Source organism: Coloeus monedula, assembly GCF_965178545.1.
Source record: "Coloeus monedula genome assembly, chromosome: 1".
Classification (NCBI taxonomy): domain Eukaryota; kingdom Metazoa; phylum Chordata; class Aves; order Passeriformes; family Corvidae; genus Coloeus; species Coloeus monedula.
Window position 1 is genome coordinate 138,976,048 of NC_138781.1, and position 61,480 is coordinate 139,037,527.

The 61,480-nt window shown below is 45.9% G+C and overlaps 2 protein-coding genes across 3 annotated transcripts in view; both read right to left on the reverse strand.

Annotated features, from left to right (window-relative positions):
• KLF10 (KLF transcription factor 10) overlaps positions 1 to 4,817 on the reverse strand; it is a 5,546-nt gene extending 729 nt beyond the window's left edge. Inside the window, exons 1-4 of one of the 2 annotated variants that reach the window (XM_082277579.1) lie at positions 4,574 to 4,817; positions 2,736 to 2,975; positions 1,757 to 2,588; positions 1 to 850 (exon numbers count right to left, since the gene is read on the reverse strand). The exon at positions 1 to 850 is cut by the window's left edge and continues 729 nt beyond it. In XM_082277579.1, the coding sequence (XP_082133705.1) occupies positions 591 to 850; positions 1,757 to 2,588; positions 2,736 to 2,966 (1,323 nt within the window). In that variant the 5' untranslated portion in view covers positions 2,967 to 2,975; positions 4,574 to 4,817 and the 3' untranslated portion in view covers positions 1 to 590. Of the gene's footprint in view, positions 851 to 1,756; positions 2,634 to 2,735; positions 2,976 to 4,573 lie in introns of both variants that reach the window. The other variant, XM_082277578.1, reaches the window with a different exon arrangement.
• A 27,766-nt stretch (positions 4,818 to 32,583) lies between these two features.
• On the reverse strand, positions 32,584 to 60,590 carry AZIN1 (antizyme inhibitor 1). Its single transcript, XM_082279938.1, has 12 exons — positions 60,334 to 60,590; positions 54,462 to 54,599; positions 46,746 to 46,943; positions 44,541 to 44,714; positions 44,107 to 44,279; positions 40,456 to 40,590; positions 38,859 to 38,940; positions 37,969 to 38,043; positions 36,745 to 36,910; positions 36,101 to 36,219; positions 35,710 to 35,924; positions 32,584 to 35,088 (listed from the first exon to the last, which is right to left on the reverse strand). The coding sequence occupies exons 3-12, from the start codon at positions 46,845 to 46,847 to the stop codon at positions 34,977 to 34,979; spliced, it is 1,353 nt and encodes a 450-aa protein (XP_082136064.1). The 5' UTR covers positions 46,848 to 46,943; positions 54,462 to 54,599; positions 60,334 to 60,590; the 3' UTR covers positions 32,584 to 34,976.
• Between the last annotated feature and the right edge of the window lie 890 nt (positions 60,591 to 61,480).

The following is a 61,480-nucleotide window of genomic DNA, read 5'->3' on the forward strand; positions in this document are numbered from 1 at the left end:
TAATCGCCCCATGCAGGAGGAGACAGCTAAAATCTCCAGGAGTCTGGCACCAAATCATTGATTATGATGGGGCTGGAGAACAGTTAGGAGGAAAAGATTCCACCAAGAAAAGGTGGCAGAAGTAGGAAAATCAATTTAGATTATCTTACGCAGGTGGGTTCTGGGCTTTCAAGACTGTGCCTGTACATTGCCACCGTCCTTGTCTGCGGCTACTGAAGACTGACAACTGACAGATAAAATTAGAGTTGGTCTCAGGCACGAACAGCAAACCCTCAGGAACACTTGCATGGGACTGGATCTAGAGCATACCCAAGTGATTTGCAAAATTCAAAACTGGCACAATGCAGCTGCTCAGCTCCAGAGCCTTCCCTTTCTTTCTCTCCTTACCAGTGCAAAAGACACCCGCTATTCCAGTCAGCCACTGGCTCTCCCAGCAACATCTTTTGTGACCGAGTGCAGGCTGCCTTTGCCTCTCTGCACTGCTGTCAGCAGCCGGTGCGTGAGAACCGCAGACCGGGAGAAAAAGCCTTTTTTCAGCCAGCCTACTGCAGCAACAACAGTTAATTCCACCATCGGCAGAGCGAGTCCTTTCACTGGGCGGTCGCAGATGTTGGCGGTGCAGCAACATCACTGAGCTTGCTCACCTCCATTTGCCAGCTGGGTAACTTCTTCGCCGACAAGTGGCGACGCGCGTGCTTCGTGAGGTGGTCGCTCCGCATGAACCGCCGCTCGCACATCGGACAGGCAAACTTCTTCTCCCCGGTGTGCGTTCTGCGGTGGCGAGACAGTTCATCAGACCGTGCAAACCTCCTCTCACAGCCTTTCCAACTGCAACTAAACGGCTTTTCTCCTAAAAGGGAAGAAATTAACAAAGGGAAAAACCCAGTGAGTACTAACTGAGCAATAAACACCGCTGCCTTAACTGGGAGGAAAGTTTCTATTATGGCAGCTGAGCCAAAAATCTATGTAACCATTATAGACATAAAATGTGGAAAACTGTTTGTGTACTAATATTTAAACATGCAGACTCACTATCCCTAAGGCTGAGTAGTATGGGTAAGGGTTACAGGGTTAAAAAGGGTTAAAATGGTTAGTTAAAAATTCTCTGCAACCAATTGTTTGAAATGCTCTTCACATCTCAAGACAGCTGATTTTAACTCTCAGCTCCATGTAAACTGCGGATAATGATGACTCAGCATGCCCAAAACTCCCCTCGAAGCGCAGCCTGCAATGATGTTTTATGTAACGGAGCTCTAGTAATGCATTGTGAGCCTGTGTGAAAATACATGGGACTCTTTCTGCTGCTGCAGTTAAGGCCTGAGGCCAGAGAAGTTACTCTAGAATAACCAAGGTAGGAATTGTTTGGAGTGGATTCTCACATTCTCTCGTAAAAGAATCTCTGAGTTTTACCCACTTCAGACAAAGGCATTCCTGAGGAGAAGCCAATAAGGCATCTTTAACTCTGGAAAGCATGCTCCACGTTGGGCAAGGCCTTGCTTCCACAGATGCATTACTGAACACCTTCTGACATTAAGCGAATCCAGCACAAACAAACTGCTGAGTCAACTTCCCCTCGGGTAGACTTCCCGTTAGAGATTAGGCAGCATTAGAATGCATGCTGGCAAAAAAATGTATTTCATTGCTAGCCCACAATTTGTTCCACGAACAGATCCAGTAATCACTATAACTGTAACAAGCTGTATATATAACCACAATTTTCTACAATAATTTTTAACATGCAGCAGCAGTGACCAACCTGTGTGTGTTCTGACGTGGGCCTTCAAATGTGAGCTCTTGAAGTACGTTTTCCCACATCCTGGGTAGCCGCAAATGTGACTTCTTATTCTTGAAGAATCAGCCTGAGGAGTGGTTTTTGCTGCAGAAGGTACAAAGCCAGGAGCGGGGGCAATGGGAGAGAGTCTCGTGCCATTTGGACTAACAATGGGAGCCTTTGTGCCCTGCACAACTGGCTGGGGCACAACAAACATGACAGCACCTTTGGGAACCTGGGTGCCCATGAAGACCATGGGCTGACAGAGAGCTGGCTGCTGGCTTGGCACAGTGTTGGGCACCACAGCCGTCACAACATTGTTGTTTGCAGGCAGCGGGACCATCTGGCAAATCACTGGCACAGGGGGGGCTCCGCTGCCTTGGGCAGGGGAGAGCGGTGCTGCCGCTGCTGGCTGCTGTGCTGGCTCAGGGACAGACTCCTCCCCGCTCACCGAGGGCTCTGTCAAGGGCACGGGCCCAACAGCTGGTTCTGCAGTTCTTCCTTCTGCCACCGACAGTTCGCTGGTCTCAGCGCTGGCTCCACTCGGTGCCACGGCAGAGCACGTGGAGCGCTCTGCTTTGGTGTTCTGTTTCCTGTTTGTTTCCCTTGAGGCACTGTCCTGGTATTTGAGCACACTGGCTGTTCTCACCGGGCAGGTTTTGTGATCACAGAGCTGGGCATCGGCCGTGTGGCGGATAACACTCGTCACCCGAGCTTTCAGAGGCCTGGCTGCTGGAGATCTCTCTGCCTCTCTCCGAGGTGCAGACAGAGGAGGCTTGGCAGCCTCGGACAGCCCCTTGCCGAGCGGATGGATCACCTGCGACATCTCGAAGTCAGAAGGGCTGTAGGGGGGTGTCAGGCACTGTGCAGGGGAGAGAGACGCAGTAAGGGGGGGATGGTAATAGCACATCACCACACTAAATGATAAAAACAAGCACACACACATGCAAATTGGAAAACTTACGAATGCTGGTATCGCATTAAAGTCCGCTGCTCCAGGAAGTAAAGCCTCGTCACTTTCTTCTGACATGTCAGATGCAGGAGTTATAGGTCTCATTTCTGCATGTTTCTTGTAGTCTGATTTCCAGTTGCAACTCATAGAAATAAGGGCTTCTACAGCCTCATAATCGCTTTTTTCAGGTGTATTGTTCCAGCAATACCTTGTATCTCTCTGTTTTTCAGTCATCATCTCCATTTCTTACTCCTGTTTTGGTTAGAGAAAAAAAGGAAGCTTTAAACCTGATGCTAAGTTTGAGTATTTTGCAGTTGATTGTAAGAAAGCATTGCTAAAAACAAACAGGGCACCTGTGCAAGATAAATACACTTGGTATACCTATATTTTCCTGCCTTTGTTCTTATTTATGTAATATTTTTATGAAGTTGTTAGTGAGGAAATCTGGCCATCAGATGAAAACTATATACTTTCTTGAGACAAAAGAACAGTTCTGGATCTTAAGTATGTTAAAGTTATTCCACATTGCAAGACCTGTGTCTGAGAGCTTAAGAAAAATTTTCACGCCCCCCAAAAAAAGTAAATCAAAACTTCCTCCACCATCCCACTCTCCTTCTGTTTTTGCTTTGGACACACACAGCCCTCAGCATTGTGCTTATTTTGGCACATGAGAAAGGACCGCACTGGGACTGATTCACATTTTCTTCGAAAGGCATTAACAACAAAAAACGTTCTAGAAAATAGCCAAAGGGTCTCTCTCACATACACATGCATGTACGGGAAATCACCTGCTTGGAGAACTGCGATATACATACATACATATATATATATATATATATATATATATACACATATATACATACACGCACAGGTACCCTCCCATTCCTCTCTCCGTGGGTTCCCTCCCGGCCCTCACGCGGGGCTGTGGGCGGGGCTCAGGGCGGGCCCCGCCCCCGACTGTTGGGCGCGCGCCACCCTCACCTCAGCGCACCCCGCCGGCCGCCTCCGCGCGCGCCGCCCCCGCCCTCCCCTATTGGTTCCCCCGAAGCCGCGCCGGGCGCCCATTGGCCCGCACCGAGCAGGGCGCGGCCCGGGGCGGGGCACCTGAACAAAGCGTGATCGGGCGCCGCCGCGCGCCGACCTTTCCCCCAGTTCCCCGCGCGGCGCCCCCGCCCCGGCGCGCGGCGGCGGCCGGCTGTGAGGGCGGGGGGGGGGAAGGAGCCCGGGCGGGAGGAGCCGTCACAGCGGGCGGGGGCCGGGCTGGGGTCAGCGCCGCCACACCCGGCGCCTCCCGCCGCGGGGGAAGGGAAAGGAAGCGGAGCGGGGTCCCCGCGGGGAGCGGGCACGGCGGCGGCGGCCGGCTTTTCCCGGAGCGCCGCTCCGCTTCCCTGCCGCCGCGCCGCCCGCCCATCCCGCGTGGTGCCGGGATCCCCCCGGCTTTCTCCTCCTTCCTCGCCGCCGCCACCTGGTATATGCAGCCGCCGAGCCCGGCGCCCACACCCGAGCGGGCACGCAGGCACAAGAGGCTGCACGGCGCCGGACCGGAGCTGCCAACAGGTTCCCGGCGGCTCCTCTCCCTCCTTCCCTCCCTCCCGCGGCTTTTCTCGCCGGCTTGCCCCACGGAGGGCTCTCCACACGGGCGGCTCTCCTACAGCCCACCCCAGCAGCTCCAGTCTCCCGCCGCGATTCAGCCCCTCCAGCCGCCGGCGCCCCAGCCCGATCTCCCGCCCGCGGTCCCTCCTATGCTGGGTCGCCCCCGCACGTGCCCCGGGGATCCCCCTGCCGCACCATCGCCGGGGACTCCCTCCATCCCAGCCGCCCCGACCCCCCGGGATGCCCGGGTCGCTCACCGGAGGAGCCGAAGCCGCCCTGAGGTGCCGCCGCCGCTCTCCCGGTTTTCCTCTTTTTGTTCGCCGCTCCCCACTCGGGCGGCGGCGCCCCCGGGCCCGCGTGCGGGGGGGTGGGCGGGGCCCCCGGCCGCCCGCCGGCCAATCGCCGGCAAAGGTGTGTGGGGCGGCGGCCAATGAGCGCCGGGCGCCCGCGCGTGATCGGCGGCCGCGCGGCGGCGTGGCCGGAGTGTCAGCGCGGCGTGTCCCCGCCGGCGGCTGAGTCAGGGCTGCCGCCCCCGCCCCCCCCCCGTCCCTGCCCTTCCCTTCCCTCCCCGGCATCCGTGTGGGAGCGGCGGGGGCGGCCCGGCGCTTCCTCTCGCATGAGGTCACACGGCGGCGGGGGAGGGAGCAGCCTCCCCGGCGCGGCCCCCGCTCCGCGCTGGGCTGAGGTGAAGCGGGGCCGCGGGCGGGGGAGAGGCGGAGAGCGGCGCGGTCGTTCCGACCTCCTCGGACCTTTCTGGCCCATCCCCGTGGTTTGGCGCGCCCGGGGACCCGCTGCTGTGTCCTGGCAGCACCCTCGGGGTGGGGAAAGTCGCTGCCACGCGTCGGGACCACCCCGGTCTTCATCGGCGCTGCCGGCGCTGTCCGTGTCAGCCCGTGGCACTGTTGTTGGCGGGAGATCCGAGGAAGACCCCAGGCAGATCGGCCCCGCGGGGCTCGGCCGTCCCTGCCCGCGGTTCCCTCGCCCGCTCCCCGGCTGCTGCCGCCTGGCCGGCTCGGGAACAGCTGCGGCTTAGCTGGGTCACTGCTAATCGCGTTACCCCGCAGGCTGCGGCGCGCCACAAGGGCGAGAGCCGTGTGCTCCGTTCTGCTCGATGCAATGGTTAAGGCGGGTTCTTTTTCCCGTCAGAAAGTTGTAATGAAAGCAGAAAGAGCGGCTCTGTGTGTCAGGACCTGAGAAGCCGGATCCAGGCCAGGCTGCAGCTGTGACTGGTGCTGGGCTCTAGAAATGCTATTGATGCTTCGTTGTAGTTCTGTTTCTTTCCTCCTGCTTATTCAGCCTCACTTAAGAGAGCTCCTTCTCCTCCGAAGCAGTTCAGTGACGTTTGGTCAGAGCATTTTCCCCCTTTTTTTTTTTTTTAGCACCTTCTTTGCCTCAGTCTTCAACAGTAAGACCAGTTATCCTCAGGACAACGGCCCTTCTAAGCTGGTAGACAGGGATGGGGAGCAGAATGGACCCCCTGTAAGACAGGAGGAAGCAGTTAGTGACCTGCTGTGCTACTTAGATACAAGTCTATGGGACTGGGTTGGACTCATCCTAGGGTGATGAGGGAGCTGGTGGAAGAGCTCACTAAGCCCCTCTTCATCGTTTATCATCAGTTCTGGCTAACCAAGGAGGTCGCAGATGACTGGAAGCTGGCCAGTGTGACACCCATCCACAGGAAGGGCCAGAAGGCGGATCCAGAGAACTAGAAGCCTGTCAGCCTCACCTCGGTGCCCAGCAAGGTTATGGAGCAAATCATCTTAAGTGCAATCACATGATACATACAAGACAACCAAGGGATCAGTCCCAGCCAGCATGGCTTAGGAAAGCCAGGTCCTGCCTGACCAACCTGATCTCATTTTATGACCAGGTAATCTGCCTAGCAGATGTGGATGTAGTCTACCTGGACTTCAGTAAAGCTTTTGACTGTCTACCACAGCATGCTCCTGAAAAAGCTGGCAGCCCATGGGTTGGAGAGGCAAACACTTCACTGCATTGAGAACTGGCTGGATGGCCCAGCCCAGAGAGTGGTGGTGAATGGTGCTACCTCCAGTTGGCGTCCAGTCACCAGTGGTGTCTCCCAGGGATCAGTGTTGGGCCCCATCCTGTTTAATATCTTTATTGATGATCTAGATGAGGGGATCCAGTAAGTTTGTGGACAGCACCAAGTTAGGTACGAGTGTTGGTCTGCTGTGGGATAGGAAGTCTCTGCAGAGGGATCTGGACAAGCTGAATCAATGGCCCTAAAGCCAGAATAAGGAAAAGTACTAGGTCCTATACTTTGTCCAAAATAAGCCCATGCAGCACTACTCGCTGTGGATAGTGTCTGGAAAGCTGCCCAGAAGAAAAGAACCTGGGGGTGCTGGTCAACAACAACTGAACGTCAGCCAGTGTGTGCCCAGGTGGCCAAGAAGGCCGATGACATCCTGGCCTGTGTCAGCAATAGTGTGGCTAGCAGGACCAGAACAGTGACCCTCCCCATGTACTCAGCACTGGTGAGGCCACACCTCAAGTGCCGTGTTCAGTTCAAGGCCCCTCAGTTCAGGAAGGACATTGAGGTGCTGGAGCGTGTCCAGAGAAGGACAACTGAGCTGATGTAGGGTCTGGAGTACCAGCTGAGGGTTGTTTAGCCTGCAGAAAAGGAGGCTCAGGGGTGACATTATTGCTCTTTGTAACGACCTGACAAGAGTTGTAGCCGGGTGGGGGTTGAGCTCTTTTCCCAGGCAACAAGCAACAGGTTGAGAAGACAGTCAAGTTGCCTCAGGGGCAGTTTAGGTTGGACATTAGAAGGAATTTCTTCACAGAAAGGGTGATAAGCACTAAAATGGGCTGCCCAGGGGAGGTGGTGCTGTCATCATCCTTGGGGATGTTTAAGGAAAGACTGGATGTGGCACTTAGTGCCATGGTCTAGTTGGCATGGTGGTGTTCAGTCAGAGGTCTCAGATGCCTTTCCAACCTAATTGTTCTGTGATTCTGTCATTCTTCCTGTCCTTCCCCTTTTCAATGGTGTCATGGCCCTATTCTTTCATTCTGCTTAATTCTTCCCCATGCCAGCCAATTCCAATTGGCAGAAGGGGTCTGGCAGGAGGTGATATGTTCCTCTAACTCGCCTGAAAGCAAGGAAGTGAGCAGTTTCTTCAGCCTGAAGATAGAATAAGGATATAAATATTGCAAAACATGATCATAGGTGTGTGTAATTTAAAGTAATACTTAATAAATTCAAAGACATGTATTGACAAAAGAGTGGTAATTTTATTCCCAGGAAGACACTTTAAAAAAAATTGCTTTAATTCCAGTATTTCAATTGATACTTGTACAGATGGAATCTCTGTTACTTGGCGTCACAGTGGTACCCCAGACACATCTGATGGGATGTGCTCTCCTACTATACCCCCATGCACCAGGCTGCCAGTGGTGGGATCCCTTTCTCCTTGCTCCTACACCTGCCACAATTGTCACCTCTAGGAAAACATGCCACTTGGCAGAGGGAAATCTGCATCTCACATCTTCTGTTTCTGTTACGCAGCCTGGGTATCTGCCTGACTTTCTGACAGATTTTGTAAGATCCCTCCAGTGCCTGCAGGGAAATAGATTGGCTTGACTGCCTTATCTAGAGGGAATTCCCAAAAGAGAATTCACTTCAGGATGATCCAAACTCCTTTCACTACTAGTAGCAAACTGTTGTTTACAAATTACTCCATTGGATCCCACGTGTCTGGGTGTCTTATCAGGAGAAAGTGTGTTTACTGTGTGTTTTGCACTGAAATCAATGGGGAAAAAATGTTGATAAAAGGGTTGCTTGGCTCCCAGAACATGCTGTCCTTTGCCAAAAGGCGCTACTGTCACACAAGGCACAGCTGGGGAAAGAACTCCTGGCTCACAAGTGCATCTGTCTGCATCTGGCCCGGCTGAAATAAAGGTTATGGAACAAATACTCAATAGGTCTTGGTGAAATTCTGTGTTTTCTGTTTATGGCAAGTTCTGTCATGGTTTCTGTGATTGTAACTGGTTTTATTTAAAACATTCTGAAATCTCATTTGAAGCATATTATTGCCACTAAAACTAAATCTGTATGTTATTGTATTGGGTTGACCCTGAGTTGATGGACAGTCTTTAAGACCAATTACGCTTCTCACAATTTACATATTTAAACTGCACAGAAAGGCGGGACTTCCCCCTTTTGGTCGGAGCTCGCCTGCTGGGAGGTGGGGGCAGCTCGGAGCCTCCTGGCCCCGCCGGGCCGGGGCCACTGCCCCTTTCCCCCTTTCCCCACGCTGTGGCACGGACCCTGGGTGGCTGGGGGGGACTGCCTCAGAGCCACAGGCAGCTAAAACCAGCCATGGACTGCTCACAGCTAAACCCATCCAGCACGGCTTCTGGGGACCGGCGGGTCCCTCTCCTCTCCATGCGGAGCCGGCGGAGTCAACGAGAGCCAGCAGATCCTCCTGTCTGCAGCCAGCACACTTCGTGCTGAACTGAAGAAGACACCACGCAGCCAGCAGCACAGAGGGAGCGAGGCTTTCCCCACCGTAAAGGCTGAACAAGAACACTCTTCAGCATGGCGGTGTCAGAGTCAGAGAGAAAGAGAAGTGAGTCACGTGGGACGGAGCTGGAAATGGCGATGGGAGAAAAGAGGGCGGTGCCGCGATTCTGGCGGGCAGCTTAAAAGAAACCTTCTTGCATGCCGTGGTAAGAAATTGTAATACCACAAACTGTTTGTCTCTTTAATCCATTTGAAGAACATGGGGGGATGGAGTATCTTCGTGTGCCTGTGAAGATTGTGAAGAATGCCGATGCCAGGCTATATAGGAGTAAGAGGCTGCTAGAGACTTGTGGCGAAGAAGAGCCTTTGTGTGCAGGCCAAAAGAACTTATCCTTAAAAAGATGAATAACCCCATGTGATGGCCCATGTTTTGCAGTGTGAAGGAACTGTGAGATTTTTCATGGGAGAGATGTTCTACACACAGCAGATTGTTTGTTTCCGGGCGGATCTGCTGTTAGTGGCAGTTTGGGAACCACGTGCAACTGAAGGAAAAACCCTTTTTTCCCTTAAGCATAAGAGAGAGACTTTTCAAGAACTGGAACGCTGACTAACATCCCATGTTCTGTTATCCCTTGTGTGAGCTAGGTAAAAGGAGAGAAGTGCTGGGGGGGGGGGATTTGCTTTAATTTTGTTTTGTTATTGTCTCTTTACTTTTAATTCTATTAGTAATAAAACTCTTTCATTGTACTGCAACTGTTTAAGGTTTGTGCCTGCTTTGCTTTTCTCCTAATTCTTATCTCACAGAAGGAAAATAAGTAAGTAATGAATATTTTGAACCAAAACCACTATATTTAATTGGTGTTTCTGCCCGGTTTCGAACTCAACCCGCTACAGTTATAAATGAAGTCTGTAATTGGTGCTGTTATGTATAAAAATGAACTGTAATAAAACTATACAGAGCTAGAGTTTCAAACCTCCTCACCAGCCTGGCTGAGAGGAAAATTTAAAACACTAGAGCAGTTGAAAAGGAAGTTCTTTCAGCACAGATGTAATCAATAGGTGAGGATTCCACCCTAGGTGGGGTTGGATCTTATCACTGGGACATTAACACTATGATGACTTGAACACTGTCTTCTGATATCTACATCTCAGCTGATAAGGAATTGGACATAACTGTTCCAGGAAACAGAGATGGCCCATTCATCATCCAAGATGGGCAATTCATCAGACCCAGGAAATGCTTTGTGCAGTCCAACTTCGGGACAAGAAAACATCATGAATGTGCTAAATTGCGAGAAGAACAGAATTAATTCGACTCTGCCCAAGAACTGTATAAGAAGGAACCAGCCGAAGCAGCATTTGTGAACTTGGGAGGTCTGATGGGATAGAGGTCAGATCTGTGCGTGTTCACCCAGCTCCGACCCCGGGCTCGGCGCTGCTTTTCTCGATCGTGGCTTTCTGTGTGACCGATCTTTCAGTCACGGAATAAAATCTATTTCTTTATTAAATTTAATTTGGCTGAATTTCTTTACCTCATGTAAAAGTTGCACCAGCCTACATGATAAATTCACTCACAAAGCTAATTGTTTCTCCTGAACATTCAGCAGAAAATTGTCACTTTTTTCACCCTCACTTGTATGTAATGCATATATACAAATATTTACTGATACAGTAAGAACTTTAGTGTTAAAAATCTGGTTTCCAACATGAACAGAAGATCTGTAACATGGACTACTGTCACCATTTTTAGTTTGTTTGCTATGGCAACATGTTGAAGGTGTGTGCCGGACTGTTTGAGGAAGTTAAGGTGATTATGCAGTAATTTTCTAGAAGTAAAGTGCTCTCTGGATGGATGTAGTGGTTTTGGTTCAAAATATTTATTACTTACTTATTTTCCTTCTGTGAGATAAGAATTAGGAGAAAAGCAAAGCAGGCACAAACCTTAAACAGTTGCAGTACAATGAAAGAGTTTTATTACTAATAGAATTAAAAGTAAAGAGACAATAACAAAACAAAATTAAAGCAAATCCCCCCCCCCCAGCACTTCTCTCCTTTTACCTAGCTCACACAAGGGATAACAGAACATGGGATGTTAGTCAGTGTTCCAGTTCTTGAAAAGTCTCTCTCTTATGCTTAAGGGAAAAAAGGGTTTTTCCTTCAGTTGCACGTGGTTCCCAAACTGCCACCAACAGCAGATCCGCCCGGAAACAAACAATCTGCTGTGTGTAGAACATCTCTCCCATGAAAAATCTCACAGTTCCTTCACACTGCAAAACATGGGCCATCACATGGGGTTATTCATCTTTTTAAGGATAAGTTCTTTTGGCCTGCACACAAAGGCTTTTCTTCGCCACAAGTCTCTAACAGCCTCTTACTACTTCTATATAGCCTGGCATAAGCATTCTTCACAATCTTCACAGGCACACGAAGATACTCCATCCCCCCATGTTCTTCAAATGGATTAAAGAGACAAACAGTTTGTGGTATTACAGTTTCTTACCACGGCATGCAAGAAGGTTTCTTTTAAGCTGCGCGCCAGAATCGTGGCACCGCCCTCTTTTCTCCCATCGCCATTTCCAGCTCCGTCCCACGGGACTCACTTCTCTTTCTCTCTGACTCTGAAGCCGCCATGCTGAAGGGTGTCCTTGTTCAGCCTTTACGGTGGGGAAAGCCTCGCTCCCTTTGTGCTGCTGGCTGCGTGGTGTCTTCTTCAGTTCAGCACGAAGTGTGCTGGCTGCAGACAGGAGGCTCTGCCGGCTCCCGCTGACTCCGCCGGCTCCGCATGGAGAAGAGAGGGACCCGCCGGTCCCCAGAAGCCGTGCTGGATGGGTTTAGCTGTGAGCAGTCCATGGCTGGTTTTAGCTGCCTGTGGCTCTGAGGCAGTCCCCCCCAGCCACCCAGGGTCCGTGCTGCAGCGTTGGGAAAGGGGGAAAGGGGCAGTGGCCCCGGCCCGGCGGGGCCGGGAGGCTCCGAGCTGCTCCCACCTCCCAGCAAGCGAGCTCCGACCAAAAGGGGAAGTCTCGCCTTTCTGTGCAGTTTAAATATGTAAATTGTGAGAAGCGTAATTGGTCTTAAAGACTGTCCATCAACTCAGGGTCAACCCAATACAATGGAATACTATTGTTTTCATATAAAATGGAAAGGTGAAATTAGCATGGCAATGTTTAAGCTTGGTCATGTGCCTTTTAGACTTGTCATAAGGGTGACTTGAGTTTTGGCCATATCTGTCTCAGTTTATGTGATGTGAAGTAGGTTGTGATCCAACACTGACAGGTAGTTCTCAACTCTGCTATGGTGTAACTATGAGAAAATAACAAAGGGCTGACATGCAATGCCTGCTTATGCTTCAGGTGGCCTGTTCTGTTTTGTTCTTTTCCCACTCTTACTTCTTTCTCTCCTGTCCTTGCTTTACCTCCTTGCCCATCCTCCTCTTGGTTTCCCAGTCAGCCATCTCAGCTCTTTGTTGCTGTGGGCACTGCAGGATCACTCTTTCTGCTCCTGGCACGCCTTCCAGCAGCGACTTTCCACGGGTCCTCACGGCTCGCCTGTCCCAGCTGCCAATCTCATGTGCCCCTGGCACACACAGTGCTTCTAATTCCTCTTAATGCACCTTCCTTCCTATCATGTCCATACTGCCTTTGCTCCGTGAAAGTCTCTCCCTGTGGCCATTCCCAGTAACCTGCACTTGCTGTAGCCTGCTCTGCACCACTTATGGCCATTCAGATCCTGCTGCCTCCTCCACCATTTCTGGATCCTCCTTAATGTATTCCTCCTCCACTGACACCTCCAGCCAGTGATGTTCCCAGCCCTGCCTCCCCAACTGCCCTCTTCCTCTGCTTCTTTAAACCAGCTTGTTACAACTTTGATTTCCAGAGCAACCCTCTGCAGCCACACCTCTCTTCAGTCCGCTTGTCCGGTTACTCAGGAAGCCTCCTGCTCATTCTCCCTGTGTGAGAGTCTCCTCTCACCCCTGGGTTTTGTTCCCACCGTGTCAATGCTTGTCTGCTGCTGCCACCATCCTGGTGCAAGGCCCTGCAGGTTTTGTATTGTGTGCTGACCAGCTGCAGTCAAAATACACAGAAACACTGGGGCTGGACTGGTCAGTCAAAAACCTGTTACACTTCTCCTCCTTTAGGCCAGATCTTCAGATGTGTTCTGGGTTTGGCAGGGAGTATGGGCTTTGTCAGAGACTGCCTGGTGGTGTGGGGGATTGGGATGCAGATGGGATGAAGGACTTCATGAGAGGGTGTAGATGGGCTTTGCTGTGCCTGTCCTCCACAAACAGGCTTGACTGTCATCTCAGTGGCATGTCCTGTAGCTGCATTTGTAGCAGCTGGCCTTGGCTCAGGAAAGAGCAGTCCTCGGAAGTGAGATGTATCTGTTCCTTGACTCCCACAGTCCACAGGAGCTTTGTGTCCCCTCAGAGACCTCCGGTCCCTTCTGAGTGCACAGCCAGGAGCCCTGCATGTATGTTCATCTGCTGTACCTTCTCTCCTCTTCTCCCCCTGCCCTGTGCTCTGCCTTTGAATTGCGAGGCAGAACTGTCAAAACCACCTCTCCCAAAAATAATCTCTTGCTTCAGAGGCTGGAAAATGTGACAGCTCATTTTCATATGCAGAGCGATGCAGTGGGTGTCTGAAAGCAGCTGAGGCTGAGGGGGTGGCCAGGGAAAGGCAGCTCTGAAATGGCAGCTGGGGAACATGAGAGGAAGGACGGAAGGAAGGGAGCAAATGAAGAATGGGGAGGGGGCGGAAGGAGGGCCGGAGGCAGCAGACAGCGAGTCCAGGGGATAAGAGGGTTGTATGGTGTGGGGCTGTTCTCTTTTCCCTGTCCTACTACTGCTCCCATTCAGTTACTGAATTAGAAAAGTATCTCTGCTGCTACTGACAGCAATTGCCGAGCTTTATATATCAGATAACTGGGGAGAGGGAGCATACAGTCACCAACAAGGCAGTTTGTTGCTTTTTTTGTCTCCTTTTCCCTTCTTCTTCATACCCCATTTTCCTCACATATCCTAACCTTAAGAAAAATATGCTTCATCCTGGTTCTGCAATTGCTTATTGAAGTACCAAGCGAAAAACAGAACTTACTTGTCACTAAGATTTCAGGTTTTGGGTTTTACTTTGCTTTACCAGTCTGATTGCCAGATGGAGCAAATCCCGTTTGCCTGGCAGTGCCATGTTCCTCCCCAGCCCTCTATGATACTCACCCCGGTTTCTGTGTACGTGCATTTTACAGAGTATTGCTCATGGCCCTTTGTCTCTGGAGCATTTGTGGCTGTGCCTGAGTCATTGCAGTTTCAGTCCTGCTGTGCATGCTCAGTGGAAGGCTTCAGAGACTGTTGGCAGTGTTGATGTTTGCACTGCTGCCATGGGAGACAGCCTCATGGGGTCAGGGGAAACCTCAAACATCCCTAGTGAAGCCAAAGGGCAGGTGAGAGAAACTTCTTTTTGGCAAGTGAGCTGTTTCCAGTGAAAATGACCTTCTCTGGCAGCACTGGAAGCAGCTGAAGGATCACTGTCAATTCACAAGTAGTTTCCATTTAATTTCCCAGAGAAGCTGGGGATGTGGTTTTATGCCACCCAGGAGGAAATGGGCGTTTCTTTGGGAAGATGTTTAGGATTTTGACTGTTAAGCACTAGTTGGTTATTTATGTATGTCTATTACACTATATCTTAAGTTTAAATTTCAAAAAAAAACCCACTTGTCCTTCCTGCAGGTCATAGAATGGCTTGAGTTGAAAGGGACCTTTAAAATCATCTGGTTCTAACTTCCCTGCCATGGGCAGGGACACCTTTCACTAGACCAGGTTGCTCAAAGCCCCATCTAACCTGGCTGTGAACATTTCCAGGGACAGAGCACCTTATTTTTCTGATTGAAAAGCTAAATTGTCATGGGATTGGGACAATAAATTAGGGAAGAGAATTGAGAACACAGCTGGTAATTTACTGGCCAGCTTTGTAACTGGTCTAGGGGCTGAGGCTAAGTCAGGTGAAACTTCAGTCTCCTGAATTTTACCCCACTCTTAAGAAACACAGCTCTGTTACCATGGCTTATCTTGGCTTTGGCATGCAGAACTGAGAAGGTGTTTTAAGGTGTTCCTTTATCCTAAACTCTTTGATTTCTACCTACTAATAAGTGAGAGACATTTTCCACTTCTCAGGACATCAAGGGGTATTTTTTACTTCTGATGAGTACATGTTTCACATGTGGGATAGATGGCTATTTTATTCAGCGCAGAAATGGTAAGTAAATGACCACTTCAATACATACTAAAAATTTTGAGAGGTTTTTTGTTGGTTTAACACAGCCTGGGTTTTGGTGTGGGTGGGAAAAAGCTGCTCGGAACTTCTATGTCCGGCACAGAGCCAATCGCTGAAGGCTCTGACGATGGGCAGGTTACTAGCCCACTTAGACAAGTTGGTAATGCCTCTGTAATGACATATTTAAGAAAGGAAAAATGGGGGGAAATTATCTTTCTTCTCCCAAGAGGTGGTGAGGCAACTGCTGGGACCCATCCCAGCAGGGGCCACCAGTGGCCACGTAGCTGGGGCCTTCCCAAGGCCAGGATCATGTGGCTGGAACCCTCCTGAGGCTGGAGCCACCCATGCAGTGCTGGCAGGGACCACGTGGCCAGCAATTCTCTGATGCAGAGCCCATACGAGATCAACCTCTCAACTGCAACATACAGACACCAACTTTCTTCCAAGTCAGAGAAAAAGGCAAAGTGAGGATATGTGAGGAGAACCAACATGGTGACCCCGAGGTCAGTGAAAAAAAGGAGAGGGAGGAGGTGCTCCAAGCATCAGAGCTGAGATTCACCTACAAGCCCTGGTGAGGACTACAATACAATGAACTGTTTCCCTGTAATTCATGAGGTGCATGGGGGCTGCAGAGATCCACGCGCAGCCCGTGAAGAAGAGCACTCACGCTGGAGCGTGTGGATGCTGCAAAGCTGTAATCTAGTGAGGAACTCGAATAGAGAGCGATGACCCTTGCTTTTAGAGATAGAGGAAGAGAGCCTTCGCTTTCAAGCTAGAACAGCTCATCCTTAAAAGACTAAACCCCATGAACTAAAATGACCCACGCTTGGCAGTTGTGGGAAGACTGCTTGGCCTGTGGGAGGGACTCACACTGCAGCAGGTTGGGGCGGGACTGCTGCTTGTGGAAGTTAAAACCACGCCAGAAACGTTCACAGAGAACTATCTCCCGTGGGAAGGATCCCACGGCACAGCAGAAGAAACTCTTTTCCTTAAGCATACTGAAGAAAGATTTTTAAGAAGTGAAATACTGACCAAAACCCCATGTTTTGTTTCCTTGCGTGGTCAGTAGAAAGAGGGAGGGACTGGGAAAGAAAGGTGTTCTGAAGATTTGCTTTGGTTCTCATTACCCTTTTTACTTTTAATTATGTTAATAATGAATCTTCTTTATACTGTTTAAGTTTTGAACCTTAAAGTTGTTTTAAGTTTTGCCTTAAAGTGTTTTTTTTTCAATAATCCTTAGCTCATGAAAATGAAGTTTTCAATTCCCCCTCCTCTGCTCAGCTATAGCAGAGGAAAATAAGTAGATGGTCTTTTCATGGGTGCCTGACACTTACCCAGCATCAAACCACGACAGGTTTTATATTCAACTCTTTCAGTGCAGGATTAGTTGTATGCCAGCTGGAACTTTCCTTGGGTCCTGTGGCTGCATTTCTTTTGAGGACACTATACAGGATGGTTGGTACCAGCTACAGCCCTGCTTCCCATGTGTCTTTTTGGGAAGGTCAACCAAAACAGGTGTCTGGTCAGCTCAAACCAGCCAATATTCACAGCATGTCTTGGCCCAAGAAATCCTGGGAATCCAGTGGCAATCAGGAATTAATACTGGAATGATTCCTCAGTGCTCCCTATTTCACTTCCCATGGTGTGACCATGTGTTTATTTTTGTTTAGTATCTTGTGTGGTCTTTCTTCACTTGTGCAATGCTGGTGGGTTTGTTGATACCTCCAGTAAAGCACAACATTGCTGTGTCTCCTGGAGTTTGTCATTTCACAACAACATGGATACCTTGGGAGAGCTGTGGAAGAGTGTGGCAAAGTGACATTGCTTTTTTTGCAGACAGAGCTTGGAATATATCAGAAAACAAAACAGAGAATGTTTTCTGCTTGAGAGAATAACATACAGATCTATGCATTCCTCTAGTTGTAAGGTATATTTAATATATTTAGCATTTTCTCAGTGTTGCGATTGATTTAACTATTCAGTATAAAACTTAACTGATCAATTTGAATTTCTTCTATCAAAATCAGATACTTAGAAGCTGAACTGTCAGCCAATAAAATGAGAAGCAAACAGCCTCTAAGCATTGTAGAATGAGCTTGTGTAGCTAACAAAGCCACCTGTTCCTGCTATGATCAAATAAATATTTTTCCCAATGGAAGTGTTAGAAACACATTTGTGTCCTTTTCCTGCCAAAACAGAATTTGCTTGTTACACTGTGACCTAAAGGCTGCTGCATTTTAAAAATTCCTCCGATGGGCTAAATCCTGGAGGTATGAAGGAGATGATGTGTCGGTGTTATGGCACATAGCAATATAATATAAAAGCTTTGCCTTTCCTCCTAACACAGGTAACAGCATTTGCATACTATAGGACACTATAGGTATTGTCCTGGTTTTGGCTGGTACAGTTAATTTTCTTCCCAGTAGCTGGTACAGTGCTGTGTTATGGATTCAGTATAACATTGGTAACATGCTGATGTTTTAGTTGTTGCTACGTAGTGCTTCCCCTAAGTCAAGGACTTTCCAGTTTCCCATGCTCTGTCAGTGAGGAGCTGCACAGAAGCCTGGAGGGAGCACAGCCAGAACAACTGACCCAAACTGCCCACAGGGATAGTCCATACCACAGAATGTCATGCTCAGGTCCCCACATAGTGTGGGACCTGAGCATGACATATGGAATAAGGGGTGGAGAAGATGCTGGCATTGGCTGGAATGAAGTTAATTTTACTCGTAGTAGCAGGTTTGGATCTATGTTTGGGATTTGTCCTGAAAACAGTGTTGATAACAGAGGAATGTTTTCATTATCACTGAGCATCACTAATACAGAGTCAAAGCCTTTTCTGCTTCTCACCACATTGCACCAGTGAGGAGCCTGGAGGAACACTAGGAGCTGGGATAGCTGACCCCATGGCACCACACTCAGCATATAAACCTGGGGGAAGAAGAAGGAAGGGGAGGATGTTTGGAGTGATGGCATTTGTCTTCTCAAGTCACCATTACATGCTTTCCTGAGGATAGCTGAACACCTGGCTGTTCATGGGGAGGGGTGGATGAATTCCAAATTCCTTGGTTTGCTTTGCTTGTGTTCCTATCAGACTTCTTTATCTCAGTCTCTGAGTTTTCTCACTTTTCTGATTCTCTTCCCATCCTATGGCAGCTGGTGTGGGGTCAGTATCTCTGACCGGGGAAGCTGTGACTGGTCTGGAGAGATGGTCCCGAGAGAGATCGTCTTCCCGGGGCCCGGTGTCTTCCCTCAGCTGCTGGCTGGAGGGCCCGTGCAGAGGCTGTCAGCTCTTTAGTGATTGTCAGCTCGTGATTTCAGCTCAGCTCTGCAGGGCAACCTCCAGGCCGGACCAGGGAGAGAGAGACGAGAGGCTCGTGTGTAGCTGTTCCACACGAGGCAGCTTTATTAGTCAGGCGAAGAGGGGCCAGGGACGAGCATCTCTCTGCCCTCGCAGGGACAGGGGGCTGGCTTTATAGGGATACAGGGGGTGGGTGTCAGAGGGTAAAGGCCAATGGGCTGCAAAGGATCTGCATAGGGTCTCCCAGAGGATTCGGGGTTTGTCTTCTCCCTGTAACTGCAAAGTAGCTGCCTTTCCAGGGCAGTTCTGCTGGGAGGTTAAGCACTCTCCTTATCTCAGCAGATGTCCCTCCAGGGGGCTGCTGGGCATACCCTACACCATCCCACTGCCAGGAAACAAGCAAGTGGCTGTGTGATGCTTAGTTGCTAGCAGGGTTTAAGCCATGACATGTATTTTGATAGAAGTCATGGGATCCCAGGTTCTTCTTTCCTTTAAATCTACCTTTAATTATTTTTGAACTATTGGCTAGTTTCATCCCCATATGACAAATGAGACAGAGATGTTAATAGCTCCTGCAGTGTTAATTTATTAATGTTAATACCTGAACCCACTGCATACCTCTTAGTTTATATTCAAGCAAACAAACAATCTCTAGATAGGAAAATTCAAGTGAAAAAGGGCAGGTAGCATGTCCTACATATGCTACAGACTGAACTGCATCCAGTTTGGCTCCCTGCAGCTGATACACTCCTTCTGTATGTGTCAGCAGGCCTTGAGCTCTCCCATGTCCTGCTGCTCTCTTGCCAAATTTCTGGCTCACATACCACACCCTTGGCAGCATGGTAGAAAACACAGACAAGCTGTTAAGTCACCCACTTGCTATTAGTAATTGATTTCCTTATTTTTCTTAAGATTTCACAGGAACTAAGGGCAAAGGGCACACTTGTGAGACCTGTGGGGATTAAAGCTTTGCATTTTATTTAAAGAGACATCATAAGAGACAGAGCTTTGCCGCTTACATAGTCTCTTAGCAGCAACATAAGGATTAAGCAATTCTACTTTAAATCTTTAAAACAAGAGCCTTTCTGAAAGCCAGCTTTGGTGTTCCTCAATGCAACTATCTCCACTGTGAGCTCAGACTGGCATATGGGGCTGCAAGAAGATAGATCTCTCTTATTCCCCAAATGCCCAATGTGCAGGGATGGTGTTGGCTTTGTCAGAGACCACAGGGAGGGAACCCTTGTCAGTGGGGCTGCCCTCATGACCAGAAAAACTTGCCCAAAGATTTTCATCAGTCTTTGCAGATCCCAGGTGTAGCTGGAGATTGTGCAGGTTATGCAATGTGCCCCACATACCAAACCCCTGCATGGCAGCAGGCTGCCAGCATCCAGCTGCTCCCTGAATTCTCCTCTGTGTGTCTCACTTTGCTCTTGCAGCTTAATTTTTGGGACACGCACTTCATTCCTGCAGCTCTCCACGGGTCATACGCACTTTGGTCTTAAAGCTCAGTGTTGGAGAGTTGTCTCTGACCCACAGCTCATCCTTGATCCCACAGACATTCACTCTGTGGGAGCAATGGTATCCTGGTTTTGGCTGGTATAGAGTTAATTTTCTTCCCAGAAGCTGGTACAGTCCTGTGTTTTCGATTTAAGAGAAGAATAATGTTGATAACACACTGATGTTTTAGTTGTTGCTTGTAGGGCTTACCAAAAATCAAGGGGTTTTCAGCTTTCTATGCTCTGCCAGTGAGGAGCTGCACAAGAAGCAGTAGGGAACACAGCCAGGACAGCTGACCCGAACTGGCCAAAGGGATATTCCATGCCGTAGAACATTATGTTCAATACATAAACTGTGGGGAATTGTCTGGAAGCTGCCAGGAGCTGCCTGGGGATGGGATGGGCATTGGACAGGGGTGGTGAGCAGTTGCACTGTGCATCACTTGTCTTTCCTGGGTTTATTTATAGCTCTTTTTTCCCCTCCCTTTTAATTATATTCATATATATTGCGCTTTATTATTGTTATTATCTTTTACTTTATTTTAATTATTAAACCATTGTTATCTCAACTAATGGGTTTTACCTTTTTTTCCAACTCTCCTCCTCATCCCAGTGGGTGGGGGGAGCAGTGAGCAAACAGCTACATGGTCTTTAGTTGCCAGCTGAGGTTAAACCACATCACACAGTCAGAAGAGGAGGGACAGCGTGGGCCTTGTTTGAGGTGACATGCAAAGTGGCATCCTGACCTAATGGAAGCTTCTCTAGAAGAGGGCACTGTCTTGTCTATAGTAGATAGGATACATTTTTCCAATTGGATCTGTGGTGCAGACTGAGCCCATGCAGCTCGTTATGGTACCCACGACTCTGCAGGGCCTGTGAGTGATGTGCTGGCATTAAAAGGCTGGCAGGCAGCCTTCTAAAGACCTCCTCAATCTGAGCCTGCCTGTGACTGCTGCTGCCCTAGTCCAAAGTCTCCTCTCCACGAGGGGAAGAAGGGATGGTGGATGAGGTCAGTGTCTGGAAGGGTGTAAATGGGTAAGCATATGTCTGTTGTGATCAGCCATGGAAGGCTGTTGAGCACAGAGAGTAGGAAGAGAGTAGGCACATGGGAAGCCAAGGAGGCCTGGGGAGGTGGGCCCTGCGCTGACATGCTCCCCTTCATCTTTTCTGTAGGTGCAAATCTATCGTGGTATCCCACAGTGGTAGGGAGGACAAGAAAAGATCCAGCAGGCAGGAATTGTGCAGCAAGATTGATTTGTTTAATCATTTTACAACTCTTTTATAGACTTTTTTCTTCATAGTCTAATTGGTCAAAGGATCAGCCACCCCTTGGGGTGATTGGCTAAAATCCTGAAACATCCATTGTCAAAATATTTTTCTACTGTACCATAAACAAAGGTTTGCAAGGTCGCAGGTGTTCATGGTTTATAGAACTCTACTAATATCTTCCATGAGAGAGAAAATATCTCACGGGACTGGAAAGAAGCAAGAAAAATTCTTGCTAGCTGCATATTGTATCCACACAAATCATCTACTCCAAAGGATCCTTGTTGTGAGCAGCAGGGAACTGAGCCAGTTTGCCCTGTTTGACCCTGGGCCCAAGGTTGTTCTTGGGTCTCAACAGCAAAGTGTATATCAATGTACCCAGAGTCAATACGGGTGGAGTTCATCTAAGATTAGGTGCTTATAACACAAACATCTGGTTTTATAGCTCTTTTTATAGTCAGTAAAGGTTCAAGCATGTTATATTTTTCACCGATGTGGAATGAATTGCATTCTGAGCTCTGTTTACTCCATCTCCCTGACAATAATGGAAGCCTGGGCAGCAGCCACAGTGGGTGACTCTACAAAGCAGGTGGGGTGGGGTGGATCCCACCCCCAGTGCCCACAAGGCCAACAAGAACCATCAGCTGGGCAGAGCAGAGTCTCGTGGAGGGACAGTGGGAGCGGGTTCAGGCTGTTTGCTGGCTGTTGGCATGCAGGTGTTCACATGCATGTCTGCAACTCAAACATAGCACACACTACCGTTTGCTGCCAAAAGGCCTGGGGAAAAACTGAGGGGAGAAAGGAGACACTGTGACGGGGACTCAAATTTAGGGAAGGGGAAAAGACTGGGGGTCTTGCAAGGGCACAGAGGAAGTGGAGAAGAAGGTACTGTGTAGCTATTGAGATGGGGCACAGAGAGGACAGTTGCAGACCCTGTAGTGAACTAGGTTCTCACAGAGCAGCTGCCTCAGGGAACAGCTTGGTTACCTTTATCCTGCACCAGAAGCCTCCATTTTCCCCCATTCCCCCTGGACATGGTGCACAGCATGGCAGCTGACTGTCACTGTCTCTTGGAGGTTTTCTCTGCTGAGGGGCAGTGGGTCTGTTCCTCCAGGTTTTTCAGGAACATGCTTGCCCATTATGAATCTCTTCTTTGGCCCCTGGGTCTGTCTCTTTGGGTGAAGCTGAAAGACTGATGTCAAAGGCTTTGTGATCCCTTTGGTTTTCAGTTTAGTTTTCACAAGTATATCTTGTATTGAAAAGTAATTTTAAAAGTCAGGAGAGAGCCTGTGTGTAAGTAGCTCCATTCTCCCAGGAGAGAATTGACATTCATTTCTCACTACTTCCAGAAATGTTTGGTATTCTGAAATGTTGGTTTTTTCTTTCAACATTTTTCTAGTATCTTCCTGTTTCTTAAGGTGGGTTTTGCTGGTAGGCTCTTTTTCTACACAAAGAGGATTGGCTGAAAATGGACTGATGTGTTCATTTCCATCATGAGCTTTCAGGGAGCTTTCTCACAGGTGCTGTTGAAAAGTTACTGGTTTGCAGTAGTGGAAGGACAAAATGATTCTTGCAAAATACTGGTTCATCTCCCTTTGTTTAGGGACTGAAAATGCAGATATCGGGCAGAAATAAAGAGGCTGTGATTCTGCAGCTGTCAATGCCAGTGCACTGAACTGTTTAGAGCAAGGACTAAAAGGGAATGGGAAAGAGATGTCTCCCAGAAGAAAGCTTGCATCTAATTGTTAGTTTCAAGAAGCTAAGAAGATGCTTTGGTTAGTTTAAAGATGCCTTAGTTAGTTTTGAGAAGCTTTCAAGATGGTTTATTTGATGGCACCAGATGTAAAAAAACCACTGATGTTGAAATGTCTGTGTGTGTACATGTGTTTGTTTTGCAGCTAGAACAGTTTTAACTATCAGAAAATTGTTACATCCCGCTCTGCACAGTCAGGATCATGCACTTACCAGGAAGTGTCTTCAGAGCCCTCCCAGAAAAGGGCATTTCCAGCATCAATGTGGGTGTGCGTGGAAGAGAAAGTAGCAAGTGAGGGTCAGGGGGTTCTTGTGCTTGCAAAAGGTTTTCTCAGATAAAGTAGGTCACATTCTCCACACTTTTATTCTGCTTTGTGTTCAGCCTTCAACTGCACAAACCTGGATGCACCAGTGGTGAATGCCACTCTCAAGGCCCTGCTCACAATCAGTGAGCACTGGCTGGGACCCGTGCTGGAACATGACTACAGGAAAAAGGAGGAGGGTGGAAGCCCTTTGGCTTCCTTTGTCCTCAGGAAGCTTTGATGTTAACCTCAAATCCAGGTCAGTCTCATGAGACAATGAACGATCTAAGCTGTAATTTCTCTGGAACATGTAACATCCATAACAATTCTCCAGAAAGCTTTGCCTGCTGCTTGGGCTTCAAGTTCCCAAGACTTCCCGCTCCTGGTGAAGTCCTGGGAACTCCTAAAGATGGTGTGACACCTGTTCTCCTCCACCCCAGTGTTTTGTGTCCTGTGTGAGCTGCATTGTCACATATTGTCAGCCTGTCACAGTTTGGGTCTGTTTCCTTAGGTTCAGTGAATTAAAGGCTCAGATTTCATCTGAGAGCAACTGGAGGAGCTGCTGTCATAGAGAAATCAGTGCTGTACCATCCTGGTCAGCACACCTGTGGAAGGCAAAGCTGAGACACTAAAGTACATGTATGTGAAATAAAACCATGTCTGGAAAGCATTTCCTAAATTAAAGAACCACAGCATATCAACCCATGCTGAAGGAAGATTTGTGGATCCGAGTTAGGATGACACAGACGATACAGCAAAGACATCAGATTTTAGGAGCAGACCTTCAGTGGCCCTGCATGCACAGACCCCTCTCCTCTCTTTGGGATGACTGTTATTAGCACGGTGTCTGACCAGCCCAAATTCAAGTGCTGTGTGGGTCTGTTTGGTTACTGGAGAGCTACTTGGCAACTCTGGGTGAATGCCCTTAAATAATCCTGCTGGCACTGGGTGTTGGAGAGGCTTTAGAAACTTTTGGGTCAAATTTACTCTTGTTAAATAAACAATGAATATTGATTAGATCATATGACAACCAACAGAGCACTCTTTCAAATACTGCTACTCACCAGAGTTCCTTTTTATGTATTTATATACACAGAATCCCTGAAATGGTTGCTTTGGTGAAAGACATGCTAGGTCTTTTACTCTTGCAACTCTATATACTTTTATATCCATGGACCTGTGCACACAGATAGGAGGATTTTCAAGGCTGCTTAAAGGATTTGGATGCTCACTTTGTTTGTTTTAGTTGGAGACTTGAATCCCTTAGGCAGATTTGAAAATCTTAGCCATAATTCTTTGCTTATCTTAGTACATTGGGGTAAGACCTTCTCCATGTTAAAATAATTTCTAAGTGCTCTTTTCTTGCTGCCATAAAATAAAAAATATGTTTAAGCAGAATTTTAAGAAGCATTTGTTTTTCTAGACATATTAGTTTAGTTTATTCATTTGCTGTTTTGTTTCCTGAGGAAGCTCTTAAATCACAGTCTGTTTATATTTTGTACTGAGTAGAGTAGCAAAGGGTTTGTCTGGACTAAGCCTACACATCTATAAAGGCCTTTTATTATCATTATTTGTACAGCTTAAATGTCCTGGAAAGGTTTTCTCATTTTCAGTCTCTCAGCAGCACAGTTACATATCTGGCCTCAGATGTATGTCAGGAGAACACCATATGGCCCTGCCAAGTGCAACACCCGCGCACGCAGGTGCTGGTTTGCAGCGGTGGGAAAAGAGCGAGGAGTGCAATCTGTAAACAGAGCGGAGTAGGTGAAAGGCTGCGGCTGCTCTGCTTACGTGCGTGCCGAGCGGGAAGCTCTCGTGTTGCACCGGCAGCTCTGTCCGGGCAGGAAGAGGAAAGCACAGCCTGTCTCGGTTTGCTTCCCGAGGTGGCTTGTTGCGCCGCTCTCCATGTCTGGCAAGGTGCTGCTGGCAGCCCGGAGGAGCCACAGGCGCAGGGTGTTCCATCCATCCATCCATCCATCCATCCATCCATCCATCCATCCATCCATCCCAGTGCCCTCCCAGCTGCTCTGCTGCAAGTAAACCCCCAGCCCACCCTCGGGGGAGGCCAGAGCGAGCAGTGGAAGTGGCTGTGCGCAGTGGACACCAGGTTCCTTGCACTGCTAGCGGGGCTACCCAGCACGGTTCCAGGCTGCACAGGGTGAGTGTTGCCTTTCTGAGCTGCCTGGATGATGGGAATGAGCTGATGCACTGCGGAGTGCCAGAGCAAGCAATAGACCCAGACATGACCTGGATCTCGTTGCCAGTCTTTTGGGTGGCATTCTGTTGGGTTTAACTCTCGTTTAGGGCAACATTTTCCTGTTTTGCTCCCACCGAGGAGAGGATTTCCTTGGGAGTAACAGGCTGAAATAAACAGAACTTGGGAATTTGCTTATTCTTAGAGTGAGCAAGGGACTGGTTGTGCTTTAGGCACACACAAAAGAAGATGCAACTCAATAGTTTTAGACCAATTTTTAAACATTACTTTGCCTTAACCTGTACATGTTGAAATGCTACTGAACTCAGATTTTGTTTTGCTTGCAAATGCGGGAAATGGTGCAGGTGTTTTGTTAAAGAAAATACTCACTTGTCCCCAGCAGTTTATCGAAGGTGCTTCCCCCCCATTTCCTCTCCAGCTCCAAGAACAAGAGCTGACAGGTAAGACTCCGAGCCCTGGAAGGACGGCATGCCCTGCAGCTGTCCCTGCGACCGAAAGAGCTGAGAACTCACAAGGAGCACCAGCACCTTCTCCTGCACTCCTTTTTGTTTTAATTGTAGCCTGGCCTGTCGCCCTGGTGACACTCAGGAGGTGACCCTGTGGCTGTCCTCGATGTCTGTGGTCCCTGCCATGAGTGTCATCCCCTCTGCAGGGCTTGCTCTGCCAGGCTGCGGATGTGCCCCCTTTGCACACTTGCAGACACACTCTGGTTTGACCCTGGTTGAACAGGAGTGGCCACAGGCTGGAGGCATCGGCGCCTTCCCCAGGCCCTGCTTCCTCTGTGCCTCCAGCAAGAGCAGCCCCATGTTCTGCCAGGGGCATGAGGAGTGTCCATCAGCTCTTTCTTCTCTGCTCTGGGTGGGAGAAGTCTCTGCTGTGGGCACCTACAGCACATGCAGGGAGTGACAGCTCGTGGCTGCATCTATCATCCTTTGGTTACTCATCTATAACTCGTGCCAGCTCCGGAGAGGCCTGAGCGATGTTGAGGAACAGTGAGTGCCGGTAGCTGGGTGTGCAAGCTGCACATCATGCCTTTGGCAGGGATAAGTTGCTTGCAGGCAACGAGCCATGAATGGACACCGACCCTCTGCCTGCACAGGGACCTAGCCGGGGGGTGGACGGTCACCTGGAGACTGCACAGGGCCTGATGAACAGCAAGACCTGAGACCAAATACCATCATTGGACCAAGAGATGGGTGCAAGGCATGTGAAGAGCAGGTGCATAGACTGAGAGGGTATAGAAGCTCAGGGATCTCTTTGTTGGGGGTTCCTCCCCAGAGGCACCCGCTCAAGCTCTTGTTGCTGTACCACAACTAAAATACTTGAAGGAACCAGATTTTTGAGATCCTGCTATGGGAAAGCCAGGGTCAGGATGGTGACTGTGTGAGTGGCGTGTGTATGGAGTCAAGTGGGGCACCTGTCAGCTCACTGGAGCTGCCCACTGTGAAGGGGTTTTGGTCCCAGCAGTTAACATTTGGGGTGATGTGAGTGAGACTCCCAGAGTGGCTCCCAAATGGACAGGGAAGTTTCCTTAACAATGAGACAGGCATACTACCATGTCACTCTCCTCCTTTGCTGTTTTTCCATGGGCACAGGACAGCCTGTGAACCATGGCAAAAGGACCTCTTGGAAATCTGTTGTGAAATCCCATAATCACTGATTTTAAAACATCCAGCAGAAGCTACAGTCATTTAATAGGCTGTCTCTGCTCATCTGGTCCTGCTATTTGTAGACAGCACAGACACTCTGTGTGAATTATGGACTAGATACCAAGCCAAACAATGAGCTCTCATCTGGAGCATTACAGTTCTGCTTCTTGCTTTTATCAGTTTGTACAACTGGGCAAGGGAGCCTAGTGCAGAAACTGATTTTCTTTGAAAAAAACCTAGCAATCTACTTAATGCTGAAACAATGCCTTCTGACTTGCTGTCAGGGCCTTCAGCTGGTTTGAGTGTAGCTTATTCCAGACAATGATGCTTTATGTGCCATGGTGCATGTCCTCAGCTTCACCTTTCCATTGTGCACCTTATCTGAAACCCTGCTCCTGGGACTTGCAATGATTCATTTGGAATTAAAAATGAAACAGATCACCTTAGATTTCATTTTTGCATGAAGCTGAGAACTGTACTGGGTAAAGAAACAACTTTTGGTTTGTTGCATATCATGGGGCCATGCTGCAGAAGTGTCCCAAAGCCCAGCATGGTGTGTGTGTAGAGCATGCACAGTCTGTAAATAGAAGCTTGCAAGACAACATGTTTTAAGGTGAAATTGCTGCAGGATGAGACAAACCCCAGAAGCTTGAAGGGACAAGGTCAGTCTGAGTTTGGGGGATTGTTAGTAGTCACTGGAAAGGCAAAAGAAGGTCACAGATAGAAAGAAAATGTGATCATATGGAAACAGGCAGGTGAAGTGAGCCTAGCTGCATCCTCTCCAAGCCCAGAGCAGCATGTTGGGCAGACAGGCTCAGTCCATGGCACAGGGAGCCTGCACCAGTTCCTGGGAAACCCAGTGCTGCTGGGGGGCAGGGTGCTGTAATGAACTGCAGAGGGCTGTGGTGTGACAGGGTGTGACAGTGGCACCATATCCCCTCTCTCCTCTCCCTGCTAGCCATGTCACATCCAGAGCGGCCTCCTGCCCTGTCCTGGCAGGTACACAGCTCTGGCTGGTGGGTGTGCAGGATGCCAGTGCCTGGGCAGCCAGGCACACTGCTTGGCTGCAGCTGCAGTGCCGGCCCTGGCATGGCATGCAGGCTGTCTGCATTCCTGCACTGGGAGCTTGCGGCCACCATCTCATCCCGCGTGCTTTAGTCCTGCATGGGTGCATGGCAGGGCACTTGGCACGTGAGACAGGGTGCTCTCCTCTAAAACTTCTCTAATTCCAGTGTCCCCCAGGGTTTTGCACGGGGGCAGGACTCATCCTGCTCAAGCTGCATCCAACATAACCAGTCTGCTGGTTTAATAGGGTTGATGTCAAAGAAACTCCCTGCTCTGAGCTGGAGGGGTTACCCCATAGCTGCCAGTGTCTGCTTGGGCCAGGAGCAGCTTTGTGTGCTGCGCAGAGCTGGTGCCTGGAGCCGCAGCCCTACATGCCTGCAGCCAGAGTGGCACCAGAAGGTTGTCCAGAGCACCAAGGTCTGGAGCAAGATCTACGTGTGAGCCGTGGGCTGCAAGACCCCTGTGGGCTTTATGTGCCTGCCATTTCATTGTCAGGCTGGGGGTGACTCATCCTGCCTTGCCAGCTTTGAGGTTTGAGATGGCTGAACCCCACAGAAATGCCCAAGCAGGTGGCATCCTCAAAGGCCTTAGGCTCCAGGGACAGCAGCTGCATCCCAGCCATGCAGGCAGAGCAGCAGTGGCCCATGGAGTGGGTGGGTGCATGCCCTGAGTGCAGTGGGGTTGGGCTGTGGGCTGCCTGTTGCCGCTGGAAAGGAGCTCCAGCCCTTCAGCAGCACCAGCTATGGGAGAGCCCCTGCTCCAGGGAGATTGCAAAATGGATTTGGCAGAAGCAGAGACACAGCATGCTAAATGTGCTAAGCTAAACCAGCTTTGCTTTGAGGATTGGTTGGTTTTTTTTCACAAGCCACCAAACAAACACTACTTTTGGGCCTGAGCAGAAGCTGGGAATCCCTCTTCTGTTTCTGCCTTTCCCCCACCTGGGGCAGCCCAGCCATTCTCCCTTGTCCAGCCCCTTGCAGGATCCCACATGGCCCCCACAGCCGCTGGAGCAGCACCGCAGAAAAATGAATTGTGGTTCCATGGAACTCGGCTCGATGGTCCCAAGGGATGAAGGGTTGGGACTGCCAGGGGAGCAGCAGCTGAGCCAGTGGCCCCAGCCTGGCACTCTGGAGCCTGAGTGGCTCTCCCTGTGAGGCTTCCCATGCAGTACAGACTTCCTAAAGCCATCTGGAAGACGTTTTAAAAGCAAACATTGCAAAGCATTGCCTGGCCTTCCTCTAGCTAGCAGGGGGGGAAAAAAAGAATACCCGAAAGCTATTCTGGTCTCGCATGCGTCTCAAGTGGAAAATTTCAGCTGAACTGATTTTGGCTGGCGGGGTTATGGGAGGTGAGGCCCAGCTGCCGCTGGCTCTGCAGCACGGACGGACGGACGGACGGCTCCCCGTGCCTGCCACGCGGGCAGGGCTGGGTCTGGCAGCGGCTCCGCTGGGGAGAAAGGAAACCTGAGCCCAGGGGAGCGCAGGGTTTGGGATGCAGCTTCAAGCGGCGTGGCCGCTGCCGCCGCTGTTGCACCTCCCTGCCAGGGAAGGACCCGTCCCCCACTCCCCAGGGACTGAGGGCTGCCTTTCCACCTTGTCCGCGTCTGCCGGCCGCAGTCACTCCTCTCGGTGCAGCCCGTGGAGGGGGTGTAGCGGCACGGACGCTGGGTGCGGTGGTGGCGGGGCCAATCCCTGTCCTGCAGGAATAAAATGGGGCATGTCACCAGCCCTGCTGACGGCACAGGCCTTGAGCCTGGCCTCGAAACCGAGCCAGGGGAGCTCGCCTCGGACCAGGGTCTGCGGCGTGGAGCCCGCGGGTGCGAGCGCCTCGAGGTCCAGCACAGCCGGAGAATGAGGTGTACGCTCCTCATCCTTCCCCTCAGCGCTGACATCCCACGCCCATGCACTTTGAGACCTAGAGAGGGCTGGGAACTTGCTGTTCAGGTGTTTGTTTTTGGAAAATAGTAGCAATTTGTTGAAACTAAAAGTTCTAATGGGAATGTTCGTATGTGTGTGGGAGACTGAGTTCCCTGGTCTTGTGTCCTGGAGCGTCTCCCACCTTTCCCGTCTAGCTGGTACTAGCATGGGTAGGTCAGTCCCCATCCTCACACGGAACAGGAAGGTTCCGGATCCTCAGACAGCTCAAAAGAAACGGGTTTTCCAGCCAGCCCTAGCCACAGCACCTGCCAGCACAGCTCCAGCCGTGCAGGCCAGCAGCGCTCAGCCAGGGCGCTGGTGCCGCTCAAACTGGAAAGGGGGTTTGTGATCCGGTGTTACAGGATCACCGGGTAGTTCTGTGGGGAAGAGGGCCCTGGAGGTCTTAGGCTCAGCTCTGGGCAGGTTCAGCCATTAGGTCAGACCAGGCTGCCCAGGGCTTCGTCCCGTCGGGGCTGGGAAAGCCTGCGGGAAAGGATCCCGACAGCCTGTCTGGGCAGCCCTTGGCACTCACTGCCTAACGCATCCAGGCGGCTTCCCCCGTCTGCAGTTCCAGGGGCATTTAAGGAGCGCGTCAGACCGTGACGTGGCGGCTCGGAGCGTGTCGCGGGCGGCCGTGACTGCGCGGCGCGCCCAGCCCGGCGCCGCCGGGACACGGGACCGGCCGGGACCCGGCCCGGGCTGGAGCGGGGTGCGGGGTGCGGGGCAGGGCTTTCCCTCCGCCCCCGCCGCGGCGGCTCCGGGCGGGCGCTGGAGCTCCCTGCTGGCCGCAGCTCCCGGGGACCGGCCCCGCTGCCACAGCTCCGGCGGCCGCCTCAGAAGGCGAGAGGGGTCGGGTCACCCCCGTGCCCCAAGGCCGCCGCTCCAGGCGCTGCTTCCGAACAGCGATACTCGCACTGGGAGTCCCTGGATAGTGCTGCTGTTCCAAAGGGGCGGTACTGGGAATGGCTACTGTGGAGCCCATAACATCCTTTGGCCATCGCTGGCTGCAGCAAGCGACTAACAAGTGAGCTGTAGTGCACAGCTCCTCTGTTTCATCGCCTTCAATAACAGGGAGCTCCACTGGAAAAATGTAATAAACGTGTGACACAAATAGCTGAGTGGTTTGCTTAAGGGTATAAAGAAGGGTCAGACTTGAGAGACTGGGTAGTTGAGCAAAATATACAATCAGGATCTAAAAGCAGATTCTCGGGCCTGAAGTATTCTCTCCCCTATCTGACTGATACGAAGGAGTTGCCCTGTACTGACATGGCACAGTAGGACAGGTGTTGTTACATGATCCACATTTGACAGATTAGGGTCTGCACTACCGCCCTGATTCAAGCATTTCAAGAGAACATTAAAATAAGCATTATATTCAACAGAAATTATGGGAAGCAGCCAGTTGAAGACAGGGGGAGCAGCCCTGCTGCCACATCCCAACTCAGGCTGACAAACACAATTAGCTTTGTCCTGTGAGCCAAGAGGGTAATCCTGTTGGTCAATGCCCCTAATTTATCTCAAAGACCACGCAGTTGCAAAAAGATGAAAATATGAAGTGAAAAAAGCTTGCAAATAAAGTGAATAAAGCTTGTTACTCCAACATAAGGACTGTAAGAGGAAGGGTCCCCCCACCCTTCTCACCTCTGTGGAAAGGACCAGCTCTTAGGGAAGAGCTCTGGAGTCCTGGGTTAAAGAAACCTTCACCTGCCTTCCTTTGGCAGGCCTTCTGCCAGTGCCACAGACATTCCCCCTCCCCTCAGCTGTGGATCCAACAGAGTATGCTTTTCCTTAAAGCTCAGGGCAAGTACTTGAGGCACCTGACTCCCAGGCAGTAAAGCAATAACTAGCAGTAAACTGGTGTAGTGAATTACATACTACTACTTACTTGAAATTTTAATAAAGGGGTGAAATAAGAGCTCAGAGAAAAAGCAAGCCTGGAGCCAGTGCAGTACTTCCAGCAAAAGGAAAACTTAGGTAATATCTGACACCTTCTCAAAGTACATGTGGCAGTCACAGAAATAATTTTCTCCTTCACTTATGATCAGGCCAGTTAAACCATCTTTGGTACATACCCTGTTCCCTGTCCTGGCTCCCTGTAGCAGTCGGCTGGCACTACCAGCACCCACCGAGCCCCTCCTTTGGGCAGCCACTGCCAGCCTTGCTGGCATCCAGGCTGCTGCTTAGGGCTACATTTGCTTTCCAGCTGCTGTCCAAGGCCTTAGCAAAGCCCTGAGAGCATTCTCCCTCCTCTCCTCACAGAAGAGACTCACAAGGTACAGTCCTGGGTCAGCAACATCAGTCTGGACCAGAACAAGGGCAGTTGCTTGGCTCTCAAGGATTAGGAGAGCCAAATTTTTCTATCCAAAGTTTTTTTTGGGGGGGGTGGTTTTTTTGGCTGAGTCTTTTTTTTGTTTGTTTTAGTTTGTTTTTAGGTGTTTTGGGCTTTTTTAAATTAAAAAAAACCCCAAGGATTCAAACCTGAAACATTAACAGACAACTCCACACCCCCCCACCCCCAGAAAAAAGCAGAAACAAGAGTACATAGGAAGCAGCAAAATATCCAGTGGTGGATCCAGGGCACCCACTTTTATTCTGATCCAATGTAAGCCAGTTGCGCAGCTGCTTGGGCACACAATGAAAAGTTGGAACCATTTTCTTCTGTTCCTAAGGAGTAACAGGCAACACCAGTACCACAGCCTTGTCTGGGCCCACAGCCCTGGATCTTCCTTAGGAAATGGAGCACAGGCTGCAGGGCTGCATCAGGGAAGCGTTCAGGCCAAAGCAGGTGGGGCTGTTTGCCATGCACGACCATCAACACATCACGCAGTGGAGCACAGGCTGCAGGTCTGTGTCACACACCCCTGCTCCTGCCACAGCCTCAGCAAGCAAGAGAGGCTGCAATTGTCTAGTGAGCACAACAGGGCTACATTACTTCCAAGTACTATAAAGAAATCATCCAGCTTTTATATTTTGTAAAAATTCTGAACTGCAGTTACAATATAAACAGTAGCACATAGCAAATCAAACTGAAATACATACTGAATTCAGACTCCAGGTTGGCTTTAATAACAGACTCTCTTCAAGTACAGCAAGTATTTCTGCTCTGACCACTGCTGCATTTATAGAGAAATAGTTTTCTACTTATCTGTAAGTTAACATAAAACAACTCTCAAAGACTGTATGACAGAATCCTGTTGGATTATCTAACCTTAGGCAACTGTACTTGCATTTAGTCAAAAACCACACAGCAGTCTGTCTTGTCTAGAAAGACCTCAACAGGTAAACTGAAGCACTTGAGATAGGTCAGCTAGTAACTTCAGGTTAAAAAAAAAAAAAAAAACACAAAAAAAAAAACCAGAAAACCAAAACCAAACCACAGGTTTCCCCCATCATTTACTCCCTTTTCACTTCCACATTTAATTACAGTAATAAGTATTTCTTAGACTGTATCTCCAAAGCATAAGCCATTTTGCATCTCCTAACTGGCCTGTGAAACTGTTCTGACAAATCCAAACTGAGAATTTACTTTCAAGTAAAAGTTCATTAAGTTTCATAAAATCTTTGCTTTACAGAGCCAGAAAATAAAATTTCCTACCAGCTGGCACTCATGTATAATACACTTGCAGCCAAAGGGTAGAAATTTTACCTCCAACTAAAGGGTTTAAAAACTCCCTTTTGACTGTAGGATCCAGACCTCAGTGTATCATCTCAAAACCCTAACACCCTCTTCTCCTCCTTCCCACAGTTTTCAAGTAGGGAAAGTTAAAGTGAGAAAGCAAGCAAAGGACCTTGAAGAAATCAAGAGGCTGTAGTAACACAATAAATTCTCTGACCAGTTCTGGCAGTTCATTAGTCAATGTACATGTACTTTTAGCAATCTGATTTACCTTTACATTATGGATACAGTTAAATGAAGTCCAGTGCAAGAGAGCATTTGAGGTTTCTGAAGTCTTGTGCAGCCCTACCCTAGAGTCAGCACTATACAGAACTAGCTGAAGTTGAAAGACTTTTCAAATAAACACTATTAAAAAAAAGAGCCAAAGGTTCTGTGACAACGTGCAGAATTGGACTAACCCATGCTGCCTCAGGGCACTGCATGCACACGAGCTGAGACAACCTCTCCGTGCACACCCATGCTGAGTGCAGGTTAGCTGGTTGGTGTGAAGAACTGAATCTAAGGTCATGCTCTAAAAACACACCACAAATTGCCTTTTAGCCTTCCAGGAACTTACATGACTTCCATTTCATACAGATTGATTAATCTGAAAATTTTTACTGTTTAACACAAAGCTGAACCAATGGGCTAGAATAAAGAAGGCTTCTCAAATCAATCATGTATACACCTATTTTATAGCTACCTGCCTAGTTCCTCCCAAAGTTAGCCTGAAAAACAGTAAAATCTACACGAAGTTTTATTGCAATCATACAAGGGATACATCAAGGGTCAAATACAACAAATACTATGATGCAATTTTACATTTATTAAACTACAGTTCAAAGCACAAATTTACACATTCTAAATACACTAAAACATCTAATGAAGTCACACTGGTCTCCCACTGACATTTGATATATCTGGGCGAAAGACAATAACTTTACAAGACTTTTCTAACAGAAATCCTTAGTATAAAAACTGTACTTGTATGTAAACTGTTGAAGAACCCAAGTGATGGGTTTCCATCTCCACTAAGTCATCCATTTTGTTGCATATTTAACGCTCAGGGGTTGAATGAACTTGATTTTAAATTTGGACACCATTATCTAACCCTCCCACCCCCCACTGAATTGTAGCTGTAGCTTGTTTTGCCTGGTCCCCATTACTATTACTATTTTTTCAAGTTTTGAAGAGAATGAATTGAATTCAAGATTGTTCCATTTCTTCCACATTGGAATGTTGACCAGACAAACTACAGACTTGCAACTGCAGGTCTAAATGAAGCGTTAATGCCTGTTTAAGCTGCAGTGGAAAAGCGGTCTTCTGGGCTCAGCTGAATGCACGAAGGCACAAAGAAGAAGTTCTTCATCAATGTGTCTGAAGCAATTCCAGCATCTTGCATCTCATCCCTGCATCAGCAAAGGTCAAGAGATGTAAAAACATGTTTTCAGGTTCAATTTCCCTTCAGAAACCAGCCTCAACACAGCATTTGAAGCCAAGTGCCCCCCACGTGGCTTGGCCCCAGGCTCAGCAGAAGGGAGCCCAGCTGTGCCAGTGCCTGGCACACAGAAATGCTGCCACTCTCCAGGGATGGAAGCGCAAGGCCCTGCCTACCTCAGCACAGGAATAGGTTACCAAACTCCCCATCACCACAAGAGCATTACTGCCCTTCCTGCCTATGATGGTGCCAACACTGTACACAAGCTGCGGTTACTCGGATTAGGAAAGCTCAAAGGTTGATATTGAACAGCCTTTGTTAAGTAAGAGGCTTTACAACTGCCACTGAACTCACAGGTGAGATTAGTCAGGTATTTTGCTTTCCTTTGTCATCCCTAAAGCAAAGAAGGCACTTTATTAGAGATCCCTGTTTAGTCTCAGCAGTCAGACAGAGACCAAAAAATAAAAATCCACAAATGAAAAAGGCACATTCTTGCACTCAGTATTCTCCTATATTTGCCACTGAATGTAATTTGTAAGTGTACACTCCTGAAGCAGAAGTAACCTTGCCATTATCAAGATAGTTTTCTTACCAGTCACTGAAAGACATCATGTAGTAGATCAGTGGCCTCTGATAGTTGTTAAAGGTAGACTGTTCACCTAAGGTACCAGAACCCATATTGTCAAAGATCAGCCAATCTCCAACGCTCAACTCAGGAAGAAGACAGTTTTCCACAATTTGATCAAGCTCGTCACAGGATGGACCCCAAAGGCTGCTTGCAAACAGAGGCTCATCTTCCTTGTATTTCTATATGGAAATGATTGAGGCAATTCAGGCTTCAGTTTATTGAATAAGAAAATTTTCAAATATATAGAATGTTAATTCAATAAAGAATAAGCAATTATATATGTATGAAGTATTAAATATATATTCAACAGACAAAGATAGTAAGGACTACCTCTGAAGAATATAGAAGGACTCACCTTGTGAACCTCTGGGATAGTATTGAGTTTCTCAGACAATTTACTTGCAAAAGAACCATAAACACCATCATTTATGTAATATGTAAATACTGGTTCATCATCATTCCTGGTTTGCTCCACTGGAAGTAAAAAAAGAAGTTGTCTTGCATGCATGTTTTGCAATAAGTAGTCCTTTTGCAATCTACCTTAAATCAGCTGCTTTCTCCTGACAAGGGGGTTCCACATATACTGGAATGGGAGAATTACAAGCAGAATAATCTGTATGAGACCAGATTATAAATTCAGTTATAACATTAAGTGTGAGGCTTAATAAAATTAATACTTTCAGTAATAAGCACTGCTAAGAATATAAATCCAGAGAAGCAGAGAAGTAAGCTTGCTCTGTTGACATGATTTATGTTCTAATACAGAACCTTCTACCATCCTTCTGTGAAGCACCCAATATAGGTTTAACCTAGCAAGAATACAAGAAGTGCCACATAAAAGTAACAGTGAGATACACAGAGAACATATGGTCAGAATCCAAAAGGCATATTACACTGCAAGAATTAGGGAATGCATTAAATATATAAACTAGTCTATCCCAACTAATAGTGGACAGTTACCTGTACTGATTCGTAACACAAAACAAATCCAACCCTTACCTCCAGAAGGAAGAAGTTTATCATACTCAACAGTCTTCTTTGCAATGATGTTCACTGCCAGTGTAAATGCAGATGAAACATAGTAACATCCAGGCTCTGCAATCACATTAACACCAGACTCCTTAGGAAAGTAGACATCCAGCAATGGCCTGATGACATGATTAACCTAGGAAATTGAAGTCAGAGGTAAGACCAATTAACTCAGCTTACAGATGTGTCAGATACACACACAGGTCTAGTCAGCACACCAAATAATTACTCTGGTCCTCTGTTCTCTGAGAAGGGCCTTTACCAGAGGTCCACAATTTATAAAAAAAAGTAAGAAAACTGGTCATTCTGCTAAACACTGAAGATTGAGTACCATGAGTCTGAGCACTACACAGTCTCTCTTCACAAGCACAGTTCAAGATGTAGTACACTCAAGACTGCACGAGTAATTTCAATGTCCATGCAGCAGTACAGATAATGTAAAATTATGTATGAACCCACAAGAACAGGCAAAGGGCCTTTTTTTGATCAGTTCTGAATAGTATCATATTAGAAACAGAATTCTTTAATACTAATGTTCACATCTTAAGATACATTTGAAGATTAACAGATATTTTGGACAAGTAATAGAACCATTAGAATTGAGAGAAAAGCCCTGTTTGCTGTTAGTATCTCCTCCCTGCATCACTTTCACTGTCCTGAATTCACAGAGTCTATGTTTAAGACAACATAACTGTGTAAACTGGTTATCCTGTTTTATGTGCCACTTCATACTAAAGATGGCATTTAGGCCAAATCAGAGTCTAGCCAAATCAAGACCTTTAGCTTTCAGTTCTAAAGCAAAATATCAGAAGTTTTCATCCAGTAGCAACAGGGTTTATGATCCAAAGCATGCTAAGCTACCCTGGCCCAAATCATGCAAGAGTCACCAACTGGACAATAACAGTAAAAACCCCTTAAATTACTACTGCTAGGGTTGCTTCAGATAGTAATTCAATCTGTAACAAACTCAAGTCAGCATTCACCCAGTATGAACATGATTAAAAAGAAGTAATGATCCCCTCCAAGAACTGATTACACTATCCATGATCAAGAATACAAACCCAACTATTGGGATCTTGAGTTACAGTCTAACACTGAACTTAGGTTTCAGCTATCAATTCAAGCTGCAGTTTGAAGGTTAAATACTTCAACTTCTTCAAAATCAAGAGTTTCAACCTCCAACATATTGCATACCTCTTCCAGCTGAAGTTCTGAACCTGTGAAGCCCCCACCAATATCCAACATGTTCATCTTAAAGCCAAATTCTTCCTAAAATGCATAGGCAGAAGGTAAGTACATGAACAACTGTAAATGCAAAAATATTTTTGTTGCTCCTTACTGTGGTTGTTTTCTGTATATTTAAACTTTTGAAAATATTTAGCTGAGTACATCCAGTGAGGGAGTAAGGGCATAGTACAGCTCCATTAAATCTAGTAGCAAAGCACTGGGATGTCAATAGAGGCTGGTTACACAATTCTCTTCAAGTCCCACAGCAATATCAACTCCCATCTTGTGGCTTTTGTTATATTCAGACAGTATTTGCTGAATAGGTGGTGCATTCTGACAAAAGACAGTTTTAGAAATTCACAAATCATGTGACTAGACCACTACAATGAATTTGCACAAAGATCAGCAAGATTCTCAATTTTATTGCCCCCATGTGTTACCAGCGACAGCTAAGGCACTAACTGCAGTAATAAGAGTAAAAAGACTTGCAGTCTTCTGTTTAGTTTACAAACTTCTCATGCCACAATAGATGCCAGCATACAATTGTTCAATTTCAATGTAACCTAAAAGCATCAGTTGTGTATTTGCAGGACTGAGATCTGAATATCAAAAAGCCCTGACCAAAAGTGGGAACTTTAAACAGCATTCAAGGCCCATCAGTGGGACAGTATTCATTACCATAATTAGGACAAAGTTAGTTTTACCTCTACCACACATCACAAAGGAGTATTTAGTCCCTTACTAAAAGTTCTATCCCCAATGACTTATTTTGGAAAGAATGTAGTTGTTTATTAGTATCATTAGAATAGAATGGAGTCTCTACTGTAGCAATTGCATGTGTGTATAGATCTACTTACAGCCATGTCAAACACACACCGAGCATCAGATATAGCATGAATGTACGTTTGCAGATCCTTGCAAGAGCCTGAAACATGAAATCTGAAAGAAATAAAACACAGTTAATACACTGAACCATGCAACTTTCAGACCAAGCAAATAGTTTCACCATATAAAACAGCAACATGAGCAATTCATTCCCAAGTGTCTCAAAACAAGCTTAAATGATAATACAGCAACTGTGCAAAGAATAAGCTCAGACCACCACTGCCTTCTATTTCATTGGATTTGTACTTAAGGATTGTCTTCCTCTTAACCCCAAGAATGTCCCACAATATTCTCAACTTTGAGAAATGACAGATTTACTGAATTTTTCAGTCTTCACTAACAAAGTGGCTAAAAGTTGTTCTTCAGTAGGTGCCAAAGCTCCAGAGAAATACTGATGCCTCCCACAAGCTCCTGAATCCTCTCTTGTTTCTTGTTCAAAAGATTTAAGTACTGCCATATGCAGTTAGTCACTGAGGTGCTAAAACAAGTGCCAGCATTCCCATGGGCTTCCTCAAGAGGAATATGGTCTACTGGTTCTAGACAGACCATACACACATCTGAGCCACAATGTTCTCTACTCCAAGTCTACTCCTCTAAGGAATGCCATTTTGAGGCAAAGCTCACTTTTCAAACTTACTTGCATGAATCCACATATGGATTTTAAAATTATTTAAATAAAATAATGCACAAGAGCCATGTGACTTTCATTAAAGTTGGTTAAGACATTATATGAAGAGACATGTTTTTTCAGAAGTACCTAATTTTTTAAGAAATTTGTAGTTTATGCTTTAACATCCATTTCAAACAGATATACATCAAAACATTTGTGGTTTAAATCATCAAAATGTGGCTTTAATTTTTTATTGTCTTGATGACCCATTTATTTGTTTGGCTGCTTTCCTAGAACAGTCATGAGCATATGATAGATTTGTAGCTGAAGGTAGGCAGAGCAGACTTGTGCATGTATTTTTCTCCCATATAGTAAAATATTTGTCAAACTTCCAATTAAAATACCACAGATCATTATAAGAACTTGGAACTCTATTCTGTGAATGCAGGATTCATTCCTGCCACCTGCAAGTCAAAAACTTATCTGAGTATTTTGTCTTGATATGATCAAAGAGTGACATACAACCTTAACTCTTACAAAATCTGACCCCATGTTCATCTTGTTCAAACTACCCAACCTATTCCATGCTACACTAGCACTTCTGTTACGCTGTTTATTGCTGGGAAAAATACAAATCAAGTTACCACAGAAGTTCAAGAGTACAGTTAGAGAATAGGAGAGGCTTCCAAACTTAGTTTTCATGCTGACAGAAGGATATCTGACACTTCATTTCATATTGCTTTGATGTCTGTAATAGTTACTTTGTTTCATACTAGTTTTTGCTTGCAAGCAAAAGCTCATGATTCTAAAGTGATGTAATATTGTTTGTCTGGGGCTTTTGTTGATTTTTTTAAACCCTGTAAAATAGTGTCACAGGAGAAAAATTCTTTTCTATTTTACATCTTAAGTACATCATACAAATATGTGCTCAGCCAGCAGAGGACAATGAAGCTACTCACTTGACACCAACTATTTGGACTCCCAGCTCCTTAGCACATTCCATGAGGTGTCTACAGTTCTTCAGGGTGGTGCCAAACTTCATATTCACCTCCTCACCAGCAGTAATGTCTTCTGTGGCAATGTGCAGTAAGAGCCTAAGAGAAGGGGAAGATGATTGGGGCAGTTGGTTTACATCATCAGCACATGTGAAGCCTGAAGACTTTCAGAAGTGTGTTGATTATGTTGTCAGTACTCCAGCTCCATCGATGGATGAATCAAGGCAACCTAATAATAACAATCCTGTACAGAGAAAAAACTAGCAATTAGGGGCTAAAACATGGAGCCAACAAGGACAAGGGATTTGAAATGCAGCAACTAAGACTCTTGTAGCAGCAAGAGTCTGTTGAGTGCTGTAATAAAAAGCAATGTTACCTTCTAATAAAGCATAGTTCCTCATAAAACTAGTAAGACTAATATGATTTTTCCCATCTCTGTCCTCCTCCCTAGCTAAGAGGTTCCCCTTCAGTCAGACACATATCAGTCTTAGTTAAACTCAGCATCTGGAGAACACCAGGCTGACACACTGAAAGCACACTCTGGCCATATCCTACCACCTCCCCTTCTGGCTAAGCACATGGACTGAGGATGAGGGGGTAGGATGGTCAGTCCATTCCCTGCCCCTTCTTCCAGGACACTGCAGAGCAGAGAGGCAGCAAGTACCATCTCTTACATTCTTATGTCGTGGGACATCTTTCACACTCTGGTTAAAGCCTCATTTTGGGTTGGTCTGGCAAACTGCAGTGCCAATGCTGACCTTTTTCTGTGTTAAAATAACACTTGAGGGGCAAAGGCATGGTCACATCCAAACCTCTAGAAACATACCCCAAAACCTCACAAAATCAAACTGCTGTCCACTGAGAAAGTCACACCCTCACACCCAAGAGATAAATTAATTAGTCATGCAGTAAACTTAACAGAGGTGGTGTCATGACATACATGCAGACTGGACAGAGCACATTGCAGTTAACCAGGGTGGGGAGTATAAATGAGTGGAAGAAACTCTGCACCCAGAGTGAAATAGCTCTTTACAAGACAGGCAACAAACAGAACTCAGCCTAGCCACTACTAGCCTAACACCTACCATGACTTGTTACAAGTACTTTCCAAATGTTTCATGTGTTTAGAATGCATTTTATAAAGAGCAAAAAGTCTTAAGTTCTCACACAGGCTGCCCTGCCATCCTTGTTAATTTTAATTTATATCATTTCATCTTGAGAAACTGACTGGCATCTCATTTTCTGCTTCTCCACTAGGACAAAATTCTGTTAAAAAAATCTGTAATAAAACAATATTTTGCAAAGCATTTGGAAGAATGTGCTAGCTGTAGCAAAAAATTATTACAAGTCAAACTCTTTAAAATGTGATGGAAAAATTCAAATTCATACTACAATTTTTAACCTTATGTTAAGATTAGTCAAAACCCCTCCTTAAAGACATCCAATGTTAAATTTATTGATGAATTGTTATAGCAGCATTTTAAGTGACTCAAGCTATTTTTCTAGCAAAACCCACTAAATCTGACTTCTAGAAATCTAGCAGGATTCTTCCTCCTGGGTTTCAGCAGGGCTAGAGGGTGATGTGTGCATTTAGGATTTGGTTTTACTTTTTATCATTAAGGAGGTGTTGATACTTCTAACAACCCTGCCTCCACTGACATTCTTAGAACACCAAGAAGCTCAGCAGTTAAACTTTGCCTGGAAAAAATCTAAAGATGTAGTAAAGAAAAGCAATACCTAAGCACTCCTTCCTGACATTTCTCATCTTAAAAAAAAAAATTGCAATCATTTGAGTTGGCAAGTCTTCCAAAGGCAGAAACATCAGTTATGAAAGAAGACACCCCCCATTACCAAGTTAATGTGAAGTTGCACAAATTTTCAGAAAATGAGAAGAACCACTTCCTAAATATGATTTCCTCAGCCAAAACACACTGACTTCATCTACACAAACAACTCAGCTCTAACAACCACACATAGGAAAAACAAGGCTATATAGTGGCTTTGAATTTTGGAAACTATGCCAAGGAAGAGAAAGGAAAAAAATGTGTCATTTGAGCATTGACATTAAAATGACCTGGATAAGATAATTCTAATAAAATTAAGGGAAAAAATTCTATTCAATAAGAGAGATCATATTTCTAAAAAATTTAGACATCAAATTGCAGTTCTTTTGTAGAAATTGAGTTTCTTGCCCTTGGTAAACAGGAACCTTTGCAAATATTAGACAATGGGATCGTCAAAAAGCAGTAGAGTTTATATTGTTTTTCTCTAGCTCATGATACTCCTTCATACTGCCTCCCTAATTTACAATTTCTCTGGCTCAATAAAAATCTGCATCCTCTCTTTCTTTGGACGTTATCAGACAAGACCTTCTAAAAAAAGTTGTTAGAATCATGGAAATAAATCAACAAAAGCTAACAAAACTCTAGATCCACCAGTGAATAACTGGTAAAACACTAATGATGTAACAGTCAGCTTTAGTACTGCCAAGGCTTTCAAATACACTAAGTATACCATAGCCAGCAGTTTCAGAAAAATTTATCTTACACAACATTTTTGCACAGGAATTTCTCTCCAGTACACAAAGCACAGACAGACTTCCATGAGGCTGAAGTGCAATCACCAGCAACAGCAATATTAAATCTTGTAGTCTTGAACAAACAAAAAAACTCCCTCAAATAAATACCATCACCATCCCCCCCAAAAAACCCAAACCAAAAAAAGGCCACAGTTTTGGGAGAAGACACAATAGTTTCATAATGACTGTTTAGAACCAAGGACTTTGTAAAAGATGTCAGGAATTCAGTTCCTCCGATGACATTTATGGAAAGCTATACCTTTAATCACTGCAAAGTACTGTAACATTCACTTAGGCTCTGACTCCATATTTCATAAAGGCATAGCCCACAGCTAAAGCATCCACATGTGAGGGATGTGATGTTAAATGACATGAGTGCCTATCATCCCAAGAGACCATTATACACTGGCAGCAATAAAATTGTCATATTTAACAACCAGATTATCAGCTTTGATCACTTTTCTACAGAAAGCAGCTAAGCTAATACCAAAGTGACTGAAAATAGAACTGGAATCAAATTTCTCATTGTTCTAATCACGTGGAAGTACCTGTAGGTGTATTTAATAGACCTGCAGAGTGTGCCCAAATCCCAGATGGGACCCAATGCACACAGTCATTCACTGGGTAGCTCAGCCCTGACTTCAGCCAGAGCCACTAATATCCAAACAGAACTCCCTGAAAGATAACACTGAAGCCACAACAGAGCAGGAGGAAGATGTATTTGCAGATGATGAAATGCCAGACTTCTGAACTTTAATCACTGAAACCTTTACATCAAGATTGCCCTAAAAAAAAAATCACTTTTTCCCAAGATTTTTCCCAAACCAAGGGCCCTACTATCTATCATATTAGGAAGCCAAGACTCAGCAGGAAAAGATGCAAAAAAAGCTATTTTCAAAGGAGACAGAGGAGAAGAACAAATCCAAGTGATTTGTACTAAAGAAAGCAGGTACTTTGCTTCCAACTCAAACCACCCAGAATACAGGCAAATTAAGTTTCCCCCACATTAAAAGCAAAACTAGAATTCTGACACTTACTTGGCATTTGGATGGTTACGTGAAATTTTCTTCAGCTCAATATCATTGTCACAAGTCATGATGTTTATCCCAGCCTTCGCTGCATACTTGATCTGAGAGGCTTGCTTGCAAGGATTTGTGTATATGATGTTTTCAGGAGAAATGCCCAGGTCTTGTACCAATGCCATTTCAGACTGAAAAACAGCAGCATACCAGAGTTTGACAAAGTGCACTGCACCATCTTTCCTGAATTTTTATTTTATGTGCTCTACTACCACACCAAAGAGAAAACTATCTACTGCTTCTAGGGCAGAAGTATAGATTTTCAACAGCCAGTTACAAATGAGTTCCCAGTTCAAGTTTTATTTACAATCATGGCACTTAATACCAAAAGGATGAGTTTAAACCAGCAGACATATGAAAGAAAATAAGGCACATAAGCAAGACAAACTTACTTTACTGGAACATGCAAAACCAACACCAAGGGTTCCCAGAATTTCCAGTACACCTGGAGTAGAATTGCATTTTACAGGATAAAATGGCTTTATTGGTGCCATCACATTCTGCCATTGTATGTTATTCCTTACGAGTTTTCCAAGATCACCAACATAAAATGCCTTTTTTCCAGTCTGCAAAAGGAAGAATAGGAAAATAAAACGACTGAAATTGTAGGTTTGCTGTCAAAACAAACAACCCAAAGTCTTAAACAATTATGTACTTTTTTTACCCTGCTCTTAACTTTTAGATTTGACCTTGAACAATGTTTTTACTTTCACCTAGCAATTGGAACTATTTTTTAAAAATCAAAGGGAATACCTACCACTTCAGAGATAATATGAATGCTATTTAGACAATAGTCTGAGATTCCTGAATAAAAGATTCTACTTAAATGCCAAATGCTGATTTTATCTAAAAATACAGATTAAGTTACTAATTTTTTCCAACTTTTTATTTTCAGAAGTCTGCAACTATTTATAGGAAGAAAATCCACTGGGATGAAAGCTTCCACAGTCTCAATGTAATTTTATCTTATACAAGGAATAAAATCTGATGCACTAACATTATTTTAACATCCAGTTAATAGCTTGTTTTACTGAAAATTTGTCTAATATTTCAGTTCAGGAAGCCAAGTTTGAGACTGTTCTCCACATCTTGTGAAGAATAAAGTTCAAAAGGCATGTTAAGAACTAGATTCCATGTTAAAGGGGACAGAATCAAGTACATAATCTTTAAGAAAATGAACAGACTTTTCTGGAACTGTTAATTTCCCTTTGCACATCTGTTACACCATAGTCTTTCTCAATATCAGGTCATGATGTGGGTGTAGTGGATCAAATTTCAAACAGATCATTCCAGACTTGTTCATAATGTGCACTCAGTAAAATTACTGTAAGTGAATGGCCTACTGTAAATCAATTAAAGACCATCACTACATATATGATCTATCTGAATCGAGACTGTACATCAAATGTTAATTCTAGCACTTGACTCTTGCAGGTACAAAACTCTATATGTTGTGGCTTATTTTATACAAAGTCTTTATTTCTGTTTAAAAAACACAAATAGAAATTCCATCGGGTGGAAGCATACTGACCCCCTGTACGGGTCACCAGCAGGAATGGGATCTGGAGCTTTAGATCCATGGCACAGGCCTCTACCCCTTGAGCTAAAGGAGTAAATGAAAGCAGCAGGAGGCAGCTATCCTCTGTGAGCCAGCCAGTGGTTGGAGACATGACATGTTGCCAGTAGTTTACCTATTTATTTGCTAGACAGAAAAAGAATATTAGGAATCAGGATTTGGGAATCCTACACCTGAGTTCAGAAGGCCATGGAATTTAGCTATTTGCTGTACTATAGTTGAGCACTTGCACATGAGTATTAGTTCTGAGAAATCACAGGAAAAGTGAGCAACTCCTAGGTATGGCATATGAAGAATACAGGATTTGCTTAATGAAACTTTTTTTTCAGTTTGCTCTTTCTACAACTTTGTCTACAGAACAAATGCTACATTTTTCTTCCTCCTAAGACATAAGTGAAGCCTAATTCAAAAAAATTACTACACACAATTATGCAAGTTTCTTTCCAGTTGGTTGCTAAACTTCAGTAGCTTTTAGACCAGTTTGTGTTGAAAGATAGCACCTCACAACGTGCTTGTACCAGAGCTTCCAGTGGGGAGAAGGGTAACAGGAAGATGTATAAATATAAACCACGATGGCCCACAGAAATTTTAAACATGGCTCTAAACTGGCCCAGCATATACATTTGTTGAAACTCTGCCATATTTTCAGGGAAAGAACAACAACAAAAAGGTTCTAACTGAATTTATCCGCTTGCACAATTTCAGGTGCCTGATCTTAAACCCCATTGCTAATAAAATCTCTTGGAACAATGAGATGGGAACTTGTATTTAATTACATCAGCCAGACTGCTTTCCTGCTAGCCATTCTCAGGGAGGTACGAGTTGATGTCCAAATTTCCCCAACAGAATTCTGCCCAAAGCAAGAAAACAGCAAAGAAGCAGAATTAGAAGACGAAAGTATAAGGTGAGTGAGGCTTAGCTGACTGTTCCTCTGTTACTGTCAGGTCATCAGTTCTAAAATACCTTGACCTACTTTGAAGACTTAGGGAACTAAATCAAAAGATATGGAAAGCAAACTTACATGAGTATGTTCATAAATACAGTTGTCAATGACATCTGCAAGAGTTGCTCCTTCATCCAACAGACCAATGGAGTAATTTGCATCCTCAAGAAATCCTTTCATCTCAGCCGTATTCCACAAAGCCGACAGTCATAAACCAAGAAACACAAGGGATGGGCTTCCAAGCCTTATATCCGGGTCCTTAAATTATGCAACAAACTGTAAACAGAAAAAATGCGTCAATGGAAAAACGAGGCACAAAGCATACTATGCTGCTATTTAAAAATCAGTTTTGTACACCTGATGTCCTACAAACAGTAACACACCCTCTATAAAAACCAAAGATGTTTTTACTGTGCTCACCCTGCATTTGTCAGGGATAAGGACGGAACAGTTCTATTGAAGCCAAGAATAAAACAGAAGCTGTGTACTTTAAATCTGATACTAACTTTCAGAAACAACTGATGCAATACTGTTCTTGAGAAGAATTCCAGACTGTATGCACACTGATCTGCACTGAGCTTATGCAAACTATGAAAATACTGCAAGTGCAGCATAATTGGACAAATGCCTCAGCTCAGTTCTCAAGTACAGCGTCTTAAGCAATGCTAGCATTAAAGTGTGCAACTGGAAGACTGTCTGTAACAGAACATTTCTGAATTTGTTATAGAAAACTTGTAGCTTATTCATTAAATGTTAGCATTGATATTTGTCAACATTCTAGTTTTTCTGATGCTAATTTATAACCACTGCATTTACATGTCATATTTATTAGACATTTATTTTGTTATGTTCATAACATCACCTATAACACTTCAAAGCCTTAATTGCAGTAAAGGTTAATAAAAAGAAGCCACTAGGCTAGAAGTAGTTTCAAAAGTGATATTCTTAGTAAGTAGACTTCTCATTAAAATAAAGTAACAGTTACAGTCGACTTTATTTGCATCTTGCTTATCCTCAGATCTCCATTGCAAATTAGCTTAGTAGTTACTAGTTTATAAGCAGTGTTTTCCAAAAGATAATCTGAATCAACACAGCCCAAACACTGAAAACACTGTTAAATATACAGTCTTAGAATACAGATTGACTATTTAATCACAAGTAAAAATCAGCAGACAGCAGAAAATTACCAACAGCTGATTGTATACCTTCATTTCCCTTAACTGATGAATACAACAATCTGCAGCTTACATTCCATTAGAGTTGTGGGTCTTGTTTAAAAGCAGTTTATTAATTTACATCAACCCATTGACCACTTTTTTGTTTCAACTGTCATCTTTATGACTAACACAAGATTGATCAAAACCAGATAGCTAACTAGATTCCTTCTTCAAGTGAACACCTAAGACATTTTTAATCTCTCAACAGAAGTTGCATAGTACTTGTAAAAAAGGGATGGTTGTTTTCTAAAGGCACCTGCACTTAGATTTACAATAGCGGAATTATTTTTCTAATTAAAAGTGTTTATAGAAACCACAAACATTACAGCTGAAAGTCAAAAATACTTCATTAGGACTATAAAAGTTAAGATAATTTTGGCTTCAAATCATCAAAAGGCCTTGGTCTTAACTCTGTCTCATGTTTCATCCACCACCTCCATACAGTAAAAAAAAAAAAAATACACAATTTGCAATGTAGATTTGGTTAATGTTGTCAACAATATGAACAAAGTTACTTTGCTGTAGTTTAATATTACCACAACTAAGTAGCAGTTGCTCCTGTTTGTCATTATGCCAAATAATGGGAAAGAAGCCAGCAGGGTTTTATATGCTTTCTGCACAACTCAAACATGCCCCCTATGTTTGTTACAACAGGAATTTACTTCCAGGCAGACTAACTTAGTGGCAGCAAGAACATTCAGTTCTGTTCAGAAGCTAAATGATAAAGACAAGTACACTGGGTAAGAAATACTTATATAGTGAATCATATGATTATTTAAGAGAATCCTGAAGATCCAAAACAATCACAGAAGAGCAAGATAATTATCACATTGATGTAAGGATTTAATTAGTTATAAAAACAATGACTAGGTGGTAAGACTATAATAACCAGGAAAAAAAAAAGTCTTTAGTCAGTCATATCTCAGTGTAAGACTAACAGCTAAAACTCCTTAAAAAAATACCACTAAACTAAAGAATCTTGTGAACTAAATTTGCCTTAGAATCAGTCCAACAAACATGAACACCACAGTCATCTTCATAAAATATCCATGGTTTTCAGTGGCAGAGGACCAAAAAGGTTTAGTTATCTTTTCTCCCCTGGAAAGAAATGCTGGCATCATCATTTTACTGAAAATTTGGTATAGTTTTGGAGTATTCCAACCATGAAGATACAAAGAAGAAAAAACCTAACAGCAGAGTTTAATTATTTTAACTTTCTTTTTTATACCATGACTTTTACAGCCTAATGTTTAACCAAGTTTTAAAGTACTTTATGCATCCTTAGGAACTTGCTGGTTGTGTAATAAACACATTAAGCTTTTCTCCTACAATAAAAGTAACACCCAAAGAGAGGAATAAGCACAACCATTGTGGACACTTGCAAGAACAAAGTGATTTCTATTTTCAGCAGATTATTCAAAAGTAGCAAATCCCTTAACCCTTCAAAAATCCCAGGTGTTTTAATCCTTTCATGATACAGAGTGGTGTTAAAGACAATTTTTCAAATAGATTATGTTGCATCTGAATCTACAGGATTTTTTAGGATATCTGGTATGTCCTGTAACTTCAGATGTTCAAGAAAACTTCATGGCAACATTTTGACACAAACAGGACAGGATGAGCTTCCATGATTGGCCTTGCCCTCCCCAGTCACACCTGACCAATACATATTGTAACCATACAGTTACAGGTACTGCACACACGTTGGAAGCCACTGGGCTGGAAGAAGCCTCACATGAAGTTGGGCACTTCCTGTGTTTCTGATCTCTTATAAGCAAACTCTTACAAACTTCAAAAAGTCTGAAGGTGAAACTAAAGCACGTGAAGGAATTACTGTATATACAAGGGTACTACTTAGCTAGATTTTTAAATTTTGGTTGAGATTTTTTTTCATGCTACAAGCCACTTCCTATAGTCTCAAGTGCGCAGACAGTCAAGAGTCCCTTCCACCCCAGATCTACCCCACTGGAAGGTCTCAGCACACCCACTGGAACCAGTCACAGCCCAGAACAGATTTTTAGACTCACCACACACACACACAGAGCACTAATTGCTTGTACCTTGTATTTCAGATGAAGCAGCTCAGTCTAACCAACCACACACCTTCTCTTTGAACGTGGGTGGGTGTTCATCTGAGTTACACTGGAGTAGATACAAGTTAGTTGTTTAGCACTCTTTTAAGAGTTTTTTTCATAGTTAATGACTGTGGTGTCTATAGCGTTCAGACAGATGGTGTAGAAGAATACTTTCCTCCAAAAGCTGCCCTTTTAATTTTGGGGAGACTGTGTGGGAAAGAGGGGGAGACATCGGTTTAAGTAAAGCATGGGGGGAGAAGGACTCTACCACCACCTCTCTGAAGCCACCACCAACAAAAAGAACAATTATCTAGTAAGTTAGTTTTGATGAAGATTATTTCCTAAACCAGACTCGTCTCCTGCTCATTCATCAAAAAACAACTTACGGTCAAGAGGCAGGGACCAAAAGGAATATATGCTAGTAGAGATTCAAGGACATAGATTGCAACAAACCATTAACAACCTCATATAACCTCTCCCAGGCTGCTAAACAGTGATTGCTTTTTCTAAGCATATCCAAGATATAGAAGCTTTTCCATTTAACAAAATTAATCTAGTAGAAAAAAAGCACTAACATTTGTTTAACAACTACTGTCAAATTTCCCCTTTTTAAAATAAATTACATCTTTTCAGTCTTGATAGGAAGAACATTCTACAAAGAAAAAACAAATTCCTAGAAGCACTGCTACAGCACCACTACAAGATAGTGGATACTTGAGAAACATTTCTTTAAGGGCTTAATACCTTACAGTAGGATTTGGGACTCTGCTGTCACCTTATTCTATCCTGACTGGTTCCCTCCTGAGGGGGGAGGAGAATCAGTGATAAAATTTGCAGAAGGAAATCTAAAGGATGGTTTAGGACTTTTTTTTTTAATGTCTGTAAGATGAGTCAGAAATCATTAGAGTACAGAGTTCACTCCTTGCTGGAAATGCTGACTTGCTGCAAGTCATTATTTGACAGACTTGGTGTGGTAACACCACCCATTTTCGCACCTGAAATGTTAGACTGCACAATGCTCCAGGACATATATTTTAAGTCAAACAAAAGCTGTCAAGTGGTATGAGACATCTACATAGGCATGTAATTGCTTTCTTTGAAGTAAGCGTTACATCCTCAGGCTCTTTACATTTTAACACAATGACTTCCCAGATGAAGAACTCTAAGATAAAAGTGTACATATTTAAACACCGCAATTACTGCAGATATCTGGAATAAAAGAAAACGAAAATTCTCTGAACAGAGTCTAAACACATGCTTGTCATATGTAAGCATCCATAACACACACAATTTTCATTTTTTTCTTTACATTGCCTGAACTATGTACAGTTTGGCCTAAGAATTTTAAAAAACCCAAACACCTATAAGTTTGGTTCTTTCATTAAAAACTTTCTCTGCAAAAAAAGTCTCTGCAAACCAAACAGGCTCCAAATAATGCCTTTCAACCACGTCTCATTAAACAAAAATATTTATGAAATATAATAACTATGCTGATGCAAAAATCATAAAGGGCTAAAACCACATTAACCTCTCATTCATTGCAATACTGGTTCCTCAGGGGTAACAAATCAAAAAAACTCACTTTGTCACTGACATCGGCAATTCAGTACAGAACAGGTATACTACAAAAGTAGAAACATGAGTCCTCTGTTTTTGGTGCAGGAAATATCTACTTATACTGGGAGCATCTTTTAAAAAAATATTCCAAGATGCCATTTCACCAACTTGCATCACTAATTCAGCTAGCTGAATGCAGCTACTAACCAGATGATGGAAATGGTGAAACAGGTGGGGTTCTTTTGTATTACTCAGTTTGTACTCATTTGTACTCTCAGGGTCATAAGTAGGGTACCTGAACAGCTGAGGTCAGTTGCATCCTACTCTATTCTCTCAGCAGCATTCCACACAGTTAAGTGAGCAATGTAGCAGGAACAACTCTGCTGAAGCAAGCAAAGGGGGTAGATACCGAAAAAACAGTGCCCCACCCAACATCATCTACAGGAACAAGAACCTCCTTCTGTGTTCCTGAAGTTTCAATACATTATTCAGAACCAATAAGCTCACAAAGCTTACAAAGAATAATTACTCTTCTAAGTGCACCTATACTTCTGTGGTACCAGACCAGGACTTCTCTTTCACAAAAGTGCAGTCACTTCCCCGTCCTATCTTCTCATTTGTTAGTGTTAGTATTTGGCCTCCCCATTGCCCCTAAGACTCCAAAATCCCAGCCCTCCTGTTCCCCAACTGCCACCAGCTCCATTTACACAAAGCCAAGAGAGCTCTCAAAGTTAGCCAGTCCAGATAGCTCCTGCTTCCACTTGGCATAGACAGGGCTCGTTAATACATCAGACTTGCATTGCTAACTCCCATCACTTCTGATCAAACAGATGTGGCAAAAAATGTAAGATTTTGAAGGAGCAAAACTTCAGGCCACAGTTGCCAGACTGCTCAGGGAGTGAGAGCTTGAAGAGCAGACAGAAGTAAACCCCAAGTCTTTCCCTGGCCAGTGTAACACAAGGAAAAAGTGGGATGGAGAAAATGATAAAAAGGAAGCAAGTTTAATGGAAATTTAAGTACACCTTCAGACAGATTATTTTTATTTTAATTCCACTGGAACATAACATTACAGTTATATTTAAAAAGCTCACTTGACCTTTTTCCCATTAAATCACTTTGCAAGTTGAACAAGACTCAAAAGTACCAATTAGCTCTGTAACTTACATCTTAGCTGTGTTTGAGGCAATGACCTGTGCTTCAGTACACCAAAACAGGTACAGATTTCCTGGCAAACACTACTTCTACCTACATCACCACTACATTCAATACTGAATTACTTCTATTTGTATACAGGACATTATTGCTGAACACATAATAGATCCAAGCTCAAAATAAACACACATTATCTGAACATTAAGCTGCAAATAAAGCAAATCCAGTGGCATTTCCATTCTAGGGCAACCTATATCTTGCATTGCTTGTCACAGCACATCAGTCTACCAGTTAGAGAAGGAATATCTCAAAGAAGTACCAGAACAGCCTTTACCTCAGAGTAAGAACTTCTGTCACAGCCAAAATTCTCCTTAGACCAGTTTTAGAAATTAAAATGAACATATAGTACCTCAAGATTTCATACTTTATACACTCCTTCCCAACAATTCTTCTGCCTTTCCTGCCTTTTTACTACTTTACCTTATTTCTGTTCAAGTGCAACATGTTGTGCAAGTGTTCTACCCACATACAAGAGTGAACAAAAATTTTATCTGAACAGAAGAAGCAATGTTCTCAGCTTTTTTGCTTATAAAAACCACACCTAAAACACAACAGTGATATTCAGAAAATTCTCAATGTTAACTGAATTCACTTGAGTAGAGTATTCAACTACAAAGAACCAGATATATGCAGTTAATTCAGTAAGTTTCAAACAGAACAAAAAGAACATAACCTCTGGAGATAAAGCCCGAAACCATGATAAACCAAGCTCATCCTGTGCCTCAGCCACTGTGGTATTTTCAAAGAACAAGTTTATCTACATTAAGTACCTTATTAGGAGGCATACTAATACAACCAGCATTTGGAATTTTGTGGTCTTTAAAAAGTACCTGGCTCAGTAAGATGTACTTAACCATTTGCAAGTTCTACATTAAAAAGCATTATATAATTTATAGGTACTAAGCCAAACAAAACCGCCTTCAGCTAGACAGGAAAAAGGTAATGCTGTACAAATACTGTATAAAGTCAGCTTAAATGCATTTGTAGTATCTCAGTTAAGACTGTCGTTAAAAACCACACAAAACTATTTTAAGTTAACCAAACATGATAACCATACACATTTCAGAGTTTTCTGTGCTCCTTAAGATCAGCTAAGTGCATTCATTTGTTTTCCATTATCATGGTCTTGTTTTTCTTTAATAACTATTTGCCACTTCAAAATATAAACACATTTATAATTGGTACACATTTTCCATCCAACATTAAATTCCACTAACATTCTACTGTAACCCCACTACAACTATATGTGGAAGCGGATAGTAATTAGCAAATAATGGAGACAGGCATTTGGGAAGGCACACCCTTCATGATCAGCCTTAGTTACTGTTTACAATAGCAAATTTTAACTATTTCAGTACAAACTACTCCAAGAAATCACACAGTACTCAGCAAGTCATGATTTGATGTTAAAAGTCATGCAGTCCAATTCATGACTTCAGAATTACCACTGAGAGACTGAAGTCGCAGCATTTTATTTTAGGATTTCTGCAGCCAACACCCCTAATTCAGAAAAGTAGTTCTATTTACCAAGTTTACTGCAAAACTTCATCAGATAATTGTATTGAGAAAGGCGTTAGATGAGTAGAACTTATAGTCCCCCACCATCCCAAATGAAAGTCCTATGTAATTTCGATAATCTACATGCAGACAGTTATCTTGCTTATCAAAAAGCCAATACAAACTGTATTTTTGCAAGTGCTTATCCTCCTGCAAACAGATGAAGAGAGACTTACATGGACAAGTTAGGAGATGGAACCCTACTATCATCAGCTAGGTTCCCAAGGTGGCTCAGCGTTGAAGTCGAACTGCTCTCTATAAAGCACTTCTCCTAAGCCCTCTGGATAGTTGTAAACTTGATCAGAGATTTTGCCCTGTAGGGAGAAAAATGCACACAAAAATAAATCTTACAGCCAGAACAGAATAAAAGCTTTATGATAAAACATGCAACAAATGCCTTTTCAGTAGTGCTTTTAAGGAGGCTTGCAACACCCCACCATGAAAGTTTATAATCACATCAAACACCCAGTCTGCAAGAGTTTATATTAACTCTGAGCCAGAACAAGTCAGATGTACAAAGAGCTGCTAAAACACATGAAACTACTTGTTTGTACTTATCTTTCACAGTCTGAACTGGAAGATTTTCAAAACTAATGGCAAAGAGCTCTACATGATCCTGCTGTAGGGTAGTATGCCTTAATACTGGACTACTCTCCCAGAAGTGTTTTTAACCCTGTAACCACTGCATTCTTCCCCTCCCCACTTCCTTTCTATTTCAGAATTCCCTTGCCACGTTCTTTCTCCCTCTGCTGTGAATGAACACGGCATGTGGGAGAAAAAGCTATGTGGGTGAAAAATAGTGCTTTATATAGTGAAACTGAACACCACACAGACAAATCCAGAAATGAGCAAGACAATAAAAACAAAGGAACTTATGCTTGCCTTCAGGAATGAGGAGACATTTCAGCCAGCCCTTAAAGGCTATTACACACATCACCAAAGCAGCATTTTCAAGTGCAAGGCTATATTACTCAAAGTAAAGCAATCACACAAACCAGTACAATGAACATAAAAGCAGTCAAGGAAACATTTATTAGGAAACTATATAAACATTATTTATTTATGAGAAGCTGTTCCTCCTAAAAGCAACAATCATTTTCATAAAATTAAATACACTACCAAAGCAGTCACATGTAAACCCAACATACAACAAAGTTTCTACAAATTCACTGTGATATATGACATGAAACACGGAATGTATCAACCTATTGTAAAAATAAACCTTTGCTACTTTCATTATTTAAACGATACTATATGGGCTGACTACAAAAGCCTGACTTCTGGGAGTCACCCAAAACACAAGATCATCTCCACAGCCATGTCAGTTAAACTCCCGAAATGTACTTTTCCACTTATTCTTGCTAGTGGAAAACTAAACTAGTACACTCTATAAAGTACTGCATAACACACAGAGGTAATGCAGCTTGAGGGTAACTCTTTCACAGCAACCCCCACAGAGCAATCCCTGGAGCTTTACCACATAAATTAGCATTTACTAGCATGCAACATTAAAAACAAACCTCAATGCTTCAAAATTGGGTCATTACAGAATTTTGCCAGCTAGAATTAATGTATATGTATTATATTTAATCTTATCCTTCTTTCACTAAAGCAAGAAGTCAGTAACATTTAGTTCTGCACACACCAGTTTTACAAAAGGAAGGTGGTGCCAACTTTTAAAATTAACTAGTAGTTACACTGTTTCCTACTGCTGTTCTGATTATACTCAAGAATTCATACAAATTTTCCAGTGATATGAATTAAGTTTACCTTCCTAGCTGAACAAGTCATTAAACACAAGTGCTTCTAGGGAGAGCACATGACCTTCAGTGCAAAACTTAAAATGCAATGCTTCGGCCAAATATCACCTGCAGTATTATGCCAATAAATATTCTCACATGTCCCAAGGAGGAAAGTTTACAGTGAAAGTTCCTGTGGAGCTGGAATGAAACCCGACAATTTTCTGTAGCAAGTCAACTTTGAGCTGTGCCAAGTTCTAAGTGTCTTTCAGAATTTCTTTCAAATGAGAATTATTTATCTAAAGGATCTACACAAACATACACAAAATAGTCTGACTGCTTCCTTTGTGCAGCTTTGCCAGCTCTAAACATTCAAATGGTACAATTTGAGCCTTTCCAATCACAGTCATTTCAGTGAACTTCAACCAGCAGAAAGAGGGAGGTTGCTGTAGAGTGGCAGAGCTGGGCTACCATTTTAAGTAGAAGTGTATTCGATGTCCATAACCCATGTGAGCAAACAGTTTTACAAAAACTGCATATGTTATCAGCCACAATGAAGCATTCCTTGTTTAAGGGTTTTAAAGTAGGTATAAAAGTATTCTTTGCTAAGCAGAGAGCTTTGAGTTGTGCGAATAATCAGCAAGGTAGCTCTGCCTTTTAGTACTCAAGTGACACCTATATGCATGCGTTTATCTATCATCTGTTGGTATACTCTACTAGCAGGTTCCTAAAGTTTGACTACAGTTCAACCAACAACAGTCACAACTCACCTGAGGACCCAAATCACCCCCTAGTTGTCCGCAGCACACAGTTTTGTCAGAACACCTGCATCCCTGCAGCAAGCCCTATGAGCACCCAGCAGGTCGGTTGGGCCAGGCTTTTTCCAGCTCACTGGTCCCCCTCATCACCCCACGTGTGATGCCAACAAAACCAGGCATCAACTCTTTTTTTTGAGGAAAGAAAAAAAAAATCCACTGCATCTGTTTCTGAGAAGAGACCCTTTAGTGGCTTGAGCTAAAATATGCATTAACCAAACCCTAAAAATCTAGAATTACAATGACCTTGCACGTTTACACCAAGTGACAGACTTGAAGGCACCAAAGTTACTCAGGTTCACATAAAAACCTAGGTGTTTTTGAGTTACAATAAGCATCTTCCAGATCAGGGAGAGGACACTGTGGCAAGGGGATCCCGGGGGGGGGAGCAGGTCCTGAAGGAAGCACAGGTCCCTGAGGAATTCTCCCATGAACCACACTCTTGCTCCTGTGCTACATCAACAGCATTTAGAGCTGAAATTTACCATTATACCCAAATTAATGCACTGCATGATTAAGCCTCGCTTTCAGGAAGGGACAGTCTTAATTCTCTTCCAGAGCACTCTGTCTCTGCTTTAATTTGGAGAAATGGAATCATTTCCAGAACATACAGCCCAGCAGTGCAGCAATCACACACCTGCACCAGCCTTCCAGGGAGCAGTGAGACGCACAAGCTGAGGGTCCAGGGGCTGGCTGCAGTGCTGAAAGGCAGTAATCCTGCCTCTTGCCTCCAGTAAAACTGTGCCCACAGGAGAAACATTCCCACAGCTGTTCACCACCAAACAACACCCTCCCCCTCCCAAAGACCCTCCTTTTTCTGGGGTTTAACAGCCTTCCACTGGAGCTCAATGCCCAGCAGGAGGGATGGGGGAGAGCAGGCCGGCTGGCTGCCTGCCGGGGGTCTCAGCCTACAGAAGGCAGAGAAGGGAGCTCACCACAGCCAGAGGCACACGGGGAAGGGGCTGCCCTGTCACAGGCATCAGCCACAGCAGCAGTAGCATTGTTCACACGGTGACAGGAAGGAAAGAACTAGACTGGACCAGTCCAGACTGGAACAAACCCCTCCTACCATCACCATTATTCACAACCCCTACCTCCCCCCCCCAGCACCACTACCTCCCACGTTTATCCAGGGAAGAATAGTGGGCAAGTGCAGTATCTTCAGAGATAAAAATCCGGCAGCCAGGGAGGGCCGAAGAAGTGGGGCAGGACTACCCCCCAACCCACTCACACACAAGAGACCCAATCACGCATCTGACTAGATGGCTGGCAGGTCTACATTGCTTTATTGGACGTCACACAGTGTTTTCATTCAGGGTGGCTATAACCGATTGGGACTACACAATTGTATCCTGGTTAGTCACAGAAGACTGCTGCAAAGGTCTGAAATGCAGTGCTTCCCCTGCCTACAGACACTAGGCAGCTGTGCAGGATTTTGTACTGCAGAAGATGCACTTCAGAAAGGCTCAAAGTAAGATTTAAGCTCACTTTCTTCCCCCTTCACCACCACCAGGTACCCCCCAACACATACACGCATCTTCATGGGCTCAGAATGAGCTCAGACTGATGACTGGAAAAATGCTGTCTAGTACCCAGCCATAATAGCATCCTCTTCAGCCACACCACGATCTTGCACTTGCACCGTCTCACCTACACATGCATCAGCCCGCCCCACTCACTCATCATGCCTTCAGCTCCCCTACAACCAGGAACAGACACCTCTGCTGATCTTTCACCGCTGTAAGTAGTTACACACACCTCTGCTGACCTCCTACCAAACAGGGAGCAGCACTGCAGCCAACACACACACACTCCAGATACTCCAACATTCAGATGCACGCACTTTACACACATGAATTCAGCCGGCAGCTGAGCAGGAACCAGACTCTCTTCTCCATACTTTCCAAAAAGCCACTAGTACACCAGTGGCCAAACAGACCACAATACATTGGCAGAGGCAGCCAAGCCAAGCAGGTTGAAGCTCAACCAAGAGACCTCCAAAAGGACCAGCAGCACCCAACCTGCTAGTGCTACACTAAGGGTCTGACCAAGGGGAGGGAGAAAGGGCGCGCCCGTGAGATGACCAGGAAACACCCCGGGCAAAGGGAGGGGGACTGCTAACGGGAGGGAAGGGCTCCCTTTCCACATGCCGGGTGACCTCACGGCCGTTCTGCGTGACGGCAGCTTGTCCCGGAAAGCGTCACTTGTGCAATGCCCTTACAATTCGCGCGTTGCTGACAGCCAGCGCTGCCACCCTGCTCCTCGGCGTGGCCCTTGTTCACCGTGCCGAGAGGCACAGGTGAGGAGATCTCGTGCAGCCGCAGCTCAGGTGAGGGGAAAAGTGGAGCATGGCAGCGGGAGCCCGGATGGATAATCACGCTCACAGAAGCACAACATGGCCCCTGAGAAGCAGGCGAGGAGACGCCGCGGCCATGCCACCAGCACTTCTCCAGCCTCTGCCCCCGTCAGGCTGCCCAGCACCGAAGCCAGTCACACACGGCTGCCCCCCCAGGCTCCGGGGAGCTTCCAGCGTGTGGGTCACACGCGGAAAGGGACCCTCCAGCACCCGCACGGCAGCCTGTGCTCCTCAGCCCAGGCAGCTGCCACAGGGCATTGGGAATCCCCTCTCCCTGCGGGATCCAGGCGAGGACGCCCCTCGCCCCCCGCTCCCAGGCAGGGGCGCCCTGCGAGAGGCAGCACCGCCCGGCGGGCGCGGGTCTCCAGCCGCGGGCACTGCCCCAGCTGTGAGGGGGAAGACACCATACAGCCCCCCTCCGCAGGAATCCGCCATGTTAGGGCGGCCGCCGAGCCCCGGCTGCCCGCGGAGCTGGCGGCCCCGCCACCCTTCCGCGTCCCGGGTACTGCGGGAGAAGGGGACGGCGGCACCGCCGCAGCGTTCACCCCGGTGCCCGGCCTCTGCTCCCGCCCCGTCACCGCTCGCACGCAGCGCTGTCCGCCATGTTAGCGCGGTGGCCGTTGACCCTCCGCCCGCCGCCGCAGACACCCTCCGGGGTGCGGGGGTCCCGCTGCCCGCCCGCTCGGCCCCCGCACTGCGGCCCCGCACCGCCCGGCGCACCGGGGGACGGGGGGGGCGGGGGGCGGCCCTCCGGCTCTGACTCATCCCGCTGCTCTCCATCTGCCGCCGCCGGTGGCAGCCGGTCTCGCCCCACGCCGCCGGGTGGAGAATGGGCAGCGGGAGGAACCAGCTCCATCCCCAAACCTCCCCGGCAGTCACTGCCACGGTACTGGCCGCCGGGTACTCCTCCGCCCTTTCCGGGCACCACGAACATCGCTCCCCGTCCCTCCCTGCACTGCCCCGAGCCCCAGGCCCCGGGCAGGGGGAAGCCCCTATCTCTCCCGCCCGCCGCCGGCGTCCACGGATGCTCCGGCCCGTTTCGGAGCTGGGGGTGGGCGTCGCCGCTGTTTCCCTCCCTCCCTCTCGCCACCTCCCCCACGGGTGGTGAGAGCCCCAGGACCCCCGCTCCGGTACTCACGTGAGATAACGGCCCGAAAGATTTGGTAAATCGTCTTCTCTTTTTAGGCGGAATTTTTAAAGAGGGATGTGGGAACCTACAGCAGAAATACAGGCGGCGGCAGCGGCGCCTTCCAGGGCCATAGGCTGCGGGGGCGGCCGGCGGGGAAAGCGCAGCACAGCGCTGGGACCAGAGGGCACAGGCGGAGAGAGACAGGGCCGGGGGCTGCGGCAGCGGCGGGCGGAGGCGGCAGCGTGGCCAGTGAGGAGCGAGCGAGCGGAGAGACGCGGAGAGAAGAAGGGGGCGCCGCCGGCAGCGCTTTTATAGAGCGGGCGGGCGGGGCGGGACCCGGGACAGCGTCACCGCACCGGGGGCGGGACCCGCCGCCTTTCCCCGCCGCCTTTCCCCGCCGCCGCGGCGGTCGGGGCGCGCTGGGCGAGGGGAGCGAGGCGCGTGTCCTCGGAGGGACTGGGGTGTCCTCGGAGGGACTGGGGTATCCTCGGCCGCCCGCCCGCCCGCCCTGGCTGGCACCGAGGGCGCTGCAGTAGCAGTCATGTCTTTGGTTAGTTCCTGACACAAGGCAGGGCAGGGACACCGTCAGCATCCCACCCGGGCAGGTGGTTACCATACGTGTCTTCACACGGCATCTGGGATCTGTGCTTCTGTTATGTTTTCCACTAACCCGAGACCTGTTCTGTGTCACTACGGCTTTGAGCAGGTGGAAAAAGAGCCCAGAGTCTAATGGTCAGCCAGAGGCCTCCTTCACCGAGTTAACAACAGACTGACAGCTTGCCCTGATTCCCTGGAATTGATGCGCTGCTCATAATGCTCACCAAAGGAGACTGATCACACTGCATAGCTGGCAGCCTCAGTCTCCCAGCAATTTCAGGCCTTCAAGAATTCTGTAAGTAAATACATGAATGGAAGGCTTTAGCTGGCCCATATAATTCCCACAGAGTTTCACTGGAGCTCTGGGACATCTTCAGCATACCCCAAAGATTTTAGTTCTTTCTTAACAGCCTTATGAGGGAGCGTTGCTCAGCTGCAAGTGGAAAAGAGCCACTCGGAGATGAGGTGCCTCAGTTAAAGGTCACAAAACTGTTCCATGGTAGAGCTGTGGATGAACCCTGATCTGCCAGCCTGACTCTGCCATGTCAACTTTACTAAG

Coding starts and splice junctions, on each gene's coding strand:
- AZIN1 (XM_082279938.1), bottom strand. CDS start 46,847: ATGAAAGGATTTCTTGAGGATGCAAATTACTCCATTGGTCTGTTGGAT. Junction 36,911..37,968: donor CAGAACTTCAGCTGGAAGAG/GTATGCAATATG, acceptor TCAATTTCCTAG/GTTAATCATGTCATCAGGCC. Junction 35,925..36,100: donor CTATCCCAGAGGTTCACAAG/GTGAGTCCTTCT, acceptor ATTTCCATATAG/AAATACAAGGAAGATGAGCC.